Here is a 58453-nt window from a genome sequence, read left to right on the forward strand (position 1 = left end):
CACGAATAAACAAAACTGTATTTGATTTAGTTGATTTGAAACGAATATAGATTTACATGTTTGTCATTTCTGATATGCATGTCATTTTGTACCAAGAAGCCACTGCATTCAATAAGTTATTCGTTTCTTTCATCAAAAATGAAACATGAAAATTAAATATAACCACAGATGATGTAAACAAACAGCAAGATAATAACGTCAACCTGAAATCAGATTTTATTCAGTGATGTGCGTCACAAACAGTCATTTCTACAGTTCCCATTATTGAATCACAATAACCTGTCAATGATACATTCAGTTCAACACCTTCTAAAATATTACTAATCTTTGACTTTGTGAATTCAATCTTTAACATTTCTTTGTCTGTACAAACAACTCATGTAATAACAAACCATATACCAAGTAAAGGGTCAATGATTACGATGTACCTTCACAAAGCAGCGGTGCAGAACAAGATTTATATAATTACAGAAAATTGTATTAAAAAAAAAGAATTGTTTCATAAATTATATATAAATCCTCTACTACTCAAGTATATCCTAAAACAGACAGTGCTTTAAATAAATGCATAAATACTGTTACCTTCATTTCAGTAATACATATGTCTCTTTTTTTTTTACTTAACGGAGTCAAAACTTCAAAAACTTCACTAAAAGCAGTAGAAAATATTACAAGTACAACACCAGACAGTGACTAAGAGCCCGGCTATGAAGAGATATTAAGAGATGAAACAGTATTTGGGTTTCACCAGCTGTGTTTGGCCAGATTAATAACATTTATCTAATGTCTTTTATACAACATCTTTTTTGATCTATATACTCTGATAGTGTCCACACGGGTTGTGTGACATTCTGACGAATAATATTTGGAATGAAAAATGGAAAAAAACAGAATGAATAAGTGCACAGCAAGTACATAGTGTGGCGTACTATACTGTATATACTACCTCCTATAAATGAAGAGTTTGGTTCCAAAATGAGATAACTCAAAACCAAATATAGTATGTGGAAAATGTATATGCATTTTAAACAATAGGAGGAAATAGGGCGGTCACAATATTACGGTATTGGCAATAACTGTGATATTAAAACACCTACACATATGATAATATCGTAAATAATCCAGCACCTGTTTAAAGTTTTGTCTAAAGAGCCACAATTCTTTAGCCATGATAACTGTAAAGTAAAGCATTATTGTCACATGATGTCTATTAATGTCCAGTTACCACATTAGAAATGCCGTTTTGGGCATTAACCAAGTCAAGTAGTAAATAAAGAGATCAGATAAAATAATGTTGCTAATCAGCTAGAGACTGAGCCTGCATCATCGGCGCCTGACGAATCATATTCATCAGCAGAGTCTGTTAGGGCGGGGTAGGGACGTGGCTGGTCCAGGTTAACATACGTTACCTTCAGACTTATATAGTGTTCACCCTCCAAGCTTGACAGAATATTCATCACAGCTGACACTAGTGTGGAGAAGGTGGGTCTCTTCTCAGGGTCTGGGTCCCAACACTGTAACATAATGGTGTACCTGCAGACATAAAAGTGAGGTTAATTTAACACTCAGTGACCTCAAAGTGAGTTTTCTGGGTCCGGAAATCTATATTTAGGTTAGAGTCATAGCACTGTGGTCTGTGCACATGCTCTAGACATACAGTATAAAAGCAGTTGGCTAACTGAGACCCGGGTTTGATTCTGACCTGGGTCATGTCCTAATACAACACTTACTTCCTACTTTTCTGTTAATACTTACTTTCCTATAACAAATAAAGCCAAAAACACACTTAAAATAAGACAATCTCATGTCTGCAATAAGTGTTATATGTCTGGCGAACGTTTATGACCTAATGAGTCAATAATAATTTTAATAATTGAGTTCTCCCACGTGCCTTGAGAGAGAATCACACAAACACACTTTTCAGCTTTCAGTTATGTTTTCATATTTTCACATCCTTTAACATACTAATAACTTCACTACTAAATATTTATGTTGACTTTTATAATTATTTTTGATCATGCCTGTATAAAGTCATCATCAGAAGGGAAAAAAATGTGGTTCCAGTGGTTCCCGACAGGGGGGCCGGGGCCCCCTGCTGTCTTCTAAGGGGCCCCAACATTATCAAAATGAAATATATATATATATATAATTGAAATATATACAGTATATATTTCTTTTGATTTGGCCACTTTTATAATGAATAAAGGTTTTTCTATTAATTACAAGCTCTAAAATATTTTATAGGGAAAAAAATATGAGTTTTTGTGAGTGGGAGGGGGGCCTCTGAATATTGTTGAAAACAATGGGGGGACTTGAAGTCAAAAAGGTTGAGAACCTCTGCCGTAGTGCTTTTGGGCCATTGGTTGCAATTCGCAACCCCACCACTGATGTCGCCAAATTTCATATACTGGATCTTTAGTCTCAGTTTTCATTTATCAGGTACCACCTCCAAATCATTCTGCAATGTCATTCAGGAAACAACTACACCTACACCTTTAGGTTTTTATCCACTGTGTTAATCTTCTTTTGAGAGTAAACAATGATTAACTTTCTCAATGTTGTTCTTAAAGTGTTGGGAAACGGAAGACATTTACAATAACCTTCTGGTTGATCTTTTCCACAGCTCTGAATGCTGAGTAAGTCTGAACCCATTGAACCTCAGATTGTGGAAAAACACTGTAAACTCATCAACAGAGAGACTCTGAAACGGCCTTTTACAACTACAGATGGAATTTCCCGAAAAGACCAAACCAACCACTGTGTTCTGTTTTAAAGTGATGTATTTAAAACGATGTACAAAAAAAATCAAGGAATAAATAGCACAGAGGAATAACTACAAAAAAAGTTAATTTTAAAACTTACAAGGAATCTGGACAATATTGTGGCTGAGGCAGCCGTCGTCCCTTTAAGAGATAATGCGTGACATCATAAGGGTCAACTTCAGGATAAGGGCTGGCCCCTCTTGTGAGCATCTCCCACATCAGAACCCCAAATGACCACTATAGTAAAAGAAAGAAAAAGCATATGTGAACCCTAACTGTGATTCAGAGCAATCTGAGATTTTATTTCATGTTTATATCTCACCACATCTGACTTGGAGGTGAACTTCTGCGTTTGCAGGCTCTCAATGGCCATCCATTTGACGGGCAATTTAGCTTTCCTGTGATCCTGGACGCTATAGTACTCCTTCTCGAGCACATCTCGTGCCATACCGAAATCTGCCACTTTCACGGTGTACGATTCATCAAGCCTGAACATATTTGTAAATGTCACAACAAAAAAAACATCACTATCGAGATTCAGTACACTACCGTGTTTGAACAGTCATGGCAATAACGTATTTAATAGCATTTCACAGAAAATAAGTGCCGTTTTAGGTAACTTCAACGTTATTAGCATAGCTTTTCTGGAGTTGTAGTCCTATTGAAGGTTCTGTGTTTAAATCAGTGTTAATACTGGATTAGATGTGTCTGTAAACAATGCATCCAAAACTCACATGCAGTTGCGTGCTGCCAGATCTCTGTGTACAAACTTCTTTTGTGCCAGGTACTCCATTCCTTTAGCAACCTGGAGTCCGAAGCCTATTAAATCCTTTACTGTAGGATTCTAATGCAAGATATAAAACAACATATGTAAATAAAAATAGTAGGCAGGGATATCTTGGGTTTTCTAAATTGTATAAGGCAATGTACTGGAAGTGCTGCAAGCTTCTGATTTGATATGATCAACAAATGTAAAACTGTTGTGCAATAAAATATAGTATACATAGTAAATATATTTCAAACGTGTGCTTGAGTTTATACTCCTGTCACTGACCCTATTCTCACAGCGAATAAAATGCCGCAGGTCTCCGTGTTTCATGTAGGGTAAGACCACCAGGGGGAGACCCTCCTCAGGAAGCAGGATACCCAACAGAGAGAGAACATTACTGTGATGAAAACCCTTCATCAGAATCCCCTCTTTCAAAAACTGCTCGACCTCTTCCACATCTGTTATTCCTACCAGAGAGAGAGAGAGAGAGAGAGAGAGAGAGAGAGAGAGAGAGAGAGTGATGTACACTATAGTTGTGCTTGAGACTGGTCTTGGTCTTATCTTGGTATCGTATTAGATTGGTTTAAGATTTTTATACAGCACTACAGACAGTGATATAAAACGCAAATGTCATGTCTGAACTTTTTAGTCAATATAAAGTATAAACCAGCTTACATCTCAAAATGTCACTCATACAGTACGCGGTTAGACAATCATACAACATAGCAGAACAGAAAAGCAGAAAGAGCTTAATATAATTTTCATTTTTGCAATAATGTATGGTATACAATAATACCATATTGCATTGTATTCTTTGTATTCATTGCATTACATACATTTTATAATTTTACTGCTTTCGGTAAAGTTTTTTATGTAAAGCTGCTTTGACATAAAGTAACATTGTAAAAATACTGTAAAAATAAAATATTAATAATATTAATAAAACTGAATAGAATAAGATTTTAATTTAATTTATTGCCAAAAAAGTTTCAATCATTAAATACAACAGCAGTAAAAAATAATTAAGTTATAGTAAAACATGCAAAAATATATAAATGTAAAAATATAAACACAATAATCACCTAAAACTTCAATTTTTTCAACCAACCTAAAGTTGAACAACAAACTGTCTGCATTTTAAAATAAATAAAAAAATTGTTATTGTCTAATATTCAGTCATACTACATTTTTTTCTATATATTTTTCATCTATAGGTAAAAATCGGGCTGTGGTTCTTCGAGTGTAACTGTGTCCTGTTTGAGATACTTTATAACATGTTTATTTAGATGACAGTAATTTTAACATGTCTTTTTGGGTGGGTGCTTGTCGACAAGATGAGCTGCCCAATTTTGAAAGCGTCTCATCCTGAGAAAAAACAACCCTTTTACCAGACAAGCCTGACAGGTTTAACTACTAGTTAGTTGAATGAGTGGGCTGAGCAGATTTTCAGAACAGTGTCTGTTTTGGAGTTACTTACTGTTAAGAGACTTGACAGCACAGTGGATTTCTCTGTTGTTGTGGTCAGTGAAGTAACCATGATAAACTGTGCCAAAGTGGCCTATAAAAAACAAAAACATATTCATTGATCCTGACAACCATCTTCATGACCATCAAGACTTTCTAAAATATGACCTCATCCCATTCCTAACAACTACTGTTATTGTAAACAACACTTAACCCACCCTCACAGTGACCAAATCACAATATTTACATAAAACATATTTGTAGCATCTGTTTTAGTTTCATCTGGTGTGTATTTGGTCATGATCATACCCTTTCCAATGATTTGGTGGTGATGGACCTTAAGCATGGAGGCTGGGATCAGCACATCCTTCACCTCCTCCAGGAGCTTGGGACGGAAGCTGGTGATGCAGATCTTCTCCGGGGGCATGAGAGGGGTCAAGGTCGTGTCCAGCGTGCCTGTGTAAGCCAGGCCGGGAAACGCCACGGCCCCGCTGAGTGCAGTGATGGTTGTTAGAGGAAGTTCTACAAGAACCAAAGGTCAAAATGAAAACGGGTTCTTTGAAAGTTCTTTTTATATTTGTTGCTGCCAGTACCGGTCCTTGATTCTGATTGGCTGAGTTCTAAGCCGTAATAAAACATACCGATTTATACCGGCTTGCATAGCCTTCATATACATTTATTTACTTTATTTTATGAAACCTTGCTACGCATATGGAATAACAGCTTCGCGTCATGCCACAACGCCCTTAGCTGTTTTAAAATGCACTATTACCCACAGCTTCTTGGGGCTTATTGCTTTAGTGTCTCACCGCGTCTGTAGTCTCCCAAAGGACACAAATCCATGCTATTATCACGCGAGCGACTGTGCGCAAAATAAGACAGACGATTCTCTGCCAGGGGAGCTGTGGATTAAAAAAAAAGAGTCACATTGCTTTTTGGTGGCTGGGACTTGTTTATGTATTTTCTTTCACATGCAACTGAGAAATACAACATATTTAATATAAGCTATGGAATTAGAGACAACTCAAATTAAAATTATCCCCAAATCACATTGAAATGTTCTACTTTACCTTTCTTCTGCTTCCTCAGATGTTTCAGAACAATAAAAGCCAGCACTGCACCAGTCACCAGAGCTGCCAGTATGCCAAGCACAATACCAACCATGTAGTGATTACTGACCAAAATCACAGTGCCAACATTGTGGGTGAATCCATTAACTGTCACCTGCGGGGGAAAACATCACATTGAACGTAAGGGCCGACAAGATACAGGCCACAAATTGCTGGGACCATTTAAATAAACTTTTCAAAGTCTCACCTTCACAGGTAAGCCCTCACTTGGGATGGTGAGGTTATTAGGGATCCTGCAGGTGATCTCATTGTCCAGAACTTTAGCACCACAGTCAACATCTCCAACCGTCATGGTGATGGACATGCAGGAACTCACCAGGTTCAGTTTCTGATGCTGCAGTGAGCAAAACAATGAGAAGAAAAATCAAACAGAGCCACGGATCATACCATGGAAGAGATGAAAAAGATAGTTCTTCCAAAATTTCACCATGTCATTCCAAACCTGCATGTCTTTCTTTCTTCAGCAGAACACATGAGAAGATATTTCGAGAAAGGTTTTGGTGGTTTTGTGTCCATTTAATAAAGTCAATGGGGACCAAAGTTGTTTGGTTACTATCATTCTTTAAAATATCTTCTTTTGTGTTTTGCACAAGAAAGAAGGTCATACAAGTCTGGAAACACATGAGAGGAAGTAAATGATGTATTTTTGGGTGAACTATCCCTTTAAAAAATGCATTCATTGAAAGAATCATGTACATACATGTAAGGACACTTCATCAAAGCCAGGGTACAGTTTCAGAATGTGACCCTCCGTCTCAAACGGGATTGGCCGGCCGTATGGGTGGTAGGAGAAGTCTTGTTTCCACAGACCGAGCACCCCGTCCATGTCAAATAACAGCTCCCCCTCCTCGGTCTCGTCACGATGGAAAACGGGGGTGATACATTCCATACGTGTGGGCATGGCTTTACCTCTGCACTCCTTTACAAAACAGTGTGAGACAAATGCGTTGCATCAACTTTATGGACGAATCATGCTCACAAATCTGTATCTGCCATTCACAAGATCAAATGAAACTCTGAAGCAGTCCCATAATGACAGCACTGCTATGTAAAGGAGAAACATTTTGAAAATATAGCTTTAAAATCTATAATTTGTTATGGTCAGATTAAGTGGGGTTACCCAAACTTAAGTATGTTAAATATATGTTTATCGTCATATATGAGGAGCAAAGGTTTACAATTCATACAGTTGAAACAGGTTTGAGGTGAGATTCTTTGGGTTTAAAATGAATGACAGTTCTGTAGACCGAGTCCAGATTTTGGCCTTTAATGATGATTCTAGACCCACTGCAAGACAGCAAAAGAAAAACAATGATATTAGATGTTCAATAGCTGTATAAATCTGTTCTCTAAAAGGGCAAAGAAAGCAAGACTGTACGCATACCTGTCAAAGCTGCAGTCAGGCAGAACCGAGAGAATCTCAGGCGTCTTCTTGTATCGGAAGACTTTAGTGGTCATGACACGAGACTTATCGATGTAGATGCGGAGCACCACATCTTTTACCTCCCTTACAGGTCGAGAAAGGCACACGATGGAGGACAGATTACCTCTGATCACAGATACACTGTTGGGAAACGTGAGCAAACGTGCACAAACATAAATATGCATGTACAAAAATATTTCCAAACACGGTGGAACTGGATAACGGATACACACACACACCTTTGGATTGGACATGTTTCCCCATCGAGAGTAACTTTCCTGTTCTTTCCAGATGCCAGGTAAGGTCCTGTGATGGTGATGAGGGTTCCTCCATTCACAGGCCCATAGTCAGGCTGAACCTCGGTGATGTTCGGAACCTTATAAACAGATAAAAAGTGTGAATTAAAAATGAATGTTGCCCACTCTGCAAAACACACTTTTGTTAATAAATTAATTTTTCGAAATCTTTTTGTTCATGTATTACCACAAAGGTGAATCCAGGCATCTCTGCGCTTCCTTCAATAGAGTACCGCCCTTCCACTCGACCTTCATGCACTCTCGCTGTGACGTTCAGGGGTTTAAAAAGCATCTCTGACACCCCAGAACGGATCTTACAAACTAAGCTGGGCAGAAATATGACAGGAATTTTGATAAGCAATTGATATGAAATTCTTCCTTGGATGAAAACTGCATCTTTGCAGCTGTATGACCCCAAAGCAACTGCAACTACATGGAGTAATTTTAAGTATGTTTAGAGAAGAGCATGAAATTGATAATACAGACTGGGTGCTGTTGCTCTTGTGAGACTGGACCGCACATGCCGTCTCGCCCAGTTTTACATCATGGGTTCTGGTTGTGATGACAGGTCTCATGGGTGACTGAAACTCCCACCCGCACAAAGTCAGCTCACTCTGACCATCAGGGGGCGCTGTCTTAGGGAAAAACTACATAAAACGAAAAAAGTTCGCCAAATGCTTTCGATCTAAATGCTTCGATAAAAAAGGTCACAAGTTAGTCTGCTGGCGTAAAGTGTATCATTGTCAACAACAACAAAAAACTACACAGAGTTAGATATACTATGTTTATAATTAAATTATTCTCACAGCTAAATTACACAGCGCTTCCTTTGATGTGTAATGTCAAACATTAAAGCTGTGTGTGTTTAATGAAGTTGGTCATATCTCACCTCTGTGATGCCTGGTGGACATGAGTCATTTCCCCAGTGTGTCTGGCACTCAGACACCCAAGTACACTGATCGCCACACCAGCCGCACCCCATGAACTTTGGCGCAGTCAGACACATGGCACACGTCAGGAAGTGACGACAGCCTGGTCCTCTCTGAGGGACCTGAATCATCTGTCCATTGTAAATATATAACCTTTATTATGTATTAAATAATGGTTGTGTTTTAGAATATGAAGAGTTCTTTTCCAAAACGCATTAAACGCCTATTTTCCTTGTTAAAAATGTTCTGCAAGATGCAGTTTTTTTCCAAAACGCTATAAGTGCCGAACCTGTTTTTAGCCCAATTGCGATATGTCCTCTCGACCAATCAGAATTCGCTCGTTAGTGGTATTTGTATGTGTGTTATTTTTAAATTTGTTGTATGTGGTGGAAAATATTGAAACATGAAATTGAAAATATTTATTTTATTTTACTATTTAGTTTGTTACTATATATTTTATTTAGCTGTTATTTATTTCATGCATTTGCATTTATTTGATTTATATTAATTTATAGTATGAGTCCCTGATGTCATATGTTTCATGTTCTTCTTTTTTTTTGTTTTTAAAAAGAAATAAACCAACATTTTTTTGAAAAAAAATAATGGATTTGTAGCGTTTGGAAAAAAATAAATAAACTTTGAATTTATGATTGACAGAATTGTTGTTTCATTTAACAATCATTGTTTAACATGTTCAGACTGAGCCAACAAACCATTTCAACAGGATAAATTGAATATTAACATAATCTATGGGTCTAGGTAAAGAGATGTCATTTTCATGAAAACTATTAAATTGGATTTATAGCGTTTTGGAAAAGAGCTCTTCATATGATCATTGCATACTACACAGTGCTGTATATAAAATATACAACATACTGTGATAAAGGTTTCAACCGGTACTGTATTGTTGCCTTGTCACATGATAGACCCCACATTTTTTAGAGACACCCATTTACAGTGTAGTAACATTGTAAATGTATGCGTCTCTAAAAATTGTCAGGTTGTTTTAACTTTGGTGGGGTAAGATATGGACAATCCAACCATTGCTTGCCTAAAAAATCTGTAAACTGCATTTGTTGAAAACATGGGTTGAAACAACCCAATGTTATTTTTGATAAATTCAGAGTGTAGTTTTCTATAAAATACAATTTTAGTCTAATTATGTGTAAAATGCCCCAACATTTATCAACAATGACTTATGCTTCTGGTTTACTGGTCATACTGGAACATCAACTTGAGCATGTTGCATTGTGGGATACAACACTTGTATGCTCCACTGGATATCGCCTATTTTAAGTAAAAAAGCTTAAATAAAGTAAATAACTTACTTTGAAATAAAAACATACAGCAATTGTAAGCAACAGTAGAAAAAGTTTGGTATTATGCTATTCTGAGAATAGCCCTGTATCTGCTTACAGAATGTGCAAAAGAAAAGAAAGAAGTACCTTATCTCCAACTACAAACAGCAGATGTTCAGGAGAGAGAACCGCTGCGGTGGATGACACCTTCTGGTTCTCCACAAGAGTGTAATTGGCAAAGATGACGGGGCTGGTCCTTCTCAAGACAAGCTTTTTAATGTGAAAACAACAAAAGATCAAATCTACAATACATGCACACTTTCTGTTGATATAGAAATCAGCACGACCAGTGAATGTCTTAATGATACCTGCAGTAATCTCCCATCTGATGTGCCGATATGAGCCACAGTCTTGTTCTCGATGCTGGTGACCAGCAGTGAGGTGAGCAGAATGCCTATCATCTCTCTGTTGAAGAGATCGACTCTGTAGTACGGTTGAGAAACAAGGGTGGGCTGATCCCTGCAGGTCAGATTGTGCTCCATACTCTGATCACAAATACAGAATCATCAGGACTTGATAAGCAAAACATTTTTATTACACATGTTTATTTCCATCTATTAGTTTTAATTATAACATAAATAAATTGATTAATTTCTGTGCCATCCAAAATAACTGTTCCTCATGTGGAGTGACTTATAACAATTTATTTCTGAAAATGATTCTACAGTTGTTGATGCTTAAAAGGTGGCTACAACTTTGCCAAGCTTGTACTCATTTCCTGTAAAACTGTGAAAAATCATCCAAAGTAAATCATGGTATTTGTGTGTCTAATCTGTTGAATCTCAAAAATTGCACCCTCATTTTCTCCTTTCCAGTCATTTCCTATAAACACTGACCTAACGGAAAATCCTTCTCTCTCAACATAAACACACACACCCTCCTGTACACAGCAGTTTTATATCACCGAGCAATCACACCTACACAGATTTCTGGACAGCACTATGTGGTTCATAAGAGGATGAATGTGGACTTGTGATGAGATATGCTGTCGTGCATCCAAATTTCTTATCAACATTTCTAGCAGATGTTTTAAAGAAATTACAGAAATATAAAACCCCGGTGATACAAGCGTTTTGAAGGAGTTGATTTTTTAACAAATATCTTTCCATCATGCCATGTGGAATGGATCATTTATTTCAGATAACATTAACGATAGTTTTAGAAAGCACTTTGACCCCGAACTTAACATTTACACTTACCAAAGTATTATATGTGTATGGGAGTTCCCTGAACTTGAACCCGTGACCTTTGCGTTGCTTAAACAATGATATACCATGTAAGCTAGAGAAACACATAGTGCTAGCATTCTGAGGCACTCAGGCATAAAGATTCCTTCAAACTTCTTAAAGTGGTTTGGCTGCTGGCAAGAAAAGGCTCTTTTAGACCACTCTGAAATGCAAATGCTTGTTTTGCCATAATTCTTCCATTTAGAAACCTTCATGGGAGTCAACAGAGCTCCAAATAAAAGGAGCCTGACTTTCAATTCTCATGAACTTTCTATAGTTCTTTAAGTTCTAGGGCTGTCAAAGTAATCACGATAAATCGTGTGTTGTTTACATAATAAAAGTCTGTGTATTGTGCATGTTAATTTTATATATATAATAACATAAAAAATGATCAAACATTTATAATTTAAATCATATTTTCAGCAATTTTTCTATACCACAGGAGACAAGTGTTGAATACCACACACTGTTTCACAGACAAGGCTTAAGACTACTCACAGACTAAAATAAATTTTGAGATGTCTTAACTGAAAATAACTTTCACTGACATATCTTGAAATATGTCAGTGCCATTGTTTTGTCTCAGGATAATGCTTTTTTCTAAGGAATTTTAATAAAAGCGACTCAAAAAGCCGAAATTAATTTAGGCATTGTCCTGGCTTAGGCTAAGCCATGTCTATGAAACCGGGCCATATAGTCATTGATTCTCATGTAAATTTACTGACCTCGTGAGGACAGCTTTCACACGGCTGAAAGTGGCAGAGACCTCTGGAAAGCTGCTCCGGCCCAGACTTACAACAATCCTCCACTCCATCATCTATCGCCGTGTTCACGCTATCCATCGGAAAAGCACAAAGTGCCGAATCGTGTTCTGGAACTCCGGAGTCATCGGTCACGGCAAACACACCATACAGAATATCATCCTCTTCCTCAGCACCCAACTCATCAGACAGCTCTCGCCCGGCCTTGCCGAAGTGGGCAGCTTGGACCACGTTGTAGACCACGTCTTTAAAAGGCTTGCTGTCGTTGCTTCTCTTCCTGCGTTTGGGTTCAAAGCGACACTCTAAAACGATCTCCCGGTATCGACGCATCTCCCATTCGTGCCGTGGGAGGCGGCCCAGTCTCGTTTGGTAGGGCGAAAACTCCAGGTCGGTTTTTTCACGTTGTACGGAGAGAAAATAAACAAAGTCTTGTGTGTAGAAGCTGTAGACGTAGGCAATGTTGTACGTCTGCCTTAGACCGGGCAACACCGTCAACCCTCTGACATCGGTGTAGAAACCGTCCTCGGTCGCCAACGGGCGACGTACAGAAATGGACATGCGACCGTATCTCTGAGTCACGCTGTCATTCACTGTCGCCGCGACGAAGAAGTACACCGTTTGGCCTTCTTCTACCATGGAGACCTTTGTGCCCAGAGGACTTGCGATACAATCTGGGCAGAAATCCGGGGAGTTAAACTCCCTCCTGAATAAACACTTGGAGGGCCCTGGAAGCTGTCCATTCTCACGGAGTTGGTGGAAGAAGCAAACGCCATACTGAGAACTTCCACATGAGTACAAGTACATAAGAAACGTGTCGAGTAACAACACCTCACTGTCTGTGTTCTCGTGTAAGGGATCTCGTTCAATATCACATAAATTGCATATCTGGCACTCTGGGCTTCCCACAGGCCCCGTACGGAGAGCCCACAGCTTACCCAGAGTGCCGTTTACCGCCTCAATGATGTTCTCTGAGGCAACGTACACCTCTTGGAAGAGGGAATTGGTCACTATGTTCTGGATGGGTTTTCGGGTCTGGAAGTAGGGCATGGGGTACGGTACCGAAAAGTCCACAGCAGTGGGGGTTGTTGGGGGACACGTGTCTAATGCAGAGGACATTAAAGCCTGTATCCAGACACATGTCACCAGATGAGTGGCCCAATGGACCATGTCCACTCAAGGGTGAAACTATGAGGAGTGTGTTGTGGTTACCTCCAAAGCATGTCTATTGATGAAGACATCCCGTGAAGTGGATGAAAGTGCCTGAAAGCAGAGAAACCACTAGAGAAGATTGCTTTAAATATTAATATTTCATTTCACATAAATGCTCCAGCTAATGTCTTCACTTGCCATTTATTATTCTCAAGAGCACAACGGCAGGCCCTAATACATGTTTAAATGTGTTAAGACAAGGTAAGAGAATTATATTTTTGTGAAAGATGGAAATATTAAAAGATAGTTTAACGCAAGGAACAAATAATGTTTTTTAATTGATGTAAAAACGCACATGTCCCAAAGACTATAAAGATTTCTGACATCTGACATTTCACAGGAAGTTTCATGTTTTTTGTCTGTCATGTCTCAGTAATAGAAAGAAAAAGTCATAAAAAAATCGAAACAAATATTCTATATTTTGAAAAAAGCAAGAATACTGAGTTTGCCTGTGTAGTTGTGTGTGTAAATTATTAACAGAGTTCATCACCATGTTCTAGACTAAGGCCTCTCAAATTGTCATTCTTGTCACAACCTTGACGTGCTTTTTTGAGCAAAAGACGTCAATGGACTGTTGTGCTTTTCAGCCAGGCGTCTTTTTAACCAACAAATGAACCGATAACTGCTCAAATGCGTGCCGCAGCATTTCCACTCTGCATCGAATGGATTGTAAGGACTAAATGTACAGAATGTATATATCTTAAAGGAGGCAAAAAAAAACATGGCATCTTTAAAAGCTCATTTATGGAATGTAAGACAAATGCACAGAATATCGCATGAGGTTTATATTTAAACAATGGTCCCTTAAACCAAAGAAGACTTTATAACTAGCCAAAACATGAGTATACATATTAAAACTGACCAGAACATGGTTAATAAATGAAAAATCTTCACTGAGTTTACATGTTGCCATTTTAGCAAGAAAACAAAAAATTCAAGGCGAGTAAAAAATGTAAATAATATATATTATATTATAATCTACATATATTTTAGAATCTATCATATTTTATCTATAGCTACCCGATGTCTGTGTGACTAAACTTTATTAAACATCAAAAGTTTCGCATGTTTGACAAAAGCAGACAAACTAAGAGGTATTATCATCACATAACTTCACAGTGAGATCAACATAATAAATAGATGATCTTGTGCAATACAGGATACTTTGGTTTGGCAATGTCATATTCATTATAAAACTGGTTACATCTTGACCAGCACATGTAAATGTTTGCTGACTGACTCACACACTTTGTAAATCCCAAATGCAAGATAACTGTAAAGATTGATTCACTCTGTTTTATGTGAAGTGTGTTAAAGTTTCATTTGCACAAAACACAAATCTTACAAAATGTCAAAGCATGCAGGCATTGCTTTTTGGAAGGATGGCTGCTTCAGTTTGGGGTGGATTTGGACCACACAATATAATGATGAGGGACAGATGATATGCCCAATAATGTTCATAATATTGCCTATAATATATAATTGTTTAATTCTTATTAAATTTAAATTGTCAGTCATAACTAAAAATAACGTATTGTTTTATTCACCCCTATTAATAATACTATTGTCTGGGTCTAATAATCATTGATAAGTCTGTACAATAATTAAACAAAAGTCTTATGTTTCATTCTAAAAACATTTTAAAACATTAGGATTACAATCCTCATAAATAAAAACTCACTCACCTGTTTTGCTGATGATAAACTCGTGAATTATTAATCTTAGGCTGTAGATATCACTGCATCTCCAACTTTAGTTAAAATAAACATAAAGATACATTCACAAGGAAAAAGCAATTCAACAGTAGAACTCACAAAATCGAATTAAATAAAATATTACCTTTTTGTTTATAAAAACGATAAAATTACGACAACAGTGAAGAATATATGATCAGAAAGTCTCGGGTTGTTGGATGTGCGGTTGATTCGTTTGAGGCAAATTCTGCACTCGCCGGATGTGAGAAGCCCCGCCTACACCCACAACGGCCTATCAGAGATTTACGTCATGATACGTCAGGTTTCTAGTCACATAAATAATTAATATTAATGAGCAACGATTCGCTAAAGGAATAAAAAAATAGGAATTCACAAAATATGCTAATGACTAACTACGTGATTTGGATTTTTTTAGTTCTTTTAGAATTTTTGAAGAGTTTTTGCTTATTCAAAATATTATTAAAACATTTCACAACAAATTGCACATTAATAAATTATAAAATTATAAAAAATAAATAAATTTGCACATGGGCCTATGTTTAGCGTACATACATTTTAACATTTCGTTAAATTGGACAGAAATATCGTGGGGAAGTAAAATCCAGAAACTAAAGGTTGTCCTTTTCTTTTAATTATTAATGTCAGCAAGTTGTGGTGAATATTGTACATATATATATTTCTTGCCCATAAACCACTTTCAGATGTACAGTATGACTTTATTAAATAGCCTATCAGTGTATGCTTTCTTTAAAAGTACAATACGCTGTTTATTTAAGTCATGATTAAAATACTAAATGCATGAATGCATGTTAAATATTCAATGGAAAATCCAAAGTTTTAAAAACAGTTTTGCAAGAACACATTTTCACCTAGGTGACACTTTTTTCTTATGAATCCTCTCTATTTAAATGTATTTTACCCTTTTTCATATGATGTGAGGTAAAGAGGTACAGCCGGTTTTACCTTGGTACTTCATTTGGCTAATAAATCAATGAACAAATAAAAAAAATTCAGTACAAAAAATTATGATAAAAGTCATCATGTCAATTGTAAGCTATTTGCAGTCACTGGAGATGTATTGAGAGTGCACCTTTACATCCAGACCAGAGACCAGTTGCATGCTTAGACTAGTCTTAGATGTTAGTCACCATAAAAGTTATTGGTCATAACTTCTTTAAATCAGTTACATTAAAAGGTAGATTTGGCTAATTGAAATATTAAAATGAACTGATTAGTAACTAATTCCTAGTCTGTGAGAATAGCTGTTAAGACATAGCGGCTACTTTTATGCAACTGGGCCCAGTCACCCAATATATATCACACCACAATATCTCTTGTTGATGTATTAACCATCAAAAACATTACTTTATTTTTAACATTACATTTGGTTATAACCACATGATCAACTTTTCAAACATTTTCTCTGTGGTCTCTGCAAACCAATTCTAGCTGTAATATCCACAAAAAGAAATAAGTCATATCTACACATTTTTTTAATGTTAATCTGATATTTATTTTACATATAATATAATTGTATACTTGATATAACAAAGGTGGTTTAGAAGAGATCTCAGATCATGAGTATGTAAAGAAGTGGTGCGAGTAGCAGCTCCAAACTTTGAGTTATGTCATGGGCATCATTACACAGGTCTCCTGTGCAGCACTGAACACTATGTATAGAAGTTTCTATATAAGTATAGAAATTACTAGTGTCGCAGCTGCTTGCACAACCTTTGTAAGCGATTGTGTCATCTGAGAGAGAAAGGTCAGAGAGTTTGTATCATTAACGTCAGCTCTGTCCATGATATCAGATTTTATGAAGAGGTTTTTGATGACTCACTTGAGAAACTGATGCACTGGTTTTCATCCCCTTCGCAATCCAAAATCTTTTTGCAGTCTGTAACATTGCAGGTGTAGCACCTCTTACCATTATAAGACTGATTTGGCAACATGCCTGTACAGATTTAAAGAGGTTTTATCTCAATTAAATAACATTCAAGTTATGATACCCCATTCACAATACACTATTGTACCATAACAGCTCACATTGTAATGTGGATAAATGTGTGTTGAAAGATGTAAGGAAAATGGGGAACGTCATGGTGTTTGTATTACCAGGTGCATCCTGACTGTTGCATAGATCAGTACTACAACATTGGGGGTTCACGGCCAATTTCACTTCTCCAAGATTCAAGCTTGAATTAACACAGGAGCCAGGACTCATACAAGTCCTATTTGTCAAAATGTTCACGCTATCTGCAATGAACAACATTATACATTGTAAAGATTTACTAGCAACCCACATTAACGTGTAATAAACACTTTAACAACAAAAACTGTAAGAATGTTGACAATCAATTTATTCTTACTTTCATACATGTCGACTGAGCCGCACTTGTAGTCACAGTTAATTTTCAGACTAGTATTTAAGCATTCTGCCAGTGAACTTGCTGTACAGTTATAACAGCTAAGTGTCAGTGCTGAAAGATAAGGAAAATTAAATATAAAACACAAAGACTAAGTAATACATTCCAGTGAATACAAAGACTGAAATGAATCCTGTACTTTACCTTTGGAGCAGAACACGATGATGAGAATCACAGAGATGTACAGTTTCATATTGTAGCCGGTCCAGATGAAGCGCAATTGATGGAGAAGATCTTTTTATACCTGAATAAAGGGGTGGCAACATTTGAGGACCTTTAGATAAAGATCTTTAGATAAGCATGATGACATCATATCCAATTGTTAGTGCCAGTCATTTAGCAGAATTAACATTAGTAGAATGCTGAAGTAAATAAATTATATTTGATCTATATTTACTGATTGGTACTTTACATTCTGTTAAAGTTATGAATGCAACCTCGAAAAAAACATCGTTTATCATTTGCAAATTTTCTCTCACATACAGACCATTTGTTTGTAAATGTTACAAACAAGGGTGAGTGGGGCACAAACTAACACAGGGATTATTGTAACGCAAACCCTGTCAATTTCAATTGTACAATAATAAAGAATTGAACACAATGTCTATTCCATTAAACAAATCGAACACATATTAACTTATTTATTGCAATATCAGCGGAAATAATTGACAATTATGATTTTTGTCATAAATTCATAACTGTGCTGCATGTTCTCTCATATCAATACGTATGTATCCTTGCATAAAACACTGGTTAGATTAGGGGTGGATATACTGTATATCTAGCATCTGACAATGGGGCATCATTGCCTACCATAGTAGAAAATAAATAAAGGTATAAAGGTTCCCCAGAACTGTTTGCTTCCCTAAATTCCTCAACATGTATTGTTATGTTCAATAGAAGAAAAACGTGATGTAGTCTTTTTTTCTACTATGATGTCACAGACTTGTCAGTTGCAAACATTCTTCAAAATATCTTTCTTTTTGTACAACAGAGCAATGAAATTGACAAAGGTTGGAATCAACTTGAGGGTAAATTATGACATTTTGGGGTGGCGTATCCCTTTAACAAAATATGTCAACCCATTACTGGTTTAGCACAAATACGACTTTAGTCTCTTTAAAGGAACTGATTATTCCTGTTTTGAAACTGTCAAAATGGATGTGTGGTATAGCTACTTGATATTTAACAAACACATAATACAAACACAAAAAGAAATAACCAGAATCGTCACTATTCTTACTGAATACAAGGAACTGTTCATTTCTCTTTTTAACTGTATAATGACCACCTGGGAAGTACAGTTCTTTGCTTTTGCATTGTGTTATACTTTAACCTATTATATTCTCCTGTGAATCTTTTATGTTTTTACAATAAACACCTAAAAATACACAACATAAAAAATCCCATGTTACTTTAAGCTATAATGCTAGCCTGCAAAAAAAACACATTCATCAATAAGTACAGTTAAACTTATGTTTATTTTGCATTACTTTTTCAGAAATACAATAGTAAATTTCATATTGGAAAGGTATTGAAACAATGTTTGAAAAATTACCCTCGGTTAACCTGAAAGAGTATCTAATTACACTGCGTTACATTGACAATAAAAGAGCATCCACATTTATTTACCCTCACAAAACCCCCTACAAGAGATCGAATCTCAGATCATGATGATGTAAAGAAGTGGTGCCAGTAGAAGGACCAAACTCTGGGTCATGCTCTGGCCTTCATTACACAGGTTGCCTGAACAACATTTAGGATCTGTAAAATTGCTGTAAAAAGATTGCAGTAAATCTTCCCACAGAGGTTTTTGCCAGCACATCCGTTTAGCGTCTAGTTTTGCAAATCTAAATGAGAAAGGCGAGCTATTTGGTTGACTTTAAAACAATACTATGAGAGGTTATCAACAAAATTACAATAACTAACATGTAACGCTGATGGACTGGATTTCTTCATCTACACAACCAAAGTAACTGAGCAGTCTGTATCATTGCAGGTTTCTCTCATCTGGGGAAGATGCGCCTGCAGCGATAAAGAGCCCTTTTTTACCATATTTTTTTTCAAACTTAATCTTGATTTGAGGTCCAAAAACAGAACAGCTTTTATTTAAGACATTTTGACAAGGGTTTTCATTACAAGAACTAAAACAGCCATGATGTCAGATTAATGTGAATTTCTCTATTTCTATGGCTTTAGATACACTATTTCGTCTTTTTATAATGAATGACATGTTGATGTGTTAAATTTAATCTAAAGACTATTTGTTAATTATGTTCAGTATAATTGTTTATAATAAGTAAAAGAACAAATATCCGGAACAACTGTTTAGGAGTTAAAATTATCATTTTGTGTTTGCCAGTCCAAATCAGTGTCTTGTGCCAGTTTATTGATAATACAGTCATAATAAATAACAACACATAAGGCCATAGACCCTCAGGTCTCCTGTAAATGCATCTAAAATTGCTTTAATTGTTTGCGCAGTCACAATTTTAAAGAACATTTTAAATTAACTTGGCATATGAATACATTTTTCAGCTTAGTTCTGAATTTAGGAGCAGAAAAAAAAAACATTAGTAGTGTCAACATGCAAAAACGTTGGAAAACCTGGTGTGAACAAATTTCCGTATCTCATTTCCATCTATGGAGAACATAAACTGTATGTCAAAGGTCCATCTAACACACAAATCTCTTATTCTTTTACCGTTTGGGAGCAATCATTATTTTAGCAGTTTTAATTGGTGTCACAGAAATAACACACTTCACCCTTGAATCATTCGTAAAAAATCATGTGCATTAACTATAGTAAGACTGTTTTGAAGGTATCTCTAAGTTGAGTGATCCACCTGAACCAGGTTTTTAAAATGTCCTCAATAGCAAAACACAGTCAGTCATTAAAATCTCAGATACATGCATTTGTGGTTCACATGGAGCCACATGCGTCTGCAACATTTGTCAGTCGAGTCTCGTAAGGTGCTTGTACATCTAATCCTTATAGAAATAAAGTCAGTTTGGTTATCATAGAAACACTTTAGTCCCCTAAACGTGTTGCACTTGGAATGTCACCTGTATAAAACAATAAACCACCTTTAAGCTATGTTGTGAGAAACTTCACCCTCTACTCATAAGATGAAATTTTAAGGCCAACTCCAATATTTCAGTAAAGGTACAGTTCACCCCTACATAAGAATTTGGTTGTCAATTACCTACCATCATGCTATTCCAAACCCGTATGAGTTTATTTGTTCTGTGGAACCCAAAAGATGTCTCAGTTACCAATTACTTGTATGAGAAAAAGCAGCATCGACATTCATCAATATTTCAAGGGTTTGACACAACATGAGGCCAAATAAATGCGGACAATTTTTCAGTGAACTATTCCTATACTTTTAAGTTGGAGAAGATACCAGAGTTGAAACAGTGGCAGGTCTAGTTTATAAATAAAAAAGCAGAAGCTATGCAGATTCAGTTCAGATTATGCAGCGTTCTGTGTATATTCATCAGGTTGTTAGTGCTAATTCTACTGTCTTTATTGTCTAGTTTAAAAGCAACCCTCGGCAGATACTACATTTTATAATGCGACACAATCTCAGCTTTAAAAGGGATAGTTTAACATTCTGTCATAGTAACTCACCCTCTTTTCATTTCAAACCTGTATCACTAACTTTCTTCTGCAGAAGAAGATATTTCAAAGACTGTTCGTTACCAAACAGCGGTGGTACCCATTCAGTTCTATAGCACAGACAAAACAAATACAAGACAATGGGTATATCTTCTCTTGTACTCTGCAGAAGAAGAAAAAATGTCATTTAGGTTTGAAAGACAAGTGGGTGAGTAAATAATGACAGAACCTTCATTTTTGGCTGAACTATCCCTCACACAGTTTCAGCCTGTAGGACAAGGAAGACAAACCGTCTCGATTATACCAATACTGCAACCAGCACGTGTAGCCCTCAAAACAGATATCAATCGTAAGAAATTACTTAATATCTCCCAGCATGCTTTAGCTACTTGATTAATTCATTGTTTTGTCCAGTTGTTAATTCACTCATTAATCAGTTCATTAATTTACCAATTTGTTCATTCATTTGTTCAAGTATGACAGCACAAGTTGCTCTTCAGACCGTCTGGGCTCAGTGATTTACTAGTGTTTCTGATGATCCACTTAAGGCCCAAACCGAATCAGTAAGTTAAGGGACTGAGTATGAACAGACGATCTTCCTCCTTTCTGATCCACTTCAGCAGTTTAGGGACCGCAGATACAGCCAGTGCTTTTGTTCCCAGAGGACTGAAGCAGAGGTAGAGCTCAAAGCCACTTGTTACCTACAGAAGACAAGGGTTTGATGAATCAATCAAGTATGAAACACTCACCTTTATGTTCTTATTACAAAAATGAATAAATTACAAAAACTTAGTTTTTTTGGTGAACTATTACTATATGGATTTAAAAGTACCATAATAGAAAACGCTTTTGCTATAGTGCCTATTCATGGAATCAGAATCTTATCAAACATTTCCATACAAAACGAGAAATCATTATCGTGTGTAAATGGCAACTTAATTGTTTAATTCTTTTTTCTTTAAACACAAACAAAATCTCCTATCAATGAATCCAAGTCCATTGCACTTTACAATAGGCTCACCAAGGCATAAAGGTTTTCAGTTTCTCTGCAGCAGTACATGTAGCGCAGGGGGCGTGTGGGGTGATGCAGGCAGCTATGCAGGTTCTGGTACAATCCTATAAGCCTCTCGTGCTCCTCATCTGCCTGGTACGGCACTGGAAGGTCAGGGCTACAGGAAAGAACAGAAGAAATCATATTGAAAGGTTGAATGAAGCAATGACTGTTTACAAGGCTGCCGAGACGAAGCTGAGACAAAAAGAGACTTATATATATATATATCACTCTTTCTTCTGTAAAACTCAAAAGAATTCAATTTAAGTTTATTTATATAGCGCTTTTCACAATGTGCATTGTTCCAAAGCATTGTTCTAAAAGAAGATATTTTGAGAAATGTCTCAGAGTTGTTGTGACCATACAATGGAAGTCAATGGGGTCTACTTTTGTATAGTTATCCAATATTCTTCAGAATAAATTTTGCCCTCTGCAGAAGAAAGAAAGTCATATAGGTTTGGAATGACCTCATGACCATGAGTAAAGGATGAAAGAATTCAAATTTTCTAAATGTGACATTTCATTTTCTTATAAATTTTTGTACAATAAAACAGAAAAGGTGATTTCTTTGGTGTCAAAGCTGTTCAGTTGATTATTTGTGTAACTTTTATGATATCTTTAAAATCTTTTTTTGCTTAAAAACATATTACACCTTTAAGTTGCCATGTACACATGATAATTTTTTCTTGTTTTGTTTGAAGTTTATACATATAGATTTTTGAAGATTCTGATTTCATGACTAGGCATTAAAGCAAAAAGCGTTTTCTTTTATGGTTCTTTTAAATCCACACCCAAAAACAAAGTTTTTGTCATTTATTCGTTTTGAATTTATTACAAAAAGGTGAGTGATTCATACTTGATTTTAGGGGTTGTATAGAAAATTATGATAAAGACCATCTCTTGTACCTTGTGTAGAGCCCAGAGCTTTTTGATTTGTACACAAAATGCCGCAGCTCAGGGATGCCGACTTGAGAGACGGGATAACTTGGCATGTTCAGCGCCTCTTGCAGGGCTTGATAGGCACTGCGTTTGCGCAACCGCTCAAGGAACCTCGTCTTGCAATCTGCAAGATTAAAGAAGTCCTCACGGTCGGTGGACACCAGGATCAGACAGAGATCCGAGGCCGGCTCCAGATAGGAAATATGGGCATGAAAGAACCCTGCTGGGTTGAACTTGGGCAGACATATGGGCGTCCATCCCTCACCCTGTCTAAAAGCCGACGAGGATCCAACCAGGTTAAAGAGCAAGTGCAAGTCCATGTGATGCAGAAATTGGTCCTTTTTGCGCACCAGCGTAACCAGTCTGTTTCCTGCTAGCAGGATGGAGAACACTAGGTTCTTGGATTTAGCGGCCTGCAAGCTGGAGGAGACCACGTCACGGGCCGAGCCGGCCAGAGGAAGGCACATCACAGCGCTGAGCAGCAGGCCTGGATCTCGATCAAGGAGCTGCAAGAGGCTGTCGGTGAGGTGCTCGGACCCGGCCAGCAGGCGACGAAGGTCGTAACTTTGCCTGTGCTGAAAGACATGGTTGAGTTGTGTGATGGTAAGCAGGCTCACGATCTGGAAGTAGACATACTGAAGTTCTCGCGTCAGCTCGCGGTCGGAGCAGCTCGTGCGGGAGACTCCGACCAGGATGAGGGGACTCTTGCGCAAGAACACCACCCTGTAGCCATCTGAAAAGTACATTAAAATAATACAACATTTCCATTTTCGAAACTTTTAATTCAGACTAAAAACATAACAAATACATCATCTGCATCTCACCTGCATGAATGGAGCGAATGATGTTCTTTTTATCTTCCAAGAAGGACATGAGCAACATCATGACTCCCATGATGCTGGAGAGCGCCTCCTCTGTGCCGTAGCGAGTGTAGATGGGTTTCCCCGCCTCGCTCAGCACGAACAAATGCTTCCTGTGACTCCGCCATGTTTCGCTCGTCACGTCCTCGTCTTTCGCCTTGTTGGTGCGCCGCACCTGCTTCGTCTCCTCCTCCCGTTCAGGCTCTGAGCTTCCTTCCCGCTCTTCCTCACCTTCTTCGAGAACCTCTTCCTGAGCATTCCTCGCCTCCAGCTTCATCAGACACCGCCGGGGCTGAGCCGCCCGTCTCTGCTGACGGTCTTCATCAGTGTTGGGTTCACCTTCAGCTGTTAGGTCCTCAAAAGACTGGGCATGAACAAACATGGCACCCTCTTGACCAGCCCCTGTTAAGGCAGGCGAGACACATGAGCGATGGGGAGATAGAGTGACAGAGCATTAGATTCCGTGCTTTTAAATATTCAGTTTATTTCAGAATAAACATATAAAAGTATATAATCATTATCAAATGTAGGTCTTCCACAATTATAACTGCAAATATGTACGATTGATGGATATACTATATGATATATATATGATAATACTTTACATTTTAACTGTCATTATGAAACCTGTCCGTGCGGAGACAAAACCTCAACTTCTGTATAAAACCACTTACAACACAATTTGCACTAGTTACTTTCACTACACTAGCAGTCAAATAACAGGGCCTCGTGTGTAAAACTTTTAATAGATTTTATTTTTCAAGTGTGCATATGCACTGTCAAGTATCGATATGGTGAGTACATACGTAGAGTCAATGTGTTTTTGGTACCACTTATAATAAGATGCTATTAGTTCACACATTAGTAAATTCATTAGCTAACATTAGCCAACAATACACAATTTTCGGCATTTATTAATCCTTGTTAATGTTAGTTCATGTCAATACAGTTATTCATGTTAGTTCATGGTGCATTAACTAATGTAACAGTGACAACGTTTGATTTTAATAATGCAATGCTGAAATTAACATGGATTAACACTAATTTAAGATGATTAAATGGCACACATGTAAGTATGGCTCCGTGCATGACTAAGCAACAAGGTGTGGTCTGTTGGCAAGATTATGAGCCATATATGTCCTATAAAATATGATAACAATTGTAGCAGACTCACTTAATTATTTTAAGTAAATAAATAATATAATTCTAGACAAACCACCCACAGTTTGTATTTAAGCACCACACAGACAGCTGTATGATTGAGTGAAACTTACCTGGCTCTGTCCCCTCCACCAGGCCAGGGGTCGGACTGTCCGACCGATCTTTTTGGAGTCGATCTACAGGTGCAAGGTTGCCATTTTTAACTTCCCAGGATGCACCCTTATTGTGGACATCTGCTGCCATTCTGAATCATTGGACAAAGACAAACCCAGCAGAAGAAAGGGCAAACAGTGTTACCAGACAGTGCCAGGGACGAGCATCACTGCATGAGCCCTACAGAAATAGAACAGTAAAGAGGCTAAATGTTATAAGCCTGTCCTGAAGAACCCACAGCAGAATTGATAAAGTTTTAACCAGGAACTGAAATTAAAGCCTGTGGTGTGAACGTCTGTTGGAAATGAAAGTAAAGTTAAGAGAACCGTTTTCAATAATATAAATTGAGTCCTATATGTTAATGCCGAACTCTTCAAGCCAATGATAATTCTAGCTATAGAATCAACTTGACTAAAATACATCCAAGGTAGGACAAGGGATAAGAATACATTATTTGGGATATTTTTGGTCCCAAGCCTAGTTAATTTCTGATCCTGATTTGCATCATCTTATAAATCTGAAAGCTTCTCACTTTGTGAACAAAACGCATTACGATTTAACGACGCGTTTCATTTATACAACTCAAAACGTTAATGTTGGTGTATTTTATAATAAGTGTGCAAACTGGTCCTGCTAACGCAATAGCCATAATGCTAGTCAATGACAAACTGTTAAATTTCCTTTTTGAACATCTGTTTCGGCTAACTTCACCTCCAAAATATGATATACTTTAGGTTTAAATTCCTAATAAAATAATTACACGTTTGCCATACCTCCAACTGTCCTCATCCAAATCAACGTACGGTGACTTCTACTAGGTCAAAAATCAACTCAAAACTGTCAAACAGTTCATCGTATGATTACTGGGAAATGTAGTTTCACTAACCCCTAAAATGAAGTTCTTTGAAATGTAAATACGTTACCCATCTCAGTGTCAAATGCATCTATTTTTTTAATCAAATTTGTGAACAACCTTGAAACACCGTCGACGTACCTTTTGTTGTAGTTTATAAGAGGTTTATTTGAAGCCGATGTATTAGTAAGTTTCTCGCTCAAAGTCGCATGTTTATGACGCAGCATCAGGGGCGGAGTCATTACGTTTGAACTAAGCGCGGCGCTTCGCCGGACCCGTGAGCATCAAGTATAAACATGAATTTGGAGTTTTATTAAACATTTGTGTGTGCATAAAACATCTCGATCGTTTACATATCAGCTGGGTAAGTAGAAACATCGTTTAAAATATAACTCGAATAACTGGTAGTAGGCTACAGAGGTAAACTAAACTCCATTATCTTTGCTACCAATGCACGTCAAAAATACACAAAACGAAATGATTTGACATAAATGTGTACACCTAATATAGTTCATCGTTTTAGATCAACGATGCCCATTCGAGCCTACTGCACCATCTGTTCGGATTACTTCGATAACACCAAAGATGTGGCTGCAATTCACTGTGGTCACACTTTTCATTATGCCTGGTGAGTATTGCCATTGCCACCCGATGGACTTTTTGTTTGAGTACTTTATTGATAACATATCATAATGTTACATCTTTTTCAATTGTTTTTAAACATAAACAAAATCTATTACATAAACTTATGGTAATGGTTGCATAATTATGAATCTGTAAGACATGGTTGTTAATGATACATTTCTACAAAAAATAGTCTTCTTCAGTGGTTCCAGTCAGCTCCAAGCAAAACCTGCCCGCAATGCAGAAAACAGGTTAACCGTCTTCTTTTTTGTGATCTTATTGATTTGTTCCTCAAAATGATTAAATGAAGGCCTTCAATTACATTGGATTCTCTCTGTTTTCAGGTCAGCACAAGACACATCATCAACAAGCTCTTCTTTGACATAGCACCAGAAGATGATTCTACTTCGGTAGACCCAGAAAGTTTACAGGTGATAAACCCCTCCCATTTCTTCTATTCTGTTCTATTCAAACTGCCCCTTTAGCGTCAAATTGACACTGTTGACTGTGTTTTATTGTTTTGATTTCAGAATGACATGGCCAGAATGAAAGCAATGCTGTGTGAAAAAGGTAAAACAGAAACATAAAAACATAAAAGTATTCGTGATGCTTGATATAGACTGACTATATCAGTCTCAGCCATTTTAAATGAGGCTAATAATGGAATATCTACCATTATATTGTGGCTTTTGATGAAATACAATGTTTTAATTCATGATTTTGCTTGTAGCATGTACATAGGAGTTTAACAGTAAATTGTTATTGTATTTAAAGAAACAGACAAGCCTTTTTTAATTACAGTTTTTCTCAATTGCTTTGGCACAATTTTCGCAACAGTCTTAACATTCTCTAAACTGTGAGTGCAAATGTCACAACTGCTTGCTGGAACTTTAGAACTTTATTGCATTTCTGCAAAATGAAGTTACTCACCCAAAACATTTAATTCATGCTTCAAAACCTAGTTATCTTGTCAGTAATTTGGCCAAGGCCACCAAAATATAAAGTACTTTTGTCATCGTGTGAGCCACACTGGTCAAAATGTTTAGTTGTTTTTTCACCATGACAGTCACCCATGGAAATAAAGGTTTCATAAAAAAAAATTGAGAAGAGTCAATAGTACATAGAAAAAAAAAGTAAATGAACATTTCGATTTATTCAGTACATTTATGTTTGTATGTGAATTACATGTAAACTGAAATCTTGCTTGTCCAATTAATGTACATTTCATATTTCTTACGGTATGTTACAACAAAAATACAATAGTAAATAACTACAAAATAACCTCCATGAAAAACTAATTATTCTTGTCGGACATCCTGTCACTCTTGTTGGTCAGGCCAAAGATTTTCATCAACATCACATGGTATGTTTTCCATTGTCATGCACCGGGGAAAAAATCTCCTTGAATGCCGCACCCATCCCCTGCAATGATCAGCTGTGATGTCCTCACATGCAGCATTCATGGCATCCAACAGACACATCTGATCTTGTGGTCTATGATCATATACTTTCAACCTCCAAGCAGAAAAAAACTCTTCTATTGGGTTTAGGAATGGAGAGTATGGTGGAAGGAACTCCACTGTTATCCTTTCATGTTAATTGTTCAGAGATCTGATCTTATTGTTTCGGAAAATACAATTTTCATTTGAGAATTGAGCCAAAGCAATTGAGAAAAACTGTAAAAGGGACACTTCTATACTCGACATTATATAGGATTGCACATAGCCAGAAACAATGTGTAGTATAATGCAATGTAAGTTGCTTAATAAAAGCGTATGCCAAATGCATTAATCTAAATGTATATTATTGAATCCCTATATTCACACTTCAATAGTTTCTAATCATTCTGTCTGTTTGCATGTGTTTTGTATTTCAGAGAAAGAATGGAGGGATAAACAGAAGTCGGTAGACACCCTAAAAGAGACAATTGAGAGGCAGAAGAAAGACCTGGACAAACTCAGGAAAGACATTGGAGACAAAGAGATGTTGTGTTCTGTTCTCCGGGTATGTCTCTTTCAGCTCTATTGCTTCTATATCTGTTAGCCCAAGCTCTTGAATGCACTACACAAACTCATACACACAATATTTATCGCAAATGTTGTCTATTGTGTGAAATCTTTAGAAACAGATGAATTTCTTGGACAGTCAGAAGAATGAAGGTCAGGCAGCCAAGGAAGAAGCCAAACGCCTCCGAGTCAAAATGAAAACCTATGAGAGGTACATCAGCATGTGCCTACGACAGGATTTTGTCTTTTTATGTGTGTGTGACTGGTTGTTACAAATGCCGTGTTTAGTTTGTTCACATGTTTTGTGCGATTCTGTCCCGTAGTTTAGATGCGGTCTTACAGGGTCAGAGGTCAGAGGTGGAGGCCATGATCACTGACATGGGTGTGGGTCAGTCGGCAGTTGAGCAGCTGTCTATATACTGCATCTCACTTAAAAAGTAAGATCATCGGTCAACCAAAACACACATCTCATTGTTGAATGTTTTGGTATTTCGCATGGTCATGCCATTTCCAACCTCATATGATTCACTTCCTCTAACCTATTCGAATCTGAATACAGATATATGCAAATACTATTATTTCCTGGTTAAGTTCCTTGGAACATCAATTGATGAAATGTTTGTATATGTTTGTTGTCGGTCACGTTGGATAAAAGCAGCTGATAGATTGACGTAAATGTAATATTCCGAGACAGCAGACAGAACCTTTATTCACACTTGTCTTTTTCCACAGGGAATATGACAACCTGAAGGGAAGTCTGAAGTCATCAAATGAGATGTGTGAAAAGTTGAAAAGGGAACTGATCTCCACTAATAGCAAGGTTTACTTCCTGTTTCTGAAAATGTCAATTAAAAATATATTTATTGAACCTTTATTAGCATCTGATTATTTATTTGTATCTCTGTTGTTTTTTTATTGCAGTTGCAGAAAGCCACATCAGAAACAAGCCGAGCAAATGATGACATGAGGGCGCTTCAGAAAGATCTGTCCAATGCAGACAAAGAGATTACTGTTAGAATTTTAATATATACAAACTTTCTTTAATATTGATTTGTTTTAGTTAAAAGTGACAATTCGTTATCCGATATCTGATATGAAAAGATGTTCTTGAATGGCAGGAGGGCAACAAAAAACACAATATCTTTTCATCAGCAGCCACTAGGGGGTGTAATTTGCCCTTATCGCAATGTTTCTCTTGACTGTTTTCTGAATTCCTGATCTGATTATTAATATTTTGACAGAGCTTAAAGAAGAAAGTAGAAATTCTTCAGCGGACATTAAGCACTCCCACCCGCACTAATGAGGCCATTAGTAGACTGGTGTTTGAAAGGTAAGAATCGTTTTCTCTGGTTGTACTCTTAAATCTAACCCTTGGCTAAACACTATATACTTAGAGCGATGAGAAACAATATTTTGTTCATTTTTTATTTCAGCCCAGCCCCTTTAGAGTTAAAGCGTCCAGGTCACGGTCAGCTTTCAGACTCTCAGGAAATCGACTTGAACCTGACCTTCGACATCAACACGCCTGAACAGGTGGAGAAGAAACTCATTCAGGTCCCATCTAAAAAGATGCGTCTCGACCCATCAGCGTGAGTTTTTACTCTGTGCTGTTATTTTTTTATATTATTTTTTGATTCTTATAAATTTTAACTTCTTGTTGTTTACATACAGATCCTCATCAACTAACTCCGAAAATACTCTCGGGCGTAACGTAAGTACTAAATGCAGATCTTTGAGAGGACTGTATTGGATTTTGTTGAAGGAGTAATGTGTCTGTGGATGTTTCTCGCAGAATGCTCGAGTCAAAGATGATGATGTGATGGGGCCCATGATAAGGAACTCTCTGCTCTTTAGAAAGAATGCATTTGGAAGCATGCTGGACCCAAGCAAATTTGGCACCGTGAGATTTTTCACATTTTCCTTTTCTGTTTTAATCTCCTTGCGAAAAACACATCATCACAGAAACCATGTATTGTTCCTCTATTTGTCAGGTAAGGACTGGATATGACGGACTTGGAGGGAGAGCTAAATTTATCCAGCCTGTATCCTTATGCTCTGAGAATTATTATATTGCAGAGGTTATTGAAGTTGTTTCAGGAATTCAACATCTTGTACGTCTCTTTCTCTGTAGTAATATTTCTTTAACTGCAGTATACCAGTCTCCTTTGTCTGAAATTCGTCCACTTGCCATGAAGCCTAAGAGGAAGAAGGTGACCAGGCCTGTTACAAACAAACCCACATCCACCCTGACCACGCTGGACAGTTTCTTGGAGTAAAACAGTTCCTTTTAGACAGTGTCCTTGCTTGTTAAACTCCAAGGACCCATGAGACCTCATGGATTATTGTGTGCGAGATTGCTGTACTGATCATTTCTGAGAAATGTCCAATACAAGGTGCTGTTGTTCTTGGGAAGCCACAAGCTTTTAACTGTAGCTAGATTTAAATATCATGTGCTTTTGTGTATATTTGTGTGTCATTGTTTTTTTAAGCTCTTCTTTGTTAGACACGGGCTCAATGGTGCCACTAGGTAGTGAGTGCCTTTAGGTTTGTCTTAGAAAACCAATTATACAGTTTTATTTATTAACCACCAATGACGCTGGCACTGCAAAATTAGCTTTTCTGTTTGTGGAGTTTAAAGCGACTTTATCATAGCATAGCCATTTCCTATATGTTTTGGTCTTGCTTTGAGTGATTTTCCCGTAATGTATGAACTTTTTTGTGTTTTTGCGTGTGTTTCTCAATGTGTTTTGTCTCTGTACAGATGTATATAATTTGATTTAAACAATAAACATGTTTTCACTGGTTTTGACAGCTTCGTCTTTGGTCATTTCTTTATTAATAGATAAGGTAAGATAAATAACAGCAAAGAAAAACTTTACTTGATTATAAGGACTTTAACCGCATGCTTTTTGACTGAGGAGGTCTTATTTTAAATTAATTGCTGTTCACTGTTACAGCCAGCAGGGGGAGCCAAGATTCCTCCAATCAATTTAAATCATATTAAATCAATAATAGAAATATAAAAACATTGATAAATCGATTAAATAAATGTATGATAAAAATACACCAATAAGCGTACAAATAATAATTGCGTAACAATGTATTTTTTGATGTAATCCATTAATTAAAAGCACTGACAAACCAAATTTCCTATTTTTCACAAAATGATTTTTCTTCTATTCAGCATTGCGTTATTAATATAAAGCCAAAGCTTAAAGGTCACAGTAATGATGCAGTGATGTCCTGTGGAGAATAATTGAATGCTCCTCTGTAGTTCTGGCACTCCAACATCATTACATGCCCGTAAGCCTCTTGTGTAGCCTCGAGGTGAAATAGGCTTGTATGTTGGTGGACTACCAACTGAATGATGTTCATACTCGGGAAGGATTTTATTATGCAGAAGCTCATGGGATTTATTCACTGAATACAAAGGGAATCTATTCTCGATGGCATAATTACAGATCTTGAAAGCCTCCCGACGTAATTATGTCACAGAGGTTATTTTTCCTCAAAGCCTCTCATGGTGCTGAGGACCCATCGTTCTGTTAGAGGTACACAACAGATAGCATTGACCACAAATTTAACTCATGAGTTTCAGTCTCTCTCTCTCTCCTTCTCTCTTGCTCTCTCTTAAAATTTCCAATAAAGAGCTAAATTAATGAAATACATTTTCCTTCAAAATTTGACCAACAGTAGCCATGTTTAATAACATAGTTTCTTTCCATCCATCCATTTTCCATTCATCGTGGTAAGTTTGAAGTGAAAATGTGTGAACGTTTTAAACTTTTGTCTTCCCCACACAACGTTCCCTCTTAGAACAAGTTCTCTGTGAACTCACTTTATAAGAACCAGCTGGGTTGACTCGTGGTCTGTAATTGTTTTCATTAGGTTAATAAAGCTATGGGAGATAAGATACGGGGTCTTTTTATGGACCACAAGGCTCATGGGAAAGCAGATCTGGCAGGAAGCGATGCATGTGAACCAGTCCTACAAGAAAAATGTGTACATAATTATTCAAACTGATCAGCTCCCCTGACCTACTGGTCTCTTCTTAATGCCTTGACCTTCTAACAACACTTAGATAAAGGATTCAGACGAAATTTGTGAGGCTTTTCCCAATATTTACTGTCATATTTGCTAATGAGTTAAGTTGCTCTGGCCATGACAGTTTCCTGTCCAGGGCTGCAGCTGGTGCAGTAATATAAACATCTGCAGCTGATTTGGTCGTCTTATTCCTCTGGGCTGTTTTAAAGCAGAGTTAGGAGTGTTTATATAAAGCCTTTGGGGGAACGGACGGCCAGACGAGCATGTGAACCACAGTGAACGGACAGTGCCAAAACAGAAGAGCGTCTCTGCTAACCCCCAAAATCTCACAACATCCTCCTCTCTAACATGTCTGTATATATCTGAAATGAGATCTGATGTGGGGTTGGGTTTTGACTTTGCCGAGATCTTGTCTGATCTGAACAAATCTTTTATCACCCTTGACTCCAGCGGGATGCTTAACAAGTGTTATAAGTCAGAGGGATTTCAGGGAACTCACAAGAGTTTCCTGCCTTTAATAACAGCTCTTGCTACACTCAGACTCAAGTTGCATCATCTCTGTTGCAAAAAAGTGTAGTTAGGGATGTGTGCCTCTCCTCTAAAAAGAAGGATTTAAAAATTCGGGAAAAGATATTTAGCTGAGGAAACTATGCTTGGTTTTCAGGCATGTTTTCAGGCATGCATCTAAAAACATTTTTGCATGTTTTTAGATGTTTGGGGTGGTCCGTCCACAGGTCACAATGAAAGTCTGTTCGGTAGATGCCAGGGTTCCAGGACATTGGTTTATGAACACTACAGTTGCTAAGGTGTTCTCAGGGGTTTTAGTGTGTTCCCATGCAATTGCAAAGACGTTCTGGATGGATGCTAGGGTGTTTTGTATTTAAAAAACAATTGCAACAGCGTGGCAGTCTGATGATAGGGGGCAGTATATGTATGTTGTTAAACTGAAAAACTTAAAACCGAAAGTTAAAGGCAGAGACTCCAATTGCCAAACATGAGAATTTTTATCATTTGGGATACACATACATTAATCATTTTAAAATGATATCCAGAGTGATTTTCCGTGTTCAAAAAGCCCTCCAAGGAACAATCTCCATCAATATCCGAGTGTGTCTGTTTTTTAAATAAGCAGCACTTTCTCATGAGATAAAACCTCTGTATGGGGGCGACAAGAAAAGCAAACAGAAAAAAACAAAACAAAAAGGGCAGTGTGAACGTTTCGCTCACTGTTCTCTTTCTCCAGTCGGACTTCATCTATTCATGGACGGTCAACACATCAGTCAGAATCTCACATCCCGTGTCAGTTTATTTTTATCATGGGAGGAGAGAATAAACTCTATTTAGAAAGAAGCACAACAGGAAAGACTCCCATTGAGCTACTTGGAAATAAAATGATTTGTTCTGAATTCAGCATCATATGGTGGATGTGCATGTTTGTTGTGGACACTAGCATCTCTTGTATAGGGCTATTGTAATCTCGAGAGAAGATCTATTCCCTCCATGTCACTGGCACAGTTGTTGTCCCATTAGTGAAAATATCTTTTTAAATGTTACACTGTATATTGGGGATGATGAAGTCAACAGGTGTTATTAACACAAATCCAGTCATATATTGATGCATTTCTATTACATTATTTAAAGCCAGATTTTTAGATTTGGAAATACCAACAAGTCGAGTAAATTAGGGTGTTATTTGGGTTGTTGTACGATATGTTACCCCCAAATAGAGAACGGTGTAAAACAATTCTCATGAAAAAACAGGACATTGAAATAAAGACAAATATGGAGCAAACATTTTAAATGGGTTCTACAAAAACATTTCAGGAAATATGCACACATTTAAAGCTTTTGTTTTCCTTAATAATACAAAAATGTTGAAGTTTCTAAAAATGACAAACCAAAATGAAAAATTGCATTTGTTTAACTACATTGAATTATTCTTAACAATCCTAAGTGGTTTATGAATAAAACATGTTAAAATAAAAATAAGAAATAGGTAAATAAAATATATAATCGAGTGCATTACTTTCCTTTTCTTTGAAGTCCTTTTTAACTCACAGGTCAGGACGGCCCTGTTTATCAGTTAAAGTCACACCCAGGTAAACGCTCTGATCTGAGTAGAGCCTCTCGTGTTGAGTCATCAGACAAGCTGAGCTGTTCTCAGATCAGTCTCAGATCACGATTAAATGTCAAAGGTCATGTGTAAGCTGTGCTGACCATTACTCACCCACTGCCGATGACACAGTTTTCTGTTATATTTTGTCCTGGATGTCTTGTGATGATTTCTTTAATGCTTTGACCTTTACCTGAGATAATGCTTATGTTTATTTAACTGATCTTGGCTTTTGTCAAAAGGTCAGAACAAAGACAACTTTCCTGCAAAACAGACGGTAAAAACAGTTCATGCAAATTAATTGATGTGGGCAGTACAAGAAAAATGAAAGCTTCTTATTCAGATTAATTTTCAAAGCTGTTCTGAGGCGCTATTGAAAAATATTCACAGGTCTATTCGTCCCACAATATATTTCTGACTAATACAACCCATCTTCTGAAGTGAAAAGGTTTTGGAAAGTCTGTCCCAACTCATACCAACAAGTTGACCATCTTCTGTACTGCACCAATTGTGGTTACTCCTAAAAAGGCACAAGGCTATGGCCTTTTGGGTTTCTTCTTCACCTCACATCTCTCACCTGACCAGATCCATGTTTGAACCTGTCGTCTTGATGACATGACAGACAGTTTCGCAATTAAGTCAAAAACAGGTTTACTGTAAATCATATGACGAATAAGTCTGGCTATTTCATCAGGTTGTGTTATAGGTTTTGTAAAGTGATATTGGAAATGAATCCAGGTATCTGTCTCACATTTTGGGCAGTGTGGAGGTGTTCATCACAGACAGGAATGAGGAAAGAGTAGAGTAAGTGTGCTTTTACTCAGATCCTCAGTGCTTGACAAATGTGAAAGTAGTGAAGTTAATATTTTTATTTTGTTAGTTACTTTGAACATGCTATAGAAAACAACAATTTTATATTTATTTGCAACATTTGTAAATCACAACATAATTCCCACAGCCGCTTTTGTGTTATTTCAGAATAAACTTCTTCCTAGTGGAACATTCTTCCTAACTCGGTCCGGTCAACCACATCTCTCACAACATTCAAACAACTACTTAAAATCTATTCTGTGAACCCTTGACAGGCAAATAAAAAAACCTCCCTCTCTCTTTCTCTCAACAGGTATTGTTCTGGCTTTTGTGGAAACTAGTAACTTGGTATTTGCACATATTGTATTATTTCTCCTGCATGACATATTGAACTGTCAGTAAGTCGCTATGGATAGAAGCGTCTGCTAAATGACTAAATGGAAATGTTACAAGGCCTGCATATTTAGCCTTCTTGGGTTCTTCCTCTTCGTTAATTCGGTCTTCCAAGGGGACAGTCAGTTCTATCAAAACCATTTGCTTTAGACTCCGGTGTTAATACCATATGCAGGCTGACTTTCCAGGGAGGACGGATTTGTCAATAGCTTTAAACTAGGCTGTCAGGTCACTCTTGGTTTGCTGTAAAGAAACTGCGTCCTTCAGATCGGCTTCTCTGTCAACGATGGAATCTAGATCCCTCCCATAGTGAAGTGTAACTGGTCTGCCACTCTCCCCATCTTCAGGACAAGAGACAGAGCCTTGGCTAGTTTAAAACTCATCCTTACCCATGAGCTTTTCCAGCCCATCTGCACCAGGGAACTGATGGTGCTGTCACTGAGAGGTCATCCATGAATGCTCTTGTTGCCGAGGAACAGATCTAGACTTGGGGCTTCAACATTACGATCATATTCATGGCCAAAGAGAACAGTGGAACAGAGATTGCACAGCCAGTGATTATACCCTTCTCCAGCCGCTGCCAGGCAGATGTTAATAATCCCGAAGAGACTCGCAACCTCACTTTAATAATCCAGAATGATACTTCTGATCTTCTCTGGAATAGGATGCTTTATTAGTGCTATTTCGACAAGCTTGTGTGGATCTAACCAGAGTGATGCTAGGTCTCCTTTACTTTCCCTTGCCTCCCGAATCAGCTGTGACACTACCCCTATGACTCCCTCTATCTCCCTCTCAAACACACAATACAGAAAATTGCTGTTTAAAAGGTTTCTCTTGTCTTGCCTTTCTATATTTCAGTCCATTACACATGACTCTAAAATCAAATTGTTAGGTGTTTTTAACATCTAAAGGATATGAGGTAAGAGGAGGGGGCGTCCGGCAAAAACATCATTCCCACATTTTCTGAAGAACCCCTTGAATGCAGTCTTCACCCTGCGGTTAGATGACACCACAGTCTTTCTGTTCTTTGAAACATCACACACACCCTTCAGCGGGAGTTTTATTTGAGTGGCGGTCCTATTGTTCAAAGCTCCTTTTACCCCACACTGAAGCCGATGTGCGAATCAGGGACTTAGCAGACGGGAGAGATGACGGACTGCATAGTAGATGCATGACTTCAGAGCGGAGGTGTGCGTTTGGCACATGTATCGCTGACCTCAGTACCTGCACAGGTAGCCAATGGGATTTAACAGGTGTCGGGTTTCCCAAAACACATAACAAAAGCCAGCAAATAGCCCCCTGTAGCTTTAGCAGCCTAGTCACTTCTATACTCATATACACACATCCATGCAAGGAGAATGACATCATCCACAACATGTCAGTCTCACAATTGAATGCATTTGTAGGTGTTGGAGGAATCATGCTATGTATTGTGAATTTTAAACCAAATTGTATAAAAAAATGAAGTCAAATGTTTTCTTTGAGAAAACAGAACAGATAAACAATGGTTTACATATATTATAATTCTGCCTTTATTTGCTCACTCTTGTAGACTTTCTCGGGAAACAAAAATAAGAAACTTAGAAATTCTCTTCTGCTTCATAAAAAGCAGCCAATGGGGACAGGTGCTGTTCAGTTTCAACAATGACTATGCCTAAATTAATATATAAATATTTTTCTTATAATGCACAACAATATGAATAAACTGCAGAATAACGACTATTCCCTGTAAACTTGTATTAACATCTTTTTCTGTAATTTTACAGTATTTAAAAATACGGTCAAATTCTGTTGTTTCGACATTTCACGTTGAACATTTCTAGAACAATTCTGTACATACAAGTGCACATATACATATTAAAAAACACCTTTTTGTTCTTTCGCACATGATGGTATTGTGTGACTTGAAATGTGAAGTGCTTATCTAAAAATGTATTTTATTATAGTACTGTCACATTCGAGGCACTCAGACTGTAAGTGTGCAGTCCAATAAAATCTGAAGCTGAAGGCAATTTAACTGGGGGAGATTAAAATGCACAAACGCACACACACAAACCTGTAAACATCAAATGGAGTGAAAAACAAGCACGTTCCACTCAGAACAGAAAAGAAGGTGGAAACACCACTCCTCTAATGACTTTATGTTAGCGTGTGTGTGTGCCTGTGCACACCTGCCCTGCAGCTATGAATTGTTTTGAACGAGGTTTGGCAAAAAGCCCCTCAGATTTTCATTCAGCATGAATCAGAGAGTGTGTGTGTGTGTGTGTGTGTGTGAAGGCTCGCGTGTCATGGTAAACAGGGAGCATTAGCGCTGACTGAACTCAGTTTCAGTGGAACAGTTTGAACATGCTGAAGAGAAACCACCCCCTCACGTCTTAATCTTTTCTGTCCACAGCATGTGAGGCATACAGTTTGCTGTTTATTGTGTCACAGGTTTCATAAGTAAGGACAGTCTGTAACCTACAGGGATAGTTCTCCCAAAAATGTATCATTCTGTCATCATTAACTCATCCACAAGTTGTTGCAAGCCTGTATGACTTTCATTGTTCTGTTGAACACAAAAGAAGGTATTTTGAAGAATGTGGGAAACCATTACAAACATTCTCTCAAATATCCTTCTTGTTTAAAGCAGAAAACCTATGCATATACAGGTTTGGAACAACCTAAGGATGAGTAAATGATGACAGAATTTTATTTTTTGGAAGGACCATCCCTTTAATTTCATATCCAATTAAAATTAATAATATTCAGAAGAAATGCATGCTAACATTTCCCGAGAACATGACTGCTTCTCTGTAAAAACATATAGCCTTCCTTGCAAGTCCGTTGAGAAAGTCTTCATGATATTCCTGTTTCTAGATTCGATCCCTTTAATGCATTTTTTTTCTTATTGCCTTCAGGAAATAAATAACAAAAAGCATTTGAATATCAGATATAATATTAGTGATCTCTGGGTTTTAAAAAGCACTTCTTATGAGTTTTCCTAATACCTCAGTTGTTTCTCTATAGAAAGAATAAGAATAATTAAAGAAAGATTAAGTAGATAAGTGTGCTCCTGTTTGTTACAATATTGAGGCACAAATATCTGCAAACAAAAGTCAATATTCAAAGAGATCTTAAGCATTTCCGAGTAAAATTAAATTTCTAATGAGAAAAACAGTGGGCGCGGCTTTCGTATTTTTCTGTGATTTGATTGGATGTATAAAAACAGCCGTTGCATTTTGAAATGGAACTGGTAGCAGACTGACAGTTTAAGGGGAGGAGTTAACGGATGCTCCGCCCAAGACTTCTAACACGTCATTTAAGATGGATAGTCATAACAGGAAGGAAGTGCATTTTCAGATTTTAACTTAATATTATGATGGCACACAAATGTTAAAAAGAGAAAGACCCAAATTGATAAACTATTTACAATAAACGCTGCAATATTTCATTAAAAAATCGGCATTGTAATTTTTTATTTCACTGGAACTTTAAGTGCAAAATTTGTGCGTGAAAGTAGAGCACCTTAAGTACATTGAGGTGTATTTCTATCTCACCTTACTTTTTTAAATCTAGGTGAGAAATTCTAGAAGAAACATCCGAAAGTTTTAATATCAAAGTAATATACTTACAAAAAATTCAATGATCTCTTTTAGGCTGTAAAAGAGCAATATTTGAGCTGTAAAAGTTTCTTTCTCATCACTTTAGCCAGCATCTTAACTACACTTAAAATGTCCTACTTCTGTCTACACACTAAACATCGACTGTCTTCTCTTCCCTGTAGAAGTAAAAAACGAGGGCGAGGTATCAACAGATATTCTGGCACGCTAACAAACAGCCGGTTAAAAACATTACTGTGATTAATCCGAGAGTAAACACACGCAGGCGGCTCATTATCTGTCTCACAGAGGGAATGTGACGACAGCCGAGTTCTGTTCAGTAAAGCTCAGCTTGAGGGGAATGAATGAAGGCCTCGCCGAGATGAATGGACGCTCATTTGTATTTAGTCATTATCTGCATGTCCGAACGAGAGAAAGCAAAGAAAGATAAAGTATCTTGGGTAGACTTCAGTCGTAGGGTGACAGACAGAATGCACAGGACTCAAATCTTCCGGGCGAGTTTTAGTTGTGGAACTTGGATGGAGATTACAGTGGACGGCCTCTTTCTGCTGTGGGAAGCAAATGTTGGGCCGTACAGAGATGTCAGATGGTCTGTCAGCTGGGTCGGCTGGGGTCCTGGCTGGCTAACGGCCCTCACAGGGAGGAAGCCGAGTGTGTGTGTGTGTGTGTATGAGCTCAAGACCTTGTTTCCTGCCTGTTTTAAAGTGGGTTTCTGGATGTGTTTCCGGTGTGTGATGGGGCCCAGACGTCAAGGTCAGACAGGCAGCCCAGTCCTGGAGAAAACCCAGCATTACTTTAGTCCTAACTTAACATTCATCCACAGACCAAACCCAGTGGGGTTTACAATTCACCACAGTGGATCTTTTCACAAACAGCCAAGCCAGGTGGAGGGAAGTCATAATCTATGTGTGTGTGTGTGTGTGTGTGTGTGTACACGCTTGACTCCTTCACACACTCCCTTGGCAGCCGTATAAAGGTCGGGCAGTCCTCCAGTGAGAACACGCATAAACAGACCCAAGGCAAAGGCACATACATCATACATCACTCAAACAAAAGCATGCTGCTCATTTTCACATGGTCAGGATAAAAGAATAATCTGTACGGTTGCACTCCTGATGTATAAAGCCCAAATAAAATGCAAAAAAAATCATTATTAGCGTTTGTTAACGTATCATTTTTCTCTATTAGTATTGGGCGAAGAGACTGAAACCTTTAACCTTGAGTATTAAACATGTTCCCACACTCTGTGCTATTATAACTCACACTACACAGCTGGTTGAGATGTTTGCCATTACTTTATTTTATTACTTTTACGTTTATTGCATTTAAGTTTTCAGACTTGGTGTTTTCACCTAAGTCTGAAAAGACAGGTGAAAGTCTTTTCACCTTTATATATGTTAAATATATACATTTATATTAAAGGAGAAACTGGGGAACTTTTAAATTTGTAAAAAATTGCATCTGAGACATGCCTGAGAATTGCAACATTTACATTTTGTCAGAAAAATAGTCAACTTTGTTAGCATTTTTTCTTCCGAACAAGATAGACTGTTATTAAGTTGAATTATTTCCATTATTTATTATTGTGTATTCCATTCTCTAAATCTCTCTCTCCCTCTCTCTCTTTCTCTTTATCTCTCCGCCATCTGGTTTCCACATGTCAGCCTGGTCCAGTTCATTTATCAGAAGGTCCCCGCCATCATACCAGCCAAAACACTTTACGTCATACACAGTAACACTAACTTCACAAACAGGTCAGTTGAGCTGAGAACACACTTCACACGCTTTACACAAATATGTTTTTACCCTGAGATTCTAACTCCACGCTGTCGCGATATATTCTGTCAAGGGGATCTGAGGCACGCTTTTGGAGTTTCCCAGCAGTTTTCCAGTAACTGGGTCTCTTACATACCTGTACTTTTTTGGTCTTGGTGATTTCCCACAAAAATGAAAATTCTGTCATTATGTATTCAGTCTCATGTCATTCCAAACACGTATTTCATTTTTTGTAATATCATGGCCACTCTTTTCCATATTACAGTCAATGAGGACTGGAGCTGATAATCACAGAAAAAGTGGTCTACGCATAATATTTTATGATTTCTAAAACACAAAACATGACCAAAACATGACTAAAAATGTATTTGAGTTAGTAAAGCAAGATTGCATTAAATCTCATTCCATTTTTCTTTTGTTGAAATGTTATTGTGCTGCAAAGTTTCTTCTATTCATGCTTGTTGAAGGTTTCTTTTAAATGTACATTGAGACGGATGTGACAAGGTTAAGTACTGCTATCAGATTTAATTAAACACAGTTCTCAATCACGAACGGTTGAAGTGACGAACAGTTGAAGGTAAAAGTGTGGCTGAAGGTCTGATAAAGATGCTTTGATGAGGATCAGATCTAGAATCAGACGCATGCGGTAATCTTTTAAACCTGTCAAAAACTCAAAGCTCCTTGTTGAAGTGATCATCGAGCAGGGGGTAACCAAAGAGTCTTTGTTTCAGAGACCCATCACCTCTGGCTCCCTCAGACAAATGTAACCCCTCTCTGTGACCCCTGGTGACCCCTGAACCGGTGGCAGTCCTTTTGACTGACACTCATCTGGGATAAATTACAACATCTTTAAGCAGCACCACGGGCAGTAGGCCTGTGATAATGAAACACTTTTCATTTCTGTGATTTACAGTACATGACAGACTTCTGTAAAATATCTTTAATGATAATCATTGCAAGAATCTGGACAAGAACTTCAGTTGAGAGAGAGAATTTGAATCACCGTTCTCATGTGGCGTGATCCAGCTTTCTTACGGGAGGAAAGGGAGGGATTATATTGTCTTTCATGTGAAGGCCATGGCACATGCTGATAGTGTATTCCTTCTATTGTGGATTCATAAAGCATGTCCAGCTTCTGTGAAAAACAGTCTGTCAGCTTTGGTTTTGAGTATTTCTGCTGTTTTTGCAAAGACAATACAGTAAGGGAGTGTTCAAGCCAAACAAACATTGCCCTTACAAAATTAACTATGGTGCATAGTTTAGCTACTGTATCGTATTTATTGTAAAAGCAAAGCAATCAAAAATGTAGAGTTGTCTCACTATAGTAACCATAGTTAAACCGTGATGTGTGTAGAAAATCTGTGGTAATGATAATCCATCCACCAAAAAAACATTGTTCTTAAAATTGTACTATAATGAAACCGTTGTTATTTTGCATAAGGTACCATAGTCTTATCATAGTCTTACCATGGTATATTTAAGACATGATAACGTGGTTCTACCATGTATACCATGGTTCTAAATCATTACTATTCATGAATTTGGTTTTTACAATACAATTTTCCTATTTTAAAGATCTGTTTCAGGTTAAACTGGTGCAGACCAGTATCCTAATCTGTGCACCAAAAGACAACATATGAACCAGCTATACTTATTTAAATATAGATAATTTGAATAAAGATTTTTTATATGCCAACACAAACAATCCTATATGTTAGGATACTATATGTTTTAAAACTGCAAACATCTGATCACATTTAATATTACGCAAGCATAAATTTATCTCGTGTTGCACAAAATCCCTGACTTTAGGTGAAAGGAAAACACACCACTGTGGTCTCAGGTAGTAGATTAAGGGGCCATATGGGATTTTGTCTGTCCCTGTATTTAGTTACCATACAGCCGTAATTCACGCTGTTTCCTTTGTGTCGATCTGTTGTACCTGAGCTCCTACACAGATGGAGGAGAGGAAAGACCAGCGTCCTGATGAGTGCTTATGTCACAGACATATGCATGAATTCCCGGCTAATGATTCATATACTTATAGTTAAGTGATGTATTCTTACGAGGTCCAAAACTCAATATTAAAACATCAGTTTGATCTGCAAATACATATCTCGATGTTAGATGATCTGGATTGTCCTCAGAGATCTGTGTGAGAGCTCAGCGATCATTGTGGCAAAACGTGAAGTCACTGTTTGACAATGCTGACATCCTAAGAGATAGATTTTCACCCTTGGAGCTCACAAACTCTTTACTACACTTAAAAACAATTCTCACATGTTCCAGGCAACTTTTCATTTTGGTAAATGGCCACAGTGGTGTGTTTTAGATTAATGAGGCAGAGAAACAGGGCAGTTGGCAAAGTAATTGTGCGCTCAGATTACAAGTGCGCTACCTGATCTGCACCAGTGATCAACACACACACACTTTACCATAAAAACCCGCAAGACTGCCAGTGAGGGTTGTTTTCATAAATGCACATTTATTCTTATAATGTTGCACACAAGTAGCATCATGTACAACAGTCCAAAACTTTCCACTACACTACAAAGTAATATCATCAAATGTAAAAAAATATAACAGCCCCCAAGTCAAATTTTAAAACAGTAAATTGAATCATTAATCACATGCAGACATTTTTTTTACAGTGTAAGTAGTGTGTTGCTGAGATTATACAGACTTTGGCATGATGTCCGCTGAACAGGTTGGTTCATGCCAGCTTGAACAGAGGTATAATGTAAAATAAACGTATTTTAGTGCGGGATCTGTGACGTCTTACTGCTGATTAATTGTTCAAACCATTTTAACCGCTTGATAATGGTGCACAGTCTGGTGCAAAAAAGATCAAACTTTACTCATGCTCAACCATGAGTACAGGTCCTGGTGCTGTATTACACAGCTCAAAGTGTGCAAAAAGCACTTTTACAGTATTTAAAAAACACAAAGTATCATTTATGGCAACTATAGTGTCATGAAACACACTATAAAAATTGCAGTAAGATGTTGTAATATTATGTAACATCCGGAGTGGTGTATGGAAAGCACCAAGTCATGCATCTTTATTAAATAGAGATCTGGAAATTCACCACAAATCTTTCTTTTGAGGAACACAAGAAGATATTTTGAGAAATCTCTGAATGGTTTTGTGTCCATACTATGAAAGTCAACGGGGTCCAGTGTTGTTTGGTTTCCAACAATCTTTAATATATCTTTTTTGTGCAGAAGAATGAAAGTCATACCGGTTTGGAATGACATGAGGATGAATAAATGAGGAGATTTTGGGGGGAGAACTCTCCTTTTTCGTTAAACTTTTGGAGTCTTAACACACTAGTGTATGAAGCCCAAACCTAAAATAATAAAACATATGTAAGCCTGTAGATTGGTGTTGAGTCAGCTGACGAGCGTCAGATTTTTTTTGTGACTCTGGTGACCTCTGAAGGTGGGCTGATATGGCCTCACCTCAGGCCTCTGCACTTCTTATGTGGCTTCCTGCAGGGTAACTGACCTTAAGAACGCTGGAGAAGCAGAATCCAGATCTGCTGCTGGAGACAGGGAGGCTTTGTTGGGGCTCTTGAGAGTGAAGGGCCATTTCCTGCCTTCACAGGAAGAAGTCGTATTGAAAACAGATTTGCTCTCCCGTCGGTGTCTGTGATCTGGACCTCTATACTAATCGTTAAAAAGAGAGAGAGGAAAACTGCAAGCGATGACAGACTGAGACATGAGAAATTGCCAGAGAATACAATATGGGTCGACCTGTATGACTCATATTACTCTGCAATACTTACATTACTTTATTCTGTTTCTGAAGGTTTTTTTGCTCTTTTATAAGAACTTATTTAGACAAAATTTGTAATATAAAGTATAAACATATCAAAAACTATTAATTAATATAAAAACTATATTCTCTTTTATTCATCTTTATTTACACGTTAATTTATATTTACACATTATATTTATATACAATAAAACACACACATATATATATATATATATATATATATATATATATATATATATATATATATATAATTGTATGTTGATTTATGCATTATTTTCATATTAATATAAATTATACTTTCAATTAAGATTTGTATGCTGCCCAGCAGCAAATGTAAAATTAAAACAGGCCAAGGAAAAAAAAGGGAAAAACTACAGGAGCAATAATATATAAATAGTGCTATACATATTTTATTTATATAAATGTATATTACCAAGAAAAAGTTTTCATCTTTGTGTCTCTGTTTCTTCCTCTCTCTCTCTTTTGGCTGGCTCCTGTTTAGCGCAGAACTTTCGGACCTAAACACACAGAAGAGCCAAATATGGGAGACACCCAATCTTCAGGGCGGACACGAGCCGCCAACAATGCAGGCCAGCGCACAAGCTGAGTCTCATCAGATCTGCTAACATAAATACTGCAGCCAGTAGGAGTAAATCCCCTGCAGGAACTCATACCGGTGGGAGAGAAGATATGAAATCTTCCAGTGAACGCGGCCAGCCATCTATTGGGTATGTATAAAACTGTCAAAGCAGAGCCAACTGACCCTGGCGTCAACCCAAACATCATCTTCCTGCAACGAGAAAACCTGAAACACACACACAACGTAAAAATACAGCTGATTATGTTTAAATGAAGTGTGTGTACGTGTGTGTCATGGTGGTTACATTAGCAGGAGAATTGTTATACTTATATAACGTGAAGAGCAGAGAGATCTACGGCTTGATTGTACAACTGTCACATATCTCATGCATGCATGCAGAACGGATAACATAAGTTCTGTTTGTATACATGTTTGTCTAAAATGTTTCCAAGGGGCAGATTTTTTTATGTTTCACAAACTCTGACCACCAGCAAATCTCTCTTTTATAATTTTTTGCCTTCACTAAAAACTGGAATAATTGTTAACACTGATTGAAAAACTCTGATTGGAAAACACACGTGCACTAAGAAAAAATACAAAAACTGTTGCTTTGACCATCATCCAAGTGGCTATACAATCCAACCATACAAAAAATATAAAAAGAAATAAAAGATTCATCTTGACATTTTTAAGAAACTCTTCTGTACAAGTATACACAGAAATGCATGCTCTCTCTCTCTCTCTCTCTCTCTCTCTCTCTCTCTCAACCATCTGTAGATGCTGATAACACTGTTTACACTATTTGCATTAGTTCATAACATTAAAACTATTAAATCAATACTTCCAGACAGCACTACAGTCTGCCTAAGATAATCTGAATACATGTCAGTAGCCATTTCCTAGTAGAAGTCAGACCGTAGAAGTGGGTTACCATGGAGATGACCCTGGGGTCAGAGGAAGTGTGCCAGTGTGAGGACCCCCCACACTGAGGCAGGACCCCCGAGCTGCCCTGTGTACATTACTGCATGATGTCCGGTTGATCTTTTCACTTTTTACTGTTGCAACCCTACGAAGTGTAATGGATATTTAAAGGAAAGAAAACTTGTATTAACAGCAATAAACATAGGAAGTTAAGTGTCCAAATAACATTTGGGTACCATCTAAAAAAAATCATTTTTCAGAACACAACATATACTGTACATGTTATCCTATGAATGTATAAAATTGATGTGCTGTGCTTATGCAGAATTTATGGCAATCATCAAACTTGTCTTAAAGGGAAACCGTCATAATTTACTCAGAATTATTGTTCCAAATCTGTATAAATTTCTTTGTTCTGATGAACACAGAAAGATATTTGAAAGAATGCTTGTGACCAGACAGATCTTGCCCACCCTGGACTACCATAGTAGGAAAAAATACAACTTTATACTCAAAAGAGCCCTAGAACTGTTTGCTGTCCCACATTCTCCAAAATGTTTTCTTTTGTGTTAAACAGAACAAAAATAAAATGATAAAGTATTTTTTCCTACTATAGTTTTCTTTCTTTGTGTTCATCAGAACAAAGAAATGTATACAGATTTGGAACAACTCTAAGTTGAGTAAATGATGACAGAATTTTCAATTTTGGGCGAAGTATCACTTTAACAGTGTTTGATTTTTCAAAGATCTGCCTTGTTGGTCGTTTCAGCTTTTCCATACACATACTTGTGTAACTCTTGGCTGCTGGCGAACAACGGTTGTCAGATTTCGGTGTCAAGCCATCTGGAACAATTCAAATAAGCCCTCGGAAAGATCTGTCCCACCAGAAGGATGATATTAAACTTGTTAGCCCTGCTTTAAAAAATCTCCCTGCAGGAACTTGCGGAGATGCAATTAGTGTGAAAAAGGACACAAGATTAAAGTTGCCTTTCAGAGTCATTCAAACACATCCTGCATTACTGTAGTCATCTGTACACCCAATCATTAAAGCAGTCTAACCGTCTCTATTGGTCTTCCTAGTTTCTAGTGTTCAGAGTTAATCTTCATGCTTTGTTAATCTAAGCGAGTTAACACCGGTCTATTTCCCTGTATTTCGTTTCCCTTCCCTCATTTTCCTCTCATTCTTTGAGCAGATTCTTCTGCACCGCTGCGTGTCCCTGCCGGCAGTCTTCAAAGTCTTTTGTCTTTTTTTGGACTGTGAGGTAAGCCCTCGACTTTACCTGGGCAGGTGTTGGCAGTCGAGCATAGGTGTCCTAGCAGCCCTGCAGGTGGGCTGAGCTGAAGCAGAGATGAATTTGTGAAGTGGTTGTTCGAAATAATTGGGTTCCATACAACAGTGCGTTTGTGCCGCCAACATGTCTCACATGCAAACACACGGCCTGTGATTGACCCTGAACAGCATATGTGTTCAAAACACTAAATGTTGTAAATGTCCTCGAATTCTGTCTGTTTATGATTTGAGGATTTGGGGTTTTCCTAAAATTGTTGGGGGCTGCACTATTTGTCAGAGCTTTGAAGTGCATGTACATTACAAGATGAATGATTTTTCATGCATGCTTCTTTATAAATCCAATTATATAACAAATCATACAGAAGGATTCGTTTGTTTACAGTAACGCTTATCATTTTGCCTTCATAAAAAAAGCGATTATTAGAAAAAGCAAGAATTAAAGTACACCTTAACCCCACTCCTAATCCCAACCGTCACTGAGATGAAAGCCAAAATGTACAAATGAGAACTCATTCCATTCATATTCATCACCAATTCGCTAAAACGTGAAAATGAATTGCTATAAGGATGTGATGGTACTGACATAAAGCAAGTCAACTTTTGTGAGTTTTGTCACATCGGTTTCACATGACGTCATCAACACATTCTCAGATCTCTTGATTTTTTACTCTTTGTATGTCTTCATTTCGCTTTGTCAGTTTCCATATCAATGTGAGCTGGCATTCTAATAAAACAACACTTGATGATTTTACGGTGTGGCAAAAGATGCTGAATGACTAACCAGGAAGCCAGCAGAAATCCATTGTACAGTAAGTCAAGGACCACACCTCTGTGTCTCCCATTAAATGTGTTGTTGTGTCATTGGAAACGCCTTCGAAATGAGGAAAAGACCAATCTACTTGCACACACAAGAGATCCCGGGGTGAAATATACAGCTTGACTCAATCTGGATGTTCTCAGCAGAACACAGAGTGCCAGTTCTGACCTCAGTTTTGGAAGGAGCAGTAGGGATGTTTCACTAACAGGCTGCTGGATGAACCGACTGCCATACATCATTCTGTCCCTCACATTTTGCCTATATTTGTACACCCGAGTAATCCGGAGAATAAACAGGCGCTTTGAAGGAGTTCGAAAGAGGCCGTTTCTCTGGCTTGTGAAACATTAAAGCACAAGGCTAAACTGATTCCAGCGTTTCCTCAAATAAACAACACGTGTTCACTGCTCTTCATTAGTCTAATAAACGTAAAAGAGGTTCTTTAACTTTTAAATAGTTGCTTGAGCTGTATGGTTTAGTATGAGTCATTGGTTACCACTTTGAAAAAATAAATATAGATACAGATTCAATCGATCATTCGTGTGGAGTTTGATTGACAGGCGACCGGACCAATCATAACGCCGATATTATGCGCCCTAATCACCCACCCCCGCTGCCATTCGCCATTTTGTAAGACAATCAAACCATAGTTTAACCAGCTACGCATTTTGCGGTTTTACAAAGTCCTTTGCGATTGTTGCTGGCCATCACACTGTACGAACATGATCGCGGCTAATAGTCATGTCACTGTGGTATCTTCGTTGTCATAATGTACAACAATGAAGACCAACTGAAGACTTGTCCAGAGTTTTACCTCATAGACATTCTGTCGAATGATCCGCGATGAAAGACAGCATCTCATCAACATTGACAGAATTTTATCGGAGGAAAAGTGAGTTCTTTATGATCATAATCACAGTTTCACCTCTTGCCTAAATGTCGATCTTTATTTTGTTTACTTTATTCCGAGTCACTTTCAAATCCTGTTATATACTTTAAATCCATGTTACAGACTTTCTTATTCATTTTGGCTTAAATCACACGTCCTTCTTTTGCCAGAAATGATTATTTAAAGATTAATATTCTGTAGTGCAGAGGGAACGTATTGTCTGATGTCGGACATAGCAAAAGGAGCCGGCATTTGCAAAGGGTCAATTGCATAGATTTTGTTAACCTGACACATGTTAAAAAGTTTGTATTTGCCTTATAAAGTAGAAAGTAAAGACAGGGATGTGAGTGTTTGTGTGTGTGTGCTGAACATGTGGCTGTAAGATTCAGATTCAAGTCACTAACGCTTGCCTACAGGACCATCACTGGATCTGCACCGGCTTACTTTCACACCCTCCTGCACTCCTACACCCCATACATCCCTGCGTTCAGCAAACCAGTGGCGTCTTGTATTGCCTTCTCATAAGGACAGTAAATCGCGTTCTCGCTCATTCTGCTTCACAACTTCTTCCTAGTGGAACATTCTTCCTAACTCTGTCCGGTCAACCACATCTCTCACAACATTCAAAAAATAACTTAAAACCCAAATCTAAATATAAATGCGTCTGCTAAATGACTAAATGTAAATGTAACTAAGTGTCCTGAAGCTCAGGAAGCATTCATTTAATTATTTCTGATCTATAGCTATAATCAACACAATGTACACACACACACACACATTCTCCAGCCTTAATAAAACACTGTCTGTCCTCTCAACACATCTTTCAGATTAAAGACACTTGGAAAAAAGCTGTAAATCGCATACCTAGCATTTCAATCTTTCTGTCACCGCTGTCAAACTGACTGTTATTTTTGCAGTCAAATTGGTGGTTTTCTCTGCGAATAGTTTGCGGTATTTATATATATGTGTGTGTTCACATTTATTATGTGGCACTGACAGTCGTACTGGAGGTCCAGATTATTAAAACAAGCTCTCTGCACTTCAGCACCATGTATATGATCTTTATAGTCAGAGGAGAAAAAACACCATCCCGCTAATGTTCCTCTGATCCTGAAAGCAGGAAGTCAACGATCAGAACATAATCCATATAGCCTACAGAAGATTATTTCTGCTCTAACAACCCGAGGTGAAAAACTGTAATGAAAACGCATGAATAGTCTGTCCCTCGTGAAAAAAATATATGAGAAAAAATAAACTCCCTGTTCTCATTTAAAAATGACCTTTAAATGACCAAACTTGATAGAATAATGACACTATATGCATATTTACATATTATACATATATATATTTATATTTATTTAGTATTGTAATATTGTAACACATTTACAATATATCATTCTGTTTCCAAATATACTTTCTGAAAAAGATTATAATCGGAAAATATATTTTCTTTGCATAAGGGGTTCTACAGATTTGCTACATACAAATGTTTCAGAGTATAGTTGAATGACAATACAATTAAATGGCACAGAATTTTAAAGTGAACTCAGAATTGGGATTGCGTTGTGTTGGTCAAGCCTTGATGTCATTTATGTGTCTGCCCTCACACACCCCACACTGCAAACAAACAGCATGATGTGACAAAACTGCTGTTCACTTGTGATGTACACAGCCACCAAACTGCACTGTGTGTGTTGATCATAACAGGAATATTCATCCGATGTGTAATGATGTGTGTGGTCAGGTGTGAGAACCAGCGCAGTAACTGGATATGAAGACAGCTGTGGGGGTGGAACACACGGGGGATTTGAGGTAAATTGGTGTGGTGATTGTACTTCACTTAGTGAGGAATGACTGAGGGGAGCTGGTCTGCTAAACATTCACCGGCCTTTTCTTAATCAAGGTTAATTAGCCATAAAAGAAAAAAGATGTGTGGGGTGCCAGGGCTTGCTATCAGGTTGCTATGGTGTTCTGAATGGTTTACGGCACATTGGTTGCCAGGTGGTGGTTTTTAGGCCTCTATGATATTCTGGTGTCTATATGTGGGTCCATTGATTATTAACATTTTTAATTCGTAAACAGATTGTAAAAGTCTGTTTTGTTTCCTGCCAGACAAACACCATTAGTTACACAAATAATAATATACCTCGCCATTCCTTAAGAAGTTACGTACCAAACAAACAGGCTGTGATGTTCTTTTAGAAATACATTTGACCTTTTTAAAGCTAAAATACGTTACTTTGGTTCAAACAAAAAACGACTGAAAAATGCATAAAAGTCTGTTAAAACATCCGCCGATTCACATCAGCAAGCTTGAAATAATGAATTATAAGTTGAATTTTTTGATATGGTTTTGCTGGAATTACTTGATATGCAAAGTTACCGGAAATGGTGACATTGAGGAATTAAATTATTATTTTAGTGTAACATTTTTACATGCATTTCATTTTTAAAAGAAGAACGAAACAAAGTAAGAGATAAATATTAGGGAAAAACAATTATTTGTAAATTAATTCTATTTATAAGACTAAACGCTAACACCGTGTCTACACAGGACACTATAGGCTGGATGCGTGTCGCGTCTGGTGTAGACACAGTGTAAGGATTATAAACATTAAAATCTGTTTTGATATGTCAATTGAAAACTATCTCTCTCAGATCTAAGGGCCCCCCTAAAATTGTGTGAACTCCTCCCACTCTACTTTTTTACTGAACTATACTCCAACCTGTTATTATGATCTACACTGACCGTCTCTAACATCCATTTGGGTTCAATCTGACCTAACAGACAATGTTAAATGCAACAAATAAAGTTGAAATCTGTTGTGTCCCAAAGGGGAGCGGTTATTATTCAAGATCAGTTTCTCTGTATGTCTCTGTCTGTCTCTTTCTGTATGTCAACAGAGAATGAAATGTTTATTACTTTACTGAGAAGGCCACAGGGATGGAGATTTTCGATTGGCTGATGTTTTAGGTTGATTGACCCACGACTATTTTTGTCTATACTACTGTATATATCTGTCGCTGAACCCAATACGTTAAATCTAAATTTTTCTCGACTTTCATTTTTGTTTATGATCATAACTTTAGTAATTATATCTGGTAATTTTTCATTTCTGAAATGTTTCATTTCATAGTAAACTAAAATAACCTAACCAGATTAATACCTTGTTTCTCTATTTTCCATTCTTTCTATTCCAAAAATATATATTGGTAAATCTTTATGTTGGCCTGTTGATTTTGCAGTTTAACCAATAGAAACTATTAAAGGGAGCTTGTCAACACTGTAAAAAATCAGCCTTCACCAAATCAAAAATTTCACAAACACCACAAAGGATAAATATATATGAAACTTCAAATGAGCCAATAAAAACATGATGTATGTATAATGCATTATAAAAGTAGTTTTAAAGGATTGTAATACACCTTTTAATGCATTGTAATGTCTTACAAATAATTGTTATTTCAGTTAATACATTATAACACTTTGCAATTAATTGTTACACTACACATTTTAAATTTGTTATATGTCTTTACAACTACATATAATTCATTACAACACACATTATGAAGAATTATAATGCATTTTACCCTTTAATAACTCTTTAAAATGCATTACACATACATGCTTCAAGGAAATTATTAACAGGATTTTTTTACAGCGAACTTTGATAACAAAGTTATACAAAGTAAAACATATTTTTTCGTTTCTTGTAAAGATGCAATTTGGAGATTCAAGCTTTCATTCCAACAACGTAGATGCTGTCTATACAACAGGTTTCGGATCAGATCTACAGTCACTCATATACACACACTACCCAGCCTGACCCCCTTCATCCAGACATAAACACTTTTATGTACACACACACCGCTCTCCCTAGCCTTCAGCACCCCACAAAACCAGACTGAGGCACCGGGTCAAAGTTCAAACATAAACCCCATTTCCTGTGGCCTGCAACATCAAAATGCCTTTATTATTCAGATCTGTCGTCAGACCCACTACAAACGGCTCCAATCCAGAGACCGTTAGGCACCACAGAGACCACCGTCTACCAGATGTTCATAAAACACTGAAATAAACAGAAAACAATCAAAACCAAATTCATCAAGGAGACACAAAACAGACAGAGCCGATCATGTGAGTGCTGACGTGATGCTAAAATAAATCAAGCACAGCAGGAAACATATTAATGTCATAATGGACAAAGAATGATTTAGTTTTGCTCATCAAAGCCTTTTTGTTCACACGGGAACGTAAAAAGAAAGAAAAAGAGAAAATGTTCTTCTCATGACCGCGGTTTGAACGCTAATGTGTTTAGTGGAGACCACGACGGGTATTTGTGCTTAACATCCTTCACACAACACATTTAAAGAGTTTTAACATGGACGGATGCCTTCAGGACCTTGTCTGGGTGACGTGGCTTTATGAATCTTCCCGGGGTGCCACATGAAAGAACCCCCATGCTAATAAAAACCCCAGTTCTTCTTTTGCTCTAATTGGGACCATTGGATACCCAGATGCTTCAAAATGTGTGTTAGGAAGTGGATTACACATGAAACTAACAGGCATATAGTATATGTTCACACTGGCCTCCATACAACTGTGTGTGTGAAAGAGTTATAAACACTGAACTCATGTCTGTCTTCATCTGCTCTCTGTCTTAATGCACGTCAACATGAAAATAAACTTTCACATGCACTTCTGTTATGGTTTCTTTATGTTGAATTACGTGTACTGTAGCATGTCTCGCTTTTAAAGGAGCAGCTCCTCCAAATCTTGTTTTTGACTCACCGTCATGTCTTTCCAAAGCTAGATGACTTACGTTCTTCTGTGGAACACAAAATGAGATCAATGTTAGCGAACATGATAGTGAACTTGATAAAAATGTGAAATTATTTGTCAAATACATTTTGCAATTACACCTGTGCTGTCTCGTTTTGGACATTGTGGAACAGGTTTTAACAGGTCCATGTAAAGCCAATCGACACCTGTAGCACACACCTGTAATTGTCCTTTGCTTCCAGTTGCCTACAGGTTTCAGCAAATTAATTCAGCATATGACAATAAGCTATTACTGTCAGTCCCCGTGTGACCAAGACAAAGAGATTTTAACAGTCAGGTTCAGGAACAGATCCCTAACTAGAACTGATGACTAATATTTGTTTGAAACTTAAGGGATGGGCATTAGCGCATCATCTTTCTGACCTCATAATGGTACTATCACAACTGATATAAGAAATCACTGATCGCGGTTTTCAACAAAAAAGTTGAGATTGGAGTTGCCGTTCAAAAGAGGTTCAACACTGCACGTGACTGCTGTGCTTCATGTTTCTGTTCATGATCAATCTGGTTTAGGAGAAATACTTTTAAGTATACATTTTACACTTTAAAGGTTTTGATGCACATTCATTTAGTACAAAAACACCAGTATAAAATCACACTGAAGCATATACATCTTTTGAGAAGATCTTCATATAATATTAGTATGTACAGTACATTACAATCTACCAAAATAAAGCAACAAATGTTTGTTTTAAAAACATATCAATATAAATATTAAACCAACTGAATGGATCTAACCACAGCCTATTGAAACTTTATCAAAATGCAGAAATATGTTTGTATGTCTGTGATCAGTTGGGAGTATCACATTTATCAACAGTGATTGATTCACTTAATTCAGACAAGATTAATGTCCTTTTTTACTCATCAAGAATGTCTGAATATACCTCAAGTCATGCACTTGAATCTAAAGGAGAACTATTAGGAAATACAAAAATGATAATATGGCCTATACAACTCAATAATGGTTTAATATCAACAAGTCAGAACAATAAAAAACCCTCTTCTGATCCCAAACAAAGAAAATCTGTAAAAATAGAGCACAATTTACTGCATTACTATGAAGGAATTTTACGTATTCATTTTTTATAGTTGTCTTTATAGTTGACATTAAAATTACATTGCATTAACAGAAATGTCCGTAAAGTTAAGGAAAATGTACTGGTAATTATCTCCCAATACTTTATCCGGTTTCTTTTTTTTTTAACAGTTCATGCTAGGTGTTGCTGTTACAGTACAAACAAAACAAACATTAATATTCTTATTTTTGGTATATCATGCGTATGATTGTCGCAGAGTTGAGGTTGTGGAAAGTAGATGCATGATATATTCAGGTGAAAGCAACATCCACAATCACAAAGGTCCAAACAGGAATCATATCCACCTGTACTGATCTATTTTGTATGATGTCGCAGCTAAAACATGTAAAAAATATATTTTGTGTTAATTTGCATCACTTCTGTTTGTGTATAAATAGAACATGTTTGAGGATGTTTCTTAGCAAATAAAAAGTAAATCTAAGGAGGTCAAACTAGTTTGGCAAAGCTTTTAAATAAATCTTATATATAAAGTCATATTAAGAGCATGTTACTACACAGTGTGTATTATAATTATAACGCAGCGTTTAAAGAAAACGGACAGCTCACCAAAACATCATTTTGTCTATTATTCCTAATTACTCTAACTATTTTCTTAATATAGCACAACCATCCATTATTGCGTATAGGTAGGTCTTTTATATTTGAGATGTTTGCATGTAAAAGATGATGTGAATGCTGAAGCACACCAGAAAGATTGTGTGAGTGTGCGTGCGTGCGTGAGTGTGTGTGTCAGACAGTGACGTCTAGTGGGCTCTCAGCAGGGGCATTAAAGGGTCACATTACTGGTCAGAGTAATTAGGCAGACAGTGGTCAGTCTGTGCAGTCAGATGTTTGAAGCTATTGAAGCCGTCTGCCCTGCAGCTGCCCACGAGACCAGTGAAAACCAGCGTGGTCTTCACAAACACGTCTATCTCTCATCCAGATACCACCGGACACTGCTTTTTACTACTTTTACTACTTTCTCTAGAAGATTATTTTGTGCTTAAACCTGAAATTAAAAAAAGAGCTTACCATGTACAAATTAATTTATATACAAACACATTTATATAATCTATGTGGTCATAATATTTATATACCATTGTTTAAACATATAATAATATACTTTCCTTTATTTATATACGTCTTTATATACACAGTATTTACACACATGTACTGTGTAGTATAGTGTATATTATTTTTTATAGATTTATTTAACTAGTTGAATTGAAAATGAATATGTGAGCTCTAACTTTGGGGCATATCCAGCTATTCCCATTTACATAAAATGGTCCACTTACATCCATTTTCCATGAAAGAGAATATTTTAGCAGAAACACCTTAACAGTATAACTCCACTGTAGCAACACCCTATAAAACACCACTAAAAACACGTTTCCAATGTCTTACCAAATATTGGGAAAGTTGGTAATGTAACGAAATTTTGCATGTGCAGATATTACTCACGTTTGCTTTGAAAATATACAAATATTATTGTAAAAATAATACTACGCCTATAATTAAAAGCTTTCATTGTGGGAATTTCTGGATTCTAATTTTGGATGAGATTTTCCTCCTCTTTTGCAAGTGTAGCTGGTTTTACAGGTACATCTAACAGTCGATTCCCACGATCCTTTGTGCTCCGTAGCGGCACAACCGGAGTCATGACGTTTCTTTGCTGACTCACCTGAAGTGGCAGACTGAGTCCGTTACACCATAAAAAACAAAATCAAATGTCATAACGTGAGTGCGTTCCCTCGGGTGCGTAGTTGCCCGTGTAGACCGCTTTGAAATGTTCCTTATATTACTGCTAATGTCTGAATTGACATTTCACTTCAAAGAGTGTAAAGATATATAAAGTAACTGCATTTTATGTTTAAAAAAAGATGGTGCAAAACAAAACGAATGCAAAATTCTGCTTTAAGAAGTGTTAAAACGAAGGGCTGTGAATGTTTGATTTTCATTTACAGCAGTTTCAGCTGAATAAGACACTGAAATAATATCACGGCACAAGGGATTCTTTATTGTTCTCAATCTTGCTAGTCAGGCACATGTTATTGATCAAGCAACTTCACCCCAACGGTTTGCGTGATATTTCACCAGACATATTATGAAACAGCTGATATTTCTGGAAGAGGAGGCGTTAAACTCAAAAGCATTGAATGTGTAGCATTTACCTGAATTACTCATTCACTCTTACCAAACCTGTTGCACTTATCGTTTCGATGTCCGTTGAACATCTATGACTATGAAGCAGCACTACTAGAAATACAAGTCACTGCGAAGGACAAAATTCAAAAGAAAACAAGTAAACAACTGACTCGGAAACACCTTTGTGCTAGAAGAATATACACCTGGACAACGTTCACAACAATACATTGGTAATGGGCAAAACATGGGCATTGGTGATGATGTGTGTCTACGGTAAAGCCATAACCGGCTATTAAAATAGTCACTTTCAAAGTGTAAACGTTTATCATATTTATTAACATGCGACATCCTCACAATGCAAAGTGTAATGGTGCTTTTTGCCATATTTCATTTTGTCTGAATTCATTTTACCTAATAATGCAAGTTCATCATTTTTATTTATTTTTATATAGCGCTTTTCACAACTTTCATTGTTGCAAAACAGCTTTACATACATCATTATTTTTATCCTTTATCTTTGTCTTACTCTTGTACTTTCTCCTGTACTTTTTTATATGGACCTAAGGGTCTGAAATATAATAATAATAGTAGAACTTGAGAGGCAGTATTTTCAAGTCATCATAAGTCAGCAT

The 58453-nt window shown here is 37.2% G+C and overlaps 4 protein-coding genes across 7 annotated transcripts; 1 reads left to right on the forward strand and 3 right to left on the reverse strand.

Annotated features, from left to right (window-relative positions):
• Window positions 1-214: 214 nt before the first annotated feature.
• mst1rb (macrophage stimulating 1 receptor b) lies at window positions 215-15286 on the reverse strand. The gene is made up of 22 exons (XM_056735428.1): window positions 15167-15286; window positions 15013-15077; window positions 12083-13378; window positions 10440-10616; window positions 10219-10341; window positions 8734-8904; window positions 8331-8491; window positions 8032-8170; window positions 7788-7924; window positions 7510-7689; window positions 7313-7412; window positions 6826-7044; window positions 6313-6459; window positions 6066-6219; window positions 5805-5897; window positions 5305-5517; window positions 5009-5089; window positions 3817-3998; window positions 3497-3606; window positions 3085-3250; window positions 2863-2999; window positions 215-1533 (listed from the first exon to the last, which is right to left on the reverse strand). Exons 3-22 carry the CDS (start codon window positions 13283-13285, stop codon window positions 1302-1304), a joined length of 4125 nt encoding a protein of 1374 aa, XP_056591406.1. The 5' UTR covers window positions 13286-13378; window positions 15013-15077; window positions 15167-15286; the 3' UTR covers window positions 215-1301.
• Window positions 15287-16374: 1088 nt separating this feature from the next.
• On the reverse strand, window positions 16375-17688 carry LOC130410576 (phospholipase A2 inhibitor gamma subunit B-like). Its single transcript, XM_056735317.1, has 5 exons — window positions 17613-17688; window positions 17412-17522; window positions 17158-17298; window positions 16883-16996; window positions 16375-16794 (listed from the first exon to the last, which is right to left on the reverse strand). The coding sequence occupies exons 1-5, from the start codon at window positions 17659-17661 to the stop codon at window positions 16613-16615; spliced, it is 597 nt and encodes a 198-aa protein (XP_056591295.1). The 5' UTR covers window positions 17662-17688; the 3' UTR covers window positions 16375-16612.
• Window positions 17689-18930: 1242 nt separating this feature from the next.
• Window positions 18931-26316, reverse strand: mon1a (MON1 secretory trafficking family member A). Of its 4 annotated transcripts, none has more exons than XM_056735430.1 (6): window positions 26249-26316; window positions 25215-25434; window positions 23905-24342; window positions 23048-23813; window positions 22112-22259; window positions 18931-21791 (listed from the first exon to the last, which is right to left on the reverse strand). In XM_056735430.1, exons 2-6 carry the CDS (start codon window positions 25342-25344, stop codon window positions 21651-21653), a joined length of 1623 nt encoding a protein of 540 aa, XP_056591408.1. In that variant the 5' UTR covers window positions 25345-25434; window positions 26249-26316; the 3' UTR covers window positions 18931-21650. The 4 variants fall into 4 exon arrangements, with proteins under 4 accessions (XP_056591408.1, XP_056591410.1, XP_056591407.1 ...); XM_056735432.1 differs by having other exon boundaries at window positions 25215-25345; window positions 26249-26297; XM_056735429.1 differs by lacking the exon at window positions 26249-26316 and adding an exon at window positions 26028-26100.
• Window positions 26317-26351: 35 nt separating this feature from the next.
• traip (TRAF-interacting protein) lies at window positions 26352-31546 on the forward strand. Its single transcript, XM_056734993.1, has 16 exons — window positions 26352-26471; window positions 26631-26735; window positions 26925-26982; window positions 27076-27162; window positions 27262-27301; window positions 28608-28735; window positions 28854-28948; window positions 29061-29174; window positions 29470-29557; window positions 29659-29748; window positions 29979-30067; window positions 30171-30326; window positions 30409-30448; window positions 30530-30637; window positions 30729-30779; window positions 30897-31546. The coding sequence occupies exons 2-16, from the start codon at window positions 26638-26640 to the stop codon at window positions 31011-31013; spliced, it is 1359 nt and encodes a 452-aa protein (XP_056590971.1). The 5' UTR covers window positions 26352-26471; window positions 26631-26637; the 3' UTR covers window positions 31014-31546.
• Window positions 31547-58453: the final 26907 nt, after the last annotated feature.

This window comes from Triplophysa dalaica, chromosome 21 (assembly GCF_015846415.1).
Source record: "Triplophysa dalaica isolate WHDGS20190420 chromosome 21, ASM1584641v1, whole genome shotgun sequence".
NCBI classification, from domain to species: Eukaryota; Metazoa; Chordata; class Actinopteri; order Cypriniformes; family Nemacheilidae; genus Triplophysa; species Triplophysa dalaica.

Bases quoted from the DNA above. Each gene is read 5' to 3' on its own strand.
- LOC130410576 (XM_056735317.1), bottom strand. From the start codon at position 17,661: ATGAAACTGTACATCTCTGTGATTCTCATCATCGTGTTCTGCTCCAAA. The intron at 17,299-17,411 runs GTAAGAATAAAT...TGTTCATTGCAG, and splicing joins CTCAGTCGACATGTATGAAA to ATAGCGTGAACATTTTGACA. The intron at 16,795-16,882 runs GTGAGTCATCAA...TTTCTCTCTCAG, and splicing joins CCAGTGCATCAGTTTCTCAA to ATGACACAATCGCTTACAAA.
- mst1rb (XM_056735428.1), bottom strand. From the start codon at position 13,285: ATGGTCCATTGGGCCACTCATCTGGTGACATGTGTCTGGATACAGGCT. The intron at 7,925-8,031 runs GTAATACATGAA...TCTGTTTATAAG, and splicing joins TGCCTGGATTCACCTTTGTG to GTTCCGAACATCACCGAGGT. The intron at 5,518-5,804 runs GTGAGACACTAA...TGGTTCTTGTAG, and splicing joins TTTGGGAGACTACAGACGCG to AACTTCCTCTAACAACCATC.
- traip (XM_056734993.1), top strand. From the start codon at position 26,638: ATGCCCATTCGAGCCTACTGCACCATCTGTTCGGATTACTTCGATAAC. The intron at 29,175-29,469 runs GTAAGATCATCG...CTTTTTCCACAG, and splicing joins TACTGCATCTCACTTAAAAA to GGAATATGACAACCTGAAGG. The intron at 30,068-30,170 runs GTAAGAATCGTT...TTTTTATTTCAG, and splicing joins AGTAGACTGGTGTTTGAAAG to CCCAGCCCCTTTAGAGTTAA.
- mon1a (XM_056735430.1), bottom strand. From the start codon at position 25,344: ATGGCAGCAGATGTCCACAATAAGGGTGCATCCTGGGAAGTTAAAAAT. The intron at 24,343-25,214 runs GTAAGTTTCACT...CTGCCTTAACAG, and splicing joins GGTGGAGGGGACAGAGCCAG to GGGCTGGTCAAGAGGGTGCC. The intron at 23,814-23,904 runs GTGAGATGCAGA...TGTACTTTTCAG, and splicing joins CATTCGCTCCATTCATGCAG to ATGGCTACAGGGTGGTGTTC.